This window comes from Phalacrocorax aristotelis, chromosome 3, assembly GCF_949628215.1.
Source record: "Phalacrocorax aristotelis chromosome 3, bGulAri2.1, whole genome shotgun sequence".
NCBI classification, from domain to species: Eukaryota; Metazoa; Chordata; class Aves; order Suliformes; family Phalacrocoracidae; genus Phalacrocorax; species Phalacrocorax aristotelis.
This window is the reverse complement of record NC_134278.1, coordinates 78074520-78135826: the sequence shown is the minus strand read 5'-3', so window position 1 is coordinate 78135826 and position 61307 is coordinate 78074520. Positions and strand designations below refer to the sequence as shown.

The following is a 61307-nucleotide window of genomic DNA, read 5'->3' as shown; positions in this document are numbered from 1 at the left end:
ATGATAGGACCCGAGGGAATGGCAGGCAGATGTGCCAGGGGAGGTTTAGGTTGGATATTAGGAAAAGGTTCTTCACCCAGAGGGTGAAACAGGCTCCCCTGGGAGGCAGTCACAGTGCCAAGCCTGACAATATTCAAGAAGCACTTGGACAATGCCCTCAGAGACATGGTGTGAATCTGGGGTTGCCCTGTGCAGGGACAGGAGTTGGACTTGATGATCCTTGCGGGCCCCTTCCAACTCAGGACATTCTATGATTCCATGATTCTGCCGAGCTCATGCAAATCAAGGTTTCCGCGCGTGTAGAAAAAAGCCAGTTCCACAGCGAGCGGCGAAGCCGGGGCCCACTGAAAAAGCCCTTCCCTCCTCCTCTCCGACGAGGCCAGCGCCGGCATCGCCCTGCCTGCCTGACACGGTGCGGCGGCAGCAGGTACAGCCCGCCGCAGGCCACTGTCTCCGCGCTCCGCGCCAGCTCCCCTCAGGGCCGCTCCCCCAACCGCCACCCCAGTGCGCAGGCGCTACACCTCACCGCCGCCTCGCGCCCAACCGCTGCCCACTCCGCCCCTCCCCTCCCCTCCCCTCCCCTCCCCTCCCCACTCCGCCCCTCCCCTCCCCTCCCCTCCCCTCCCCACTCCGCCCCTCCCCTCCCCTCCCCTCCCCTCCCCTCCCCACTCCGCCCCTCCCCTCCCCTCCCCTCCCCACTCCGCCCCTCCCCTCCCCTCCCCTCCCCACTCCGCCCCTCCCCTCCCCTCCCCTCCCCACTCCGCCCCTCCCCTCCCCACTCCGCCCCTCCCCTCCCCACTCCGCCCCGCGGCACACCGAGTGTGGTGCGTCACTTCCGGTTGGGCCAGCGGCCCGGCTGGGGAGTGAGGTGCCGGAGTGGCGCGAGCGGCGGCATGGAGAAGCTGCGGCGGGTGCTGACCGGGCAGGACGACGAGGAGCAGGGGCTGACGGCGCAGGTACCGCCCGGCGGGGACCCGTTCTTCTTTCCCCTCCCTGCACCGGCGACCTGGTGGCCGCCGCCGCCGCCAACGGCGGCCGCGCGGGGGCTTGCGGGCCGGCGCCCCGTCCCCGCCCCACCGCCGGTGCCGGCGTGCGGGCCCCTCCGTGCCGGTAAGCGGGGGAGGCGGCGGCCTGCCGCCTGCGCCGAAGGGTTGGGTGTGCGGGCACCAGGCCCTGCCCGGGGGTAGGGGTTCTGGCGGCTTCTCGGTGCGCGGAGCAGCTCTGCGTTGGGTCGGTGGTTTGGGGCCCTTTGGCTTTATTTTCCATGTCCTGATTCGGTATAACTGGGCCTCCGTGTTTCCGTATACGCTTCCTCCTGCATGGCCTTGGTGCTTGATGATCCGTTAAACAATAGGTTTTCTTTCTAAATTGCTTCTCTATTTCCTCATGCCCCTGAATTTGCAAGAGCTGGGAGAGACTTTCCCTAGACGGAGGTAGTTTTGTGTATATTGTGCTGACGTTCCTTTTTCTTCCCACACTCCTCAAGTAGAATTTAGTTTTCTGTGTCTTCCCCACTGTGTTCCTCATCGTCAGTTTTGGGTTTTTTTTTGTTTTGTCCTGTGCTTGAACACCATACATTTCTGAGGCTTCACTTCTAGGTTGAAGCAAAGCTGAACACACTGAAAGAACTGTTTATACCATCAACTCCCTTTTAATTGGTGTGACTTTCATTGGTCAAAGTGCCCCAGATCGTGGAGTATCTTGGTCCTATGTGCTGCAGGATGCTGGAGCTTGGTGGAGGGAGCTGGAGCATAGAGAGCAGCCTGGATCTGAGCTACAGCTACTAAACCTTGGCGAACCAGCACAGCCTCAGTATAGCAGTGTCTGTGGCATAACATTAGTTCCAGCAGCTTGCTGCTGACGTGCTTCACTTGTCTTTGCACTAAATTGCTGCCAGTCTTCAAGGTGTATGAACTTAGCCTTTTTTGCTACAGTGTAGCAGCTAAATTGTACACACACCTGGTTGATTCTGGAAGCAGCGGAGCATCTGTGTGCTTTCATACCAGAGCTGCCTGCCAGCGTTTGGGAGGGATGGTTCACCTTCTGATCTTATCACAATCTTATCACAAGATCCTCAAAGAAATACTTACATTTCTGTTAATCTTAGTTCAGTTCCGAGAGAATTAATTAATCTGCCATCCCCATGCACATTTTATATGAGACACGTGATAGTGACATAGAGTTCTCCTTTACTTGATGCTGTGATGTTTGTTCTAAGGCAGCAATCAACAGATAAATGCCAAAGTATTTAATAATTTTACACTTGAGGTGTATATCCTGAGGAGAGAGCTGAGCCAAAAATGTCATTTGTTAAATGTCAGTAACTAAGCTGTCTGTGATTTGATGTTGCCTGTAATGATATTGTTATACTTGGAGAAGACTTTAAATAGGAAAAATCTCTCCATATTTAAAGCCGATCCAGTACATGATAGAAGAAAACATAAATATGCCTTTGGTGCAGTGCAAAGGAGCTTCATGCTGAGAGGATGAACCGGAAAGATCATCTTTTAAGTAAATAAATACCCACTGCAGAAAAACTCTAGGTTAGTCAATGTCTCTATTGCAGGTTTCTCTCAAAGTAGCAATGTATTTCTAGAACCTTGAGTTTTTCTGGTGTTGACTATATTTAAAGTGCATGTGGTGGAATAAAAAAGTGTGTGCACCCATGCAGAGGATACTGTAAGAGTAAGATTATGGAAGAAAACAAGGTTATCCATTTTGTGTGTAAAGTCTTTGACTATTTTAGAAAACACTTCTGCAACCTAGACATGTGTTTGGTTAAAAACAATGGCCCTCTCTTTGGAATAGCTGAGAGTTGTGCAATGGCCATCATATGGTTTATGTCCACAGATGTCTCTGTATTCTGCTCCTTGATTTTGGCAGAACCTTTACCATGAAGGCAGCAGTAATTCTAGCTAGTAAAGTAGAAGTATATAGCGAGACAATTGTGTGATGATTCAATGAAGTCTTTCTGTACTTTCTAACCTCTTCAGATGACCAACTGTTGCTTCTTGCTGCAATTAGATCAATTAATCTAAATATAAACGAAAAAGGGATTAAAGAAATTCATTAAAAATCAATGATAAATTGTAAATATACCACTGTAATGATGTTGTCATGGCAGCATTATGCTGTTTAGTTTTATCAATACCAAAACTAATACAAAAATCAGTCTGTTTGACATGTTGGCTTGTTTTCTGGCAGTAGTTTCATGAGTGACAACTGCTTAAAGCATTCAACAAGATTTTAGCAAGGAGGAGTAGAATAGATATTTAAATCTCTTAGATTTTGCTCTAAAGTGTTGATAGAAATACATATAAGGAAGCCTGTTAGGGAAAGATGAAACTATACCTCTGTAAATATTTTTTGAAATATTTCTTAGGAATTCAATTCTGTGAATGTACTCAACATTTCTTTGAAATTGAGTTTTCTCAATTACTTGCATATTCTTAAATTTACTATCTAGAAAAGATGTAATTGTTAACTTCTAGAATCTTTTTTAAAACCTGTAGAAGAAAGTGCTTCTATTTTTTTGCTTGTCCACATGGAAAACTTTTATAAGATAGTTAATGTATGGGGGGAGCCTAAGAAGATGTTCAAAACCACAAGAAGTGTTCTTGAACAAAGGCAGCCTTGCAGATTGTCATTCATATGATTTACTGGGTGTCCATAGCAAGCTATTCAGTAAAGACACCACTATCTGTCACTTGCAACTTGTGTGTTAGGCTATTGCAAGACTGTTCCTTATGTTTCAGGAAGTCTGCCTTCCGGATTCCAGTTTCCACTTAGGGTTTCCTCGTGATTTCTGGATATCTTGGTCATTTCTTTGATATAATATTTTCTTGGAATATCCTGTGAATAAAAATCTTTGCTTCTTGCCCAGGAGTTTGGCGTTAAAGCTTAGCTATAGAAAACTAAGGGTTTCTATTTGTTGGTTTCTATTTCTTTTTTCTTTTTATTGCTTAGAAACAAGCTGATACGCAGCATAGCAAGAAGGGAGTGTGTTAGAGGGACTCCCTGGCCGCCAACACTTTACAGTTCTCCATATGAATCTTTCCCCCAATGTGGAATTTGCATGGCAATTTTTTCAGTCGTATAAGTAAAAGCTTCTGCTAATGCAAATATCATAGAGTGTAATGCCAGTTCTTTTTATCTGAAATCTAGGAATAGCTGTATGGCTTGTGTCAGACAATAAAAAAAGTCCTAATCACCCTTAGGTTGTTTCCTGCTTTTGTTACACAGGCAGCTTAGACTTTTAGGGTTCTGGTTCATAGTCTCTGAGTGTAGGTGTAAGAAACTAAGTTGTTACTTCAGGGTGTCTCTCGGCCCCTCTTACAGAAATTACTGCTCCTGCAACACATAAGGCAGAATAGGCAGGCGCTGTGTCAGGTCCTCAACTTTTACAGACTGTAGCCTGGCATTTTAGCACAAGGTGAAGTCTGTGGTTTAAGTAGTTGAACTATGTACCTGTTACTCAACTTCTTCAGCAAGGTGCTTCACTACAGGGGTGAAAAAGACATCTCGGTAACGTAACCAGTTCAATTGCTTCCATGAAACCTAAAACGTATTAGGTATCAGGGACTAAGAAAATGCATTACCAGATCTCCAGTTTCAGGATTTCAAGTGTTGCATTAACTAGGTTCAGCTTGATAACATGAATGGTTGGAGGATCAGCCTTCACTTTAATGCCAAATAATTTATTTAGTTTTATTATTCCAGAGAATGCTATGTTGTGGTGCTCTGGCAGCCCTCGTGCCACAGCGTGTTTTCCTGCAATTCATGTGCATGTATTGTCAATTTAAGTTTTTAAGAGTTAAATCCATAAAATGTGTTAAACTAGTTTTAAAATCATATTTTAAATCTTGTGGCCTTTTTTGTTCTGAGCCTTTGTGTGGTTCACCTATTTACGGTGTTGATATTTTTTCCACCTAATAACTGTTAGGGATTTATATTAAGATAAAGCTATTTTCAAATTTATTTGAAAAATGACATTTCCTGGTGGTTGTTTCAGGAGCACCATCAGCTACTCCTGTTCTGCTTCTAGTCTTAGTATGTGTCAGCAATGTGCCTGATACACCCAAAGAAACGATTTACCTTCATCCTTTCCCTGTTTTCTAGGCAATCTGAAGTGCGTGCATTGCAGGTACTGATAGATAGTATTGGCCCATCCACACTTCATTTCTGAGCAGGGATGGAAAGGATTTTTACTCTTGGGTGTGTATGTGTGATCCAATGCGTGAATAGGTGTAACTAAAAGCATGACTCAAATGGGTATCTTCAGTTATGCCCTACCAGCTCTTCCTGCACTTCTTACATGTATAGGCATTCAGGAATATGACTATCAAATACGATTTCAAATAGTAAACCATCTTTCAGTTACTGTTTTTGTCTTTTTCCTTAATGCATGCATAAGGATAAAGAGTTGGACCTAACAAGGTAAGCTGCATCTTCTCATCTTTGGGAAGTTCTGTCTTAACTGCTGAACGCAGAGAAGGGGAAAGAAAATTCACAACGATATTGTATCCCAGCTCTGTGTCTGCTCAGCCAGTATGCAAGTGGAAAAGATTATTTTTTGTATTCTGATCCCCCTTCTTAAGTACATATTAAAAGTATTTAATTTGATTAAATGACGTTAGTAATTTTTTTATAAGTAGAAAATGGTCTGAGCTGTTTCTTGTTGACATACATTCAGATGCTGATGGATCACAGCACATAAATGTGTGCTTGTATGTGGCCCTTTTTTGTTAAACTAGGTATGGATTCTTCATTTGTACGGATGTGAAATCATTCTAAGCAGTAACCAAATTTCGTTCATTCACTTAGTACTACCTGAAAGAGAAATTTCTCAAAAGAGCAGGAGAAACATCAAACTCATTGGCTGGGGACGCCTTAACTTGTACATCTGGTTAACAATACTTGATTGAAAATAGCTGTAGACTAGGTAACAAGAAGGCAAGTTTGCTTGTGTCATCTGCATGAATAGGAAAGTTACCTTTTCACAGTCATCTCATGGAAGCTGAAGCAACACTTCACTTGATAGACCACTTTAGAATAGAAAGTATATTTAATTTTAGCATCCTGGAGTAAGCTGAAATACATTGTTCTTACAGCATGGGTGGAGAAAATTAGCTGAGTGTATCTAACCAGCCGCTCTGCTGAAAGGGGCCGTTCTTCTGCGAGCTATGTGGCCGGGCCTCTTTCCTCACATCACCCCTGCTGCTTTTCTGACATCTTGCTGAGCTGGTTTCGCTCAATAGTCTAGCACAGGACTAAGTCATCAGGATAGGAGGAACACTAGTTCTTTTCGCGCTTCATGAGTTGTGTCAGCTAGCTCAGCTCATTACAGGGTCTTACAGGTTCTGGAGTCACACTGGAGAAGCAGGGAGTAAAATTACCCCTTTCAGCAAGTTAGCTGTCTGATGAGACAAGCTGTGTTAATCTGCCTATACCTTCACCCTGTAAGGAGCAGTAATGAAGTGGAACCGCAATGCTTGCAGTGGATGCTTTTACTAATACGTACAATGGATCCTGTCTAGTAACAGGAAAATGTAGTAATGTCTATAGGAACATAGAGTGCTGCATGGATAGATAGGTTCATCTGCAAATTGCTGGAAGGCACATTCATTCTTCTGCTTTGGTACAATTGTGATAATTTTCAATTGTAATTGCATGATGAAAAGAAAGTCTGTTTGAAAGTGCATCAGTATTGCTTGAGTGCCAGGATATACCTTCACAGGTTTTGTCTCGTTTGTTTGTTTTGGAAATACGTTTCCAGATTGCTAATATACTTTCTTAAGCCGAAATAATTAACATGCAAGCAAATCTTAAGGTAAAAAAATTTTCTGGCTAAAAAATTTTGTTTGAAATGATGGACTTCAGTAGTAAAGAAAATAAATGTTCAGATTGTTCAAAACTGGGTTTGTAATATCCTTTTTTTTTCTCCTATTAAGGTCCTCGATGCCTCAACACTCAGCTTTGGTACTCGAGTCAGATGGTTTGCCATATGTTTTGTTGCTGGCATTGTGTGTTCTATTCTTGTAAGTAAAGGTTGGGGTGTCCACCCTGTACTTTATTAATGTTTTACAGTAGAGCCTAATTCATATTGATACTTTACATATGATTCTGTGTTTGCTTTATCCTGCATCCTAAATTTTGTATCCATAAATTTAACTGGACATTAAATGTATAATTAGCATGTGGGGCTCTTCTCTAAATTATGATTTTGACCATCTTTCTTCCATTCACAGCAGAGAGCATTTTTATTGTAGCGTAATAAAATTTCTTACTAAAAGGTTTGAACACTGACAGAATATGCTCTATTTTTAATTAAAATTTGTGGGTGGTGTACTAGAAAAGAGCTTTTGCTGTTGTTCAGTGTGTACCCATCTTATTTTTATTCTCTGTAATAAAGGGGGAAAAGGAGGGGGAAGCTTGAAAGGTTTTTAAAGGCTGAAGAAACCACAAGTATAACTTGTCACATTCATAAATCAATAGGCGATTGCTGTGGTAGCATGTTGACACTTCAGAAACCTGTCCTACTTCTATTGATCCTACGGTCAGCAAATCATATGTTCTTGAACTTGAGGTGTTGGAAGGGGACTCAAGCCTGTAGTTAAAAGTTGTGATCTGTTAATTGATTGGTTCTATCAAAATCTGACACAGGTAACTTGCAGTACAAAGCAGTTATTCATCTGCATGAAACGTCCCAGAGGCAGATGAAATAACATTGGGGAAGTATCCAGACCACTGGTTTTGGTTTTTCTTTCTATTTTCTTTTTTTTTCCCCATTATAAAGTAGAATGTTACTTTTGATGTAGGCTAGTCAGCAGCCTTTGGCTAATATGTGTGGATGACATCTGCAGTTTTTGTGGAGCCTGTCAGCCAGATTGCCTTGACTTGTAATGCATTCTGGTAGTAGGATGGAGAAACTTGTCCTGTGTGCATAAGTTTCTGGTTTTGCCATTATTTAAATGACTGCTGCTGGTCTTTCATTTACCATGAAAAGTTTTTAAACCAAGGAGGCTTATGTAATGATGGCAAGAAGCAGCTGTGGAGGAGCAACCTGTTGACTGTTTGAGGCACTTGCCTAGAGACAGCTACTCGCTGGATTCTTCTGCAGATGCAAGCTTCTGATTCTTTATCAAAACTTGTGGTTTGTTAGAATCCCTGAGACCCAGAGGTGAACCAGAACAATTGCTGGTCTTACCTATGAGAGGTCTTATTTAAGTGGTAATCAGTTCAATAAAGGGTGGAATTCTTTATACTGATATCTATGCCAAGTACAGTGATGCAAACTCTGGCCAGATGCTTGTGTTCAGGAAGGGGCAAGTTCTAGGGAGGAAGCTCAATTTTGGGTTGGAATATCCCTTCTTTAGGGTTGCTTAAGCATTATTTGGTTGGCTATCTCCGCCTCCATTTTTTTTCTTATATAAGTAGTATTTAACCAATATAAGCACAAATTTTAGTACGCACCATGTTTGTGCTTTAACACCTATTTCTGGACAGGTCAACATCACTCTTTTTGCTGCTGTTTTTTTAGTGTTTAATCTTTGTGCCTATTCTATATCACATGGTGTGAAACTATGAAACAACAAATAAAAGGCTTTAGGATCTTGGTTTCCTAAAGTTTCCTTGAGTTTCCTTGAGTTTTCTTGAGCTTGATAGATGAAAGTCAAAACTCTGCTAGTGTGTTTGTGGGCCTCATATCCTGGAGAGTTTGGAGGCAGGTCCCTAGCTAAGCTTTGCCATATGAAGCTGAGAACTGGCAGCTCCACCTTCTGCTTCAGATTATGGACTTCTGCTGCAGCAATGGGGAGAGCCTCAAAGAAATGCTTGAGTCATCCCTTCCAGGCATGTACCTGATCTTTAGATGTCTACAGCCTGGTATATTTATTGTGTTCTTGGCTGGCCAAAATTGCAGGTGGTGTTTTTTTCTTTAATCTAGTCTCTTTGCAATGCGTCCATAGCCTTTCTTTGTAAAATACAATTACACTCTTCTCTTGCAGCTTTCCATGATTGCTTGTACTGTGGTCTGTGCAAACTGACACCACAGATTCCCACTGAAATTGCAGTTGGGTAGAATATGGTTGCCTTCTTTCCCCTCCCAGAACACACTGTCCACATCACAGCTTTAAAAAAAAAAAAAAAAAGTTAAAACCTCAAAAAACTCAAGCATGTTTTGCTTCTAGTTTAGGTTATATTTCTCCCTGATCATCATATGGACTGTGATCAGCAGAAGGCTTTGGATTTTTTTGTTGTGTTTAGTGAAAGTAAGAGATGTCTAGAAGTTAGAGTTCTAAAATACTTCTGTTCAGCCTAAGTATGTATCTAGACTGCGAGTTCAGGTTGTTGGATGGAGGAGAAAGGAGATGGTGGATATTAATGTGGCTTTATGACATTTTTTTTCTGTGTGCAGAGGTGTATGATGTATATTGGGGCATTTTAACAAAACTGAAAGTGTCATAAATAGAATATAAACAGTACAAATAAATGTTATAAATAATACAAACATTGCCTGCCTGTAAAAATATTGTGAAATATAGTAAACCAATACATTGTTTTACCAGTAGGTGGCAATAGAAGTATGCTAAATATTGACTAATACAAATCTGAGAACAGTATACTGTGCTGATTTTATTTTAGAATGGCACTCTTTATAGTCTGAAAATATAGTTAATTCAGTTTATTTTGATTTTATAGTCTAATTACAAACATACAAATAACCTATTTTTTTTAGGGAACAGCATTGCTGTGGCTCCCAAAGGGGATCAAACTTTTTGCAGTGTTTTACACCCTGGGAAATATTGCTGCGTTAGCCAGGTACGGTTTCTTAATTATTGTTATTAGAAAAGTACCCTCCTTTTCATCTACAGTTTTATTTGCTTTTACTCTAAAATGGTGTCTGGTTATCTTGCATATAAACAACGTTGTTTTCATACTGAAATCCTAATAACAAAATCTTGTTTGTCTTACGGTTTTAAGATTATCATAATTAGTGAATATCAGTTTTTCACTTGTTGTTGCCTCAACATGGTGTCTACGATTGTTTTGTGGATATGTCACAAGTGCTATCTGAAGTGTGAATAACAAATTGCTGGCTGAGTGTTTTGTACTTAAGCCCTTCTGTCAGGTACAGGTACCTCAGTTTCAGGGGCAAACTGGTAGTCTGCCCACCGTGGGGATGCTTTGTTACTGGAAGGAACTTTCTGCTTTTAACAGAGGGATCGTCCTGTTTCTAGGAAAACTCTTTGAAAAGGAGAGGTTCACGAAATCCTCATTTTGACTCTAAGGCCAGCCAGAATCAAAGAACATTCACAGTGGATTTTTAAACTCTCTGCAATGTTCCCCGTAGCAGTTAGTCGTAACAGATTTGCAGAAGGGACCTCCTAGGATCTAGAACTCTTCTTTCGTTGTTTGAAAGACATGGAAGAAACAGCTTAATGACAAAGTATTTTCAGTTTCTGTTTGTCCTCCTTCTCTTACTGTCTTGGCATAGCTGAAGTGTGGTCATGGGACTCGGGACCTATGGAGTCTGGTCTTGCCTTTCATGGACTCTGTGACTTTAGTTAAGGGTCTTAACTCGTGCGTCAAAGCAATGTTATTCTGTTAAAACTCCAGCAATGTGACACTAACATTTGAGAAATGTGATAATGTACTGCTTTTTCTCAACAAATTTGTTAGGGGACAGAAGTGTTTATACTGGAATTGAGTCTCATTTGTATAACTATTCCATCTCAGACTAAAACAAGACAAGAAGTTAATACTGGAGGTAGGCAAAATGGAGTATTTCCCTTTTTCTCACTTACCTTATTCTTTGGGTTTTGTTGTGGGTTTTTTGGTTGGGTTTTTGGGTTTTTTTCTTAATAGTTTGGCTGTGTTTTCACTGCTTCAAACTAAATTAGCATTTTAGAAATTTGGTACTAATCAACTCTAATTGTCAGTGAACTAAGAGGAAACCTTTTACAGACTGGTATTTATTCTAGGAGGATACTGAAAAACTTTAGTCTGGACTCCAACTAAAATTAGAAGTAAAAAGAGGCCCCCTTCCCCTTTAGTGGTTGTTTTAGATATAAACAACAGGCAACTGTGTTCTAAGAACAGTAGGAAACAACAGTGAAGTCCCAAATTGACAAGATTTAAACTGTTTCAGGCTTGTTTTCAAGTCTGTATTTAAAACAAATGCAGTTACCACTCTTACTAAATAGTCCTGTCTAGCTGTTTTTACTACAGTTTTCTAGCCACAAACATGAAAACAGTGATACTTATTTGATTCTTCTCTAGGATTATGGGTATATCTTCTACAGAATGTGTTGTATGTGAGAAATATCCTGTGTAAGTAGAAGAGTTTTTCAGCCTTTTTGCTCCCTATGGATTATCTCATGTCTGTGGAGAAGCTCTTGTGATGCCTGTCCTTCAGTGCTAATCAGGCTAGCGTCAATGCATTTTCTTTCTGCATTTTTTCTGCCTATTTTTTGTAGCCTAAGCCTCCCTCATTTTTATCACCATATTTTCATATTCCCTCTCCTTCCACTAGCTAACTTTTTCTTCTGGTTATTCAGATTTCTTTTTTTGGTCTTAATTTAATTTTATGGCCTAGCAGACCAGATGAAAAAATACTGAGAGAAAGTTAGTTTGGAATGCAGTGAATTTAAATTTTTTTTTCTTTTGAATTGAGAAGTATTTTTTCCCATTTAATATGGACTTCTGAGGTCTGTCTATGCAACTTAAAGAAGAAAAACAAAGTGAAGAGAAGGGGATATATACACAAAGTTGCTGGTAAGGGAACATCTGGGTATGGGAGGTCATGGGTTCAATTTACTGCCTGCGACATGGATTCCCGTATTTCTTCTATCTTGGAAGATGCGTGTTTCACCAGGCTTATGACTGATTTCAGGAGGGAGCTTTACCAAACTCTTCCCTGTTACTGATTGTTTCACTTCATATAAATAAATATTAACTAGGAAAGGAGTTAAACTAGGTTTCCTACTCTGTAGTGAAGCAGTCAAACCACCACAAGGTTGCAGGCATTCTTGCTCTCACTAAATATTTTCTACAAAGACGAATGGCTTCAATGACAGGGAAGGAAGAAGCTCATCTCAGAATATTTGAAGCCAGATACCTGTTCTTACAGTTGTGAATTCTTGGTTCACATCACATTTCTTTGTAAGAACAGGTACAGCATAGCGTTGCTGATGATTTTCATTCTCCCTTCAAGTTAACTACAGAGTAGAAAAAACAGGAGGATTTAATAAAACTACTGAAGTTTTTCCTTCTGTTTTTGCTTGCTGAGTTTGGGCAAAGAGTTGGAGCTTCCCTGTAATGTTGATTGTAGTTACTTGCATGCTGCCTGGGTAAGTTTATTGTTAAACAGGACTCATCTACAGAAGTTTGGTCTTTGCATTTTTTGCATTCTGTTGGCAGTTCAGTTCTGAGAACAGCCTCAATGTGAAATTCACTAGACTTCAACTTGACAACCGTGTGCTATAAGTGGTAATATTTTGGAAAGAATTTCATGACTAAGGGTGAATCAATACATGAGCTGTTTCCAGGACTAAATTCATGGAGTATTTCACCTTTCATTCTAGTGGGTCGCTGTTGCTAAACAGTGAAATTCCTGTTATAAAGCCTTTGTACTCACCTAACTGTTGGAAGACTGACTAATTTCCTGTTGTCTGTTGCAAATAATTATTTGAAAGTGATTTACCATTTGTTTTGGTTTTTTTCTCTCCTATTAGTACATGTTTCCTGATGGGCCCACTGAAGCAACTGAAAGCAATGTTTGAGCCAAAAAGGTTAATAGCTACAGTTGTGATGTTGGTAAGCCTTTACTTCCTTTTGATAAAAAGTTTTTCTTCATCCTCAGAGCTAAATCTGAAGCTTTAATAAAGAGTTGGACTGAGAAAAAACCTTCTTTGTACTGAGTAATAATAGCCAAGCTGATTAGCTCTGTATATCATAAAGATTTTTTTACCCCTTTCTATGAGTCTGTGGTTTTGTTGCTTGTGATTTTTATTAAATTAATTATTTGGAGTAAAATGTTCTTTACTAAGTATTTCTTGCTAAATGCTAATATTAGGTTAATTTTATAAAATTTGTTTTCTAAAACAATTTCTTAAAGAACCAGGCTAGAGAGAGAGACTTCTCAGCTACTGTGAAAAGTCAGTGGCCAGCAAATCTAGCCTAACAGCTGTTTGTTGGCTACAGTTCTGTTTGTATAACTTAGTTGTTCAGCACTTTCAAAGCAATGGAGAAAATTAATTTCTATCCCTAAAGTCTGGGAAGCTACACATTCAGCTTCACACTTCTCCATTGTGAGGTCCTTGGCTCCTTTTTCTCCGTGACCATCATTTCTTCTTCCAGGAGCCCTGTCCCCAATCTCAGAATTCCTATTCCAAAACTGTATATTAGGTAGTAAAAAACAAGTTTCTGCTCTTTCTGCTTCTCTGTTTTGTACTTATTTTTTCTCGTTCCTCCTGATTTGTTTCAACTTTTATTTTTGAAATATCCTATTCTCCCTATCATATAGCTTTCTTTTCTAGTTGATTACAGCTGATGTGGATAAGAAACCCTTAATTCTTTCTGGATGGCTGTCATATGGGTTGTATATTCTTTCTCTCGCACACCCACATGAAAAAAAAAAGATATAATCTCATTTGAGAAGCTCACTTTTGCCCACATCTTTTGGAGGAGTGACTTGATCCTCAGACTCCAAGCACTGTTAAAGAGGTGACGACTTCCCATCATTTCCAAATCATACCAAGTTACAAGTCGTAGGGAAATTATGTTTTTTAGGTCTGCAGTACAAACGTCCAAGAATATCTCCACTTCTCTGGAGTCTGTTTGCTGAGCATGAATTCTCCAACACTTTACCACTGTGGGCTTTTTTTTCCTGGTCAAGCTGAAGGCCTGAGCCAGACACTAGAACAGCCAGCACAAAAATTATTTGCTCTGCTATTCTGTCATTCATTGTGCTCAGACGTGGTGACAAAGAAAATAACTTGCTTTGAAGGCTGTATAAACAAGACATGTCAGGGAAATGGAAAGAGAAGAGTGTAGAAAAAACCTCACAGACCTACCACCTACCTACCTACCTGTGCAGAGAAGCTACCAACAAGGTTAGGAAAAGACAGAATGAAATTACCTAATAGGGAACAGCAACATTGGATAAGAGCTAAGACTGTTAGGATGGAGAATGTCATTAATACAGAGAAAAACTGGTAAGCCTCTGAAGTTTAGAAAACTTTTTATGTATTTGACTGTTTTCTTCCCTAGCCTAACACAAAGCTAGAACTGTAGGCAACTCAGGAGTCACAAATACGTTTGGAAAATTTCAAGTGTCTGTAAATGGAGGGAGCCAGGTGAGATTTAGTGGAAAAGTTCAAAGTGATGCTTGCACAAATGGTGTGATTAGTCTGGCATAATAAATGTTTCAGCAAAGGTGTATAAGTAGTTTGGACGCTTGATGTGAGCTTTTTCACTGCGTATGAAGCAGCTGCTCCCTAGTGGGCTCTTGATTACTGTCAGAAGATGAAAAAAACGCTGGCAGAAGCAGCAGAGCCTATGTTTGCCAAACACCGTAACTGTGAATGGGTGTTTGTAATAATGGGTTGTTCACAGTGATGCACATACCTTTCTTGTCAGATGTTGATGTTATGAATACTAGGTCCAAAGTGATACTATGTACTGAAGAAATAGAATAGCAGTTCCCAGACTACTTGGTTGCTTTCAAGCAAGCTTTATCATCTAAGCCCACCTCTTAATAGACCTAACACACAAGGCTACACAGAGCTGGTGGTGGTACTCCTGATTCCTGAAGTCAGTTCCTGCCTCCTCTTTCTTCTAAGACTTGTCCCAGCCCTCTGGCCACAGAGCACATCACACTGTGCCTTGGAAAACACTACTTTACTGGAGTTCAGCATGTAGCCACTGTGTGACAGCTTTTGGCTCTGCTTGTTTCGTGAGTCAATTCTGAAAATCACTTTGTTTTCATTGAAAACATGAAAACAGTTACTGTATTTGTTGTGTATTTGAGTGTTCATTCTTTCTTTTATTTTGTCTCCTTTCATCTCTCCCTAGCTTTTCCTAGTATTGACTCTATGTGCTGTATTCTGGGTAAGTGAAAATACTTTGTTCGTCCAAAGAGCTTAGTTAGTTTATTAATTGTGTTACAGCTTTAACATACAGTTCAGCTGTAGAGGAGAGATGAGCTTGTGTGTGTGGTAGTTGTGTTTTCAACTGGAGTTGAGTATAGGTGATGAGCCTGCTGGCTACAAAGTAAATGCACCCTTCCACCTGCCTGTGATTTAGATGAGAATACAAAATTTAGGAGCATCAGGTTCAGTCTGTAGACCTCTGGAATAAGGGCTAAGAAAAGCAAGTTAAAATATACTTTCACCTTAGTGATGTGTACTTACGTCAGAGGATATCAGAGAATATGTAGTGGTGTTTGGAAACCATGGATATAGAATATTAAACTTATTAAGACAAAGGAAGAGACACAGAACAAGTACCTTTAGGCATCTTGATTGAAACATGACTGTAGTTTTATGTTCCATAGAGGTAAATATGTAGCTGAAGTGAACTCCCGTATATGCAGAAGTACAGTATTGTGAATTAAAGCATTAGCATTGATGCCATTAAGTGTTTTCAAAGCTAGAGAAGGTTTTCATAGCATGATGCTAACGGAGTGATGGATGAAATGAGTGGAAAGTTGTTAGAGTGGAAAGGACTAGCAAATTAAGTTAAGACAAGGAAATTTAGGCATTGTCAGTTAACTAAATTTTTGGCTGAACAGGCTGTTGCAATTATTTACAGTACATACCGGTGCAAAATGAACTAACTTGCAATATTTGCTTTATTTTTACTTAGTGGAACAAAAAAGGTTTGGCGGTGTTATTCTGCATATTGCAGTTCTTGGCAATGACCTGGTAAGATTCTTAAAATTCATTTTAATTTCTCCCTGCCCCTTCGCCCACATGATTGTAAACCTACATATATTTACATATATGCTTTGTGTAACGTAAGTGTGCCCAAATGATAGCCTTAGTCTGCTTTTTCTAAGCTAGGCTGTGTAACTTCAGCAAAATCTATATGCAATCATCTTGCAAAAATAGCAATTTTAAGTATATTCTGCAATGTGTGAACTTACCTGAGGCATTATGAAAGGAATATATATGCAAAAAAATCTCATGCCTTTTCTCTGTTGTGAAAGTAACTGTATATCCATACGCCCTGCTTCTTTATTATCTCCTCTTTTTTTGAGTTCTAACCAAATTTTCATTTTTGAAGTGGAGGAAACTAAATGACACTTTCATAGGGTGTGTCCTGCCCCAAGAATATTCAGCAGCACTGGGTCAAGAGTGGGTGGATGTGAGAGGGTAAATCTAGTGCAGCAGGTACTGTGATGACCATCCAGATTCATTGAAGGGCTAGGCTTGGGAATGTGTGAGCACGGTTAGGTGAATGCTTGCAAGCCTGGCAGAAGTTCTGGAAGTTATTGCTTTCTCCCTGGAGATACAACTGAACATACATGGCCTCCTTGTCCCAGGTGAATTACTTGGTACTAACTCTTAGGCGATCCAAGGTGACCGCAGTTCTTGTTTGAACTTGCCCTGAATGCACAGTGTCTATACTGAACTGGGATCTGAGGACAAATAACCATTTGTTCAGGATAGGAGCTGCTGGGCATCATGCTGAGCCCAGGTAAATGCTTGATACTAGACAGAGGGAACATTGCTAGCTCCATGCTCTATATTTTTACAGCAGACAGCTTCCTGTTTGTTAAGTGTCCCAGAGCTTGACCAGGCCAGGCATGAGAACAAAACATAGCCTGGAGGCTTGCGAGAAGCACGTTTCAGAGAATAATAGAATTATCAGCTGTTTGAGTGTCACAATTGTGGTGTATCATTTGAACTACAGTGTGTATCCGTATTTAGAGTTACATAAATAATATGATTAGGTGTATATTTGCATAGTAATGTATATTGTTTTTTAAACTGGAAAAAGTTGTCTCTGCCATTTTGAAGAATACAAGTTTCCCAGAAATCTCCATTCCTTCTGACACCGGTGATAGTAAATCTGCTTTTTAAAGTTTATGTGCAATAGAAGTTATGAACTATATTTTAATAAACCTAAACAAACAAAAAAACCCAAGTAAAAATTAAACCAGGAAACCCTTAGTGGTATGTTTATTTCTTGCCCAAGCATGTCGTCTTTTCTCAAGTAAGCATTACATCGAGTAGGTAATCTTGTCCAAATTTTTATTATAACAGGTTGTTTTTATTAATGCTGGGCTAAAGTGAAATAATTGGGCCTAGGAGAGACATGAACACTGACAAATGTACTTTTTTCCCCTCTTCTTTTTCAGGTATAGCCTGTCATATATTCCTTTTGCAAGGTGAGTCTGCAGAATTAATTCCTTCCTAACAAAAGTCAGTTATCTTTATGCTAGGGAGGGGGAAAAAGTCCTTAAATTCAGTATGTGAAAAAAACATAACCTACTCCCTTTCCCTTAAATTTTTAGAAAATTACATAGCTGAACTCAAAGTAATGCTTAATATAAGCTTTAAATATAAGTTCATAGTAATTCTCTTCGTTAAATTTCATTCTGGTTTTCATCACTGAAAATAGAGTTTTTGTTTAAATTCTCCAGTGATTTAAAAATGCATTGATGCAATAGATTCTGCATATTTCCAGTGCAATTCTGCACTCAATTCTGTCCAGTCAACTCTGTCAGTTCTCTGAAACTGGAAATTCCTTCTGCAACTGCAGATTTCCAGTACTTGCATTAAAGATAACTTATGGATGTGAGGTCTTGGTTGAAAGCAAACAAGCATAGTTTCAGCTGCTAAGTCTACTTCTGAATTCCTCCATCATTCTTAGGAGAGGCAACAGCAATGCTTCGAGTTAATTTTCATTTTGGCAAGCTTCTCTATTTCATTTCACTCGTGTGTGTACAAAAAGGGAACGGAAGCTAGCTAAACACATAGTGAAACCACATGCAAGTAAACAAACTGAATAATTTTTTTTCTTATGTTTCACATAAAATGCAGTTTGGTCTTTCAGCAGTGTGTCTTTTAAAAAAAATGAAGTGCTTCCATGGCTTTATATTACCTAGTAGGGTTTTCTGTAGTGGAAGTGAGGGGGAAAAAGCATTCCAAGTATTGCCTATCACTTTCTTCTGGTATCTTCCAGTAGTGTTTCTGTAACTCTGCCGAAAACTCTGTACTCTGGATTTTTTCTTAAATCTTCAGCTTTGATCTAGGAAAGACTAAGTCGGGGGGTGGGTGTGGGTGTGGGTGTGGGTGTTTTGTTGTTGTTTTTAAAGATAGTAGTTGACAACTAAAATGGATTAAATACTTTAACTGAACTCAGGCTTCGAATTGTCATCGCACTATTTCTGACATCTCAAGCTAACCTAATCAAAAGTAGTATTAGGAACTGTAAGAGTTCACGTGGCCATATGACAGTCTCAGTAGGGTCATTCTTTCTTTCTTTAAAATTTGTTTTTACATGTTCGCTCTGCACAGAAAACAAGTTGAGCTACTGGTCACTGGCTTTTCTTCCCTACCAACAGAACTTTAAGTTCTGGTCAGAAAAACATTAGGTTATATGCATCACTTAATTTCTTTCTTTTTATTTGTCCATTAGATCTTGTGAGTCAAAGGACTGAGTTTTACACAGGCTGCTTTTAGTAGTAGTAATTTCTTTCGTGATTATTGAGTTATTTGCTTTTGTAGAATGCTATCATAAATTTCTTGTGTAGGCTGCCTTTCTTATGGAAATAGTGATTGAAACCATGTTAAGTGCCAGTGAACAGTATCATGTAATTTGTTTAAAGTATGCATTTATCTTGATTTCAACAAAATTGTCATTACTTGATTTAACTCTGTTAATGGTTCACTCTTAACAACTTACTTGTTCATAGTTTGGTGGTTTTTTTTTTCTTTTCAATTAATGGTGGCTCTGCTGCTGGCATGGCAAAAAAACCCCAACCCCTAAACAAAAAAGCATGCCAGAACACGACTGACACGCATGCAGTGATTCTAAGGAGTCATGATGATATTTTATTTCGTTTTTCAAACTGACTAACTACAGAGTACAAGTTCCACTCCTTAATAAGTTTTTTGAGAAAATTATAAATAAAGGAGACTAAAGTGAGTGATCTAAGTAGAGTAGGCAGAAAACAGTTTGTTTATTGTTGGTGAAAGAAATAGACCGCTTCAGATCTCTCAAACCTTAAGGCTGAGCCAGCTCTTCATCCTGCACTGTTAGGACATGCACTTTAAACCCTTCAGCCTGTGGGGTTTTATTTTCCTGCAACATGATGGTCTAACTCCAGCGTGGCTTGGATTTGAAGCACCTGTGCTTTGCTGATTGTCTGGATTTGGCACGCTCCTCAGCCCTGCCCTTGCTGGCCAGCCTGTGTGAAATAAGGCGTTGACCTTTGCTAAGCCACCAAGCATGCAGCAGAACAATTTTTAACACCTGTCTGCATTTTAGCACGTGGTTGAGCGTAAAGGTGTGGAAGACTTAAACAATACGGGCAGACCTGAGCTTCAGAATGGGCTTGAGCCTTTGCTTTAGCTGGTGCTGTAGATGTACTCACCATAACGATGGCTGTTAAGATCCTGCATTTGATAAACTATGGATTTTTGTCTTTATGTAATATTTTAAATTCTAAATACATAATGGTTGATAGGTATGTATAAGAAATAACAAATCACTGACTTTTTTTTTTTTTTCTCTTTAAAGGGATGCTGTGATTAAATGCTTCTCGTCCTGTCTAGGGTAAATTAGAACCAGGAACCACTGTATGCTTTAGAGGCCAACTTATTCCTCTGTGAGTTTTGCTTGGAAAACTATACTTTTCCACTCATGGAATACCCAGTAACTATTAAGGATTTTCCTTGCCTTTTGCATTTGGGGGATTAAATAATTTTTACTAGAAACAGTTTTAAAAAGAAATTGCTTGACTTGTTTGTGTTTAGCCTGGAACTTTTAGGCTTTTTTTTTTTTTAAACAAAGTAGTACATTTAAATACCTTGTGCAGAGTGGTCTTAAAACTACCTTGCACCCAGTAACAGAGTTGATTCCCCGGTGGAGGCAGGCCACCGAGATCTGGGTAGTATGCATAAAAATTTAATTTACAGTTGTGTCTGAAACCTGCAATGTGCCATTTATGTTTGGATATTATTCATTGTGTGCTTTTTCCAAAGACAGTTTTATAAACATTGTAAAGATTTGGTAAGTTATATGCTGCTTTGAAATGTCTATACGTGTGCCTTATGGAGAAAGCTTAATGAGAATATGTGAAAGGTCTGTTTAAAGCTTGTTGGATTTTATTAAAAAGCTATATTTTAAATGATTTTTTTAACTTTCATACTTAAACACTTTTTACTAAAAGAACTTATGGCTAATGTGTAAATGAGACTCGTGAAATAAATCAGTTTTAAAGGTGTCTAAACTTTTTTATTTGGGAAGCTGCCTTAGAGGGCTGAATGTTTCAGCATTGCACTTGAATAAATATGAAAATACATTAAAAAGTGGGATATGTATATGACTATATCCAAATGCGGTTAGTAGATTTGCAGAAGTGACTTTAAAGCTTTGTGTCAGTATTTAGACAAACTGTTCATTCTGACTTAAACTGATAATGGATTGGAGCAAAATGCTCTAATACTTTGCCTAGCTTCAATAAGATGTTCTCATTTCCAGTCTTTTGCAACTAAGCGCTATTCAGTTATTCAGGGGCAAAGTTAAATCCTTAATACAATATCAGCCATCAAACATTATAGGAGGTTCTTTTTAGCACAGGGTGAATGTGCTTGGTTACCTGCAGTATAAACCCCTGTTGTTTTGGATTTTTTTCCCCACTAATCCACAAATAGAAGGAGAAGAATGGATTTGCTTTGCTTTGGATGCAAACGGATCAGCTGCAGTGTCAGGAAGGGAAAAAATCCCTGTCTTTTAATATTCAGGGTTCAGGCTAAGGAGATGAAGTGCAGTACGTTCCTGCTAATTCTCCATGTGTGGTGCACAAAACAGCCACACCTCTGGAGAAGCTGTATAAAGGATGAACTGCACGATTTTGCAGCTAAACTGCCAACCAAGACACACCTTTTAACGGATTAGTAACAATAAAGTGCCAGTGAGGCGTTCTTTCTGCTGGTGATCAGGGACCAGGCAGTCCTGACCCTGCACCAGGCTCTTGGGCTCGTTGGTGCTGCGTGGCATAGCAACAGCCTCTCCAGCTCTGCCCATCATAGCCTTTGGGTGCTGGTGCACTCTTGAGTAAATAGTTCCTTTTAGTTTCCAGTTTGCACTGAGGACAAACTGGTATGTGTGTAGGTAGTGATGGATGCCATCCTGGAAATGACTGTCACTGCCCCTTCCCCAGCTGTGGCTGGTGACCATAACTGGCCCTGGGGAGATCCCATCCCACGAGTCGGTGCTTTCAGGACTGGGCAGTTGTTTGCTCCAGGGCTGGTTTTGTCCATCAGCCACCGCTTCTGGTGCATGATCACCTTCACTGTAATCTTTAATTAGAATGGTAGTAGTCATTCCGATTTATGTGCTGTGGTAGATAAAGAAGTTAACACTCACCAATTAGCACAAACAGAAACACCAACCTCAGAAATCCAACCCCGAGCCATTGAGCACTGTGCTTTGCCTCAGTCACAGAAGGAACTGAGGCAAGGAAGAAGGCTCGTCTGGGCTAGGCTCATCATTACCAAGCCAGGGTGTTCTCGTCCTTTGCGGGGCTTGTGCGTTTCGGTATTTCATGCAGGTGCGCGTCCGCTCCAGGTCTCACCGTGGCTGGCAGCGGACGCGCCCCGCCTGCCTGCCCTCGTCCGCCGTCGCTGCAGCAGCCGAGGGGCTCAGGGTACCGTCGCTGTTCCGAAGATGGCGTGAGGGCGCCGGCTCCACCTGACACAAAAGCCTGGCCTTTCACACGTGGGCGGCGCTAGGGGTCGGGGCCCCGCCGCACCTTCCCTCCAGCTCTGCCGGGGGCCGGGCGCGACCCCACCGGGGCGGCTTCTCCGGGCGGGACGAGCAGCGCCGGGGCTCCCCCGCCCGCCCCGCGCCGGGAAAGGGTGTTGCCGGGGCGGGCCAGGGGCGGGAAGGAGGGCGGGTTGTCGGGGGGGAGAAGAAGCGGCTGCTGGCGCGGAGGGAGCCCACGCCCCGCGCTGCTGCCGCCGCCGCCGGCCGCGGCTCGTCGCCGGCTCTGGGCATGGGGCTGCAGCCCCGGCGTGCAGCGGGGCCCTGCCCGCCGGCGGGGCGGTGCGCCGCCCTGCCCGGGCCGCGCACGGCGGCGGCCTGGGCCCGCGGCGAGGAGCCGGAGGGGGCTCCCGGCCGCACCGCCGCCCTGCCGCCCATCCTGCCGGCCACCGCCGCCGCCCGGGCGCAGCCCAAGAAGCCGGCGGCGGCCCCTAGGAAGGCGGCGCCCCGGCCCGCGGAGGAGAAGGCGGCGAGGAAGGCGGGGGGGGCGCCCCCGGAGCGAGCCGGCCCCCTCTCCAGCTCCTGGCCCTGCTCCTCCCTGCAGCGGCGGCCGCCGGCCGAGCGTGGGGCGCGGCCCCAGCCCGCCCCGCCGCCGCCGCCGCCGCCGCGGGGCCGCCCGGGGGCGCCGGGGGCGGGCAGCCGCTCCTGCGAGAGCCTCGGCGGGGAGGCGGCGCTGCGCCTCTCGCTGCGGCTGCCGCCGGAGGCCGTGCGGCTGCTGCAGCGCCGCAGCCTGGAGCGGCAGCGGGGGCAGCCCGCCCCCTCCCCCGGCGGCGCGGCGGCCGCGGCGCGGCGCGGAGCCCGGGCGGGCGGCGGCGACTTGCGCGCCCTGCTGAAGATTTCGCTGCTCAACGACAGGCACCGCTACGACGACGAGGAGTACGAGGAGGAGGAGGAGGCAGGGGCGGCGGTGGACGAGGGGCTGGTGCGGAAATGCACCGAGTGGCTGCGCGGCGTGGAGAGCGCGGCCGGCCGCGACCGCCCCGACAGGCTGGAGACGCTGCCGCACCTGGGCACCCTCTGAGCCCCGCCGCCGGCTCCGGGGAGCGGGGCTGGGGGAGCGGCTCGGCGGGGGCACCCGCTGTCCTGTCCGTCGCTCTTGTCTCCTTTGTGGTGCCGCCCGCGGCCCGACGCCGGTCCCGGGGGCGAGGGACAAAGGAGCGGCGCCGGCCCCCGCCCGGCAGTGCCCCGGTAGGGGGGAGCCGCCCTGGGCCTCCTACTCTCACCTCCCCCCCCCCCCCCAAATTTTTTTTTAAGACTTCTGACTATCAGATACGCGAAATGATTTTGTATATTTGTACATAAAAGTGCATTTTTATTTATTTGAATAAACGACTCGACCTCCGTGTGGCGGTAGCCTCAGCACCCCCGCGTTGGGCCGTTCCTGCCGCGGCTGCCCGGGCAGCCCGGCTGTCCCCGCGGTAAGGGCGGGGGGCGCCGCGGAACGCCCGCTTGCCCAGGGCGGCTGTCGCCGGCGGAGCCGAGTGACGCCTCCGGGGGAGCGGGGGTCGGCTGGCGGGAGGTGGCGGCGGGCGGGAGCAGCCCTCCGGGGGGGGCATCGGGCAACAGGAGGACGGGGACGAGCAGGGGCTGCTCCGCTCCCCGGGGCCGCCTGCGCGCCGGTAACGGGGAGCGCGGGGGAGGGGGCTGGGTGGGGCCGCCTGAGTCCACCCCATCGCGCAGGCGGTAATTGGGACAGGTCCGACCTTTCGAGTTGCTGTGGGTGTGCGGGGAGGAGGAGGTGGAGAGAGATGGAGGGAGGCAGCGCAGCGGCAGCATCCTTTGTGAGCGTCCCCCGGCCCCCCCTCCGCCGGGGGGCTGCGGCAGCCCCTGGTGCTCCCGAGAGCTCTGCGGGGAGGGGGCGGCACCCGGGGGCGAGCGCTCAGGCTTCAGCCGCGGGAAGGAAGGGGTGAATCTCACCAGGCGTACGGTTGTTGTCTCGGCCGCTTTCTGCCGCGCTCCTATTGTTGTTACCCAACTTCTCAGAACAAAAGTAAGGCCTAAATATTTACTATAGTACAGTAAACATTTTGCAAATGAATGTTTGAACGTGTAGGAACACGTTAAGTTGAATTTACTTAGCAGAGTAAAACACAGGTTAGCGCCACGAATTGGGAATTGCATATTTCATGCGGATGTCAGTTGTTTACACCTGATAATGCCTGTGTTGACTGTTCCACTAAATCATGGGAGATAAACCTTTCGATAGATTAGTTGCAGAAAGTAGTGATGAGCTACACTTTGTACAGTATTTTCCTTTGTTCCGGGCCTATTCAAACCGGTTTTTTCCTATTTTTCTCCTGAAACTTGAAGAATGGCAGGGGGGATGCTTTGAGAAAATATTTATTTATTAAATGCATCAATACTGCTGTTGACAAAAATGATGAGCCAATATAATTCAGGTGTGAAATAGATATGCTCACAAGTCCAGACAGAAAAGAGTATGGGGCATGAGAATGTATGCACAATAATTCTATTTCATTTAAGCAAATGTGCTAGCTGTGAAACACGTGCGTCTTCATATCATTTTAACTGAGTTTGCATGCACTGCTGCTGTATTCATCAATTTTCAGTAGCATCTTCAAGCAGATCTGACTAACAATGTAAAATTTCCTGCTAAACTTCATTTATGCTGGATTGATTTCAATTGATTGATTTTGATTTCAAGATCAGTTGATTGATATTAGACCCACTTTGGGCTTTCCCCCTTACCCTTCTCTAACAATAAGGAAAATGGTAGTAGTTGAGCTGTAGCTGAGTTTTCCTCTTGTGTCTCTTCTGGGAATGTGAGTTTATAAAGGAGCATCCTGGACTGTCACAAATCTTGTTCCTTAAAACTGCTCCATGGTTTCATATCGATGATAAGCAGTATCTCCAATTGCAATGAAAAGTGATTCACTCATGAAAGGCTGAAGTATCATAAAGCTTACTTGTGAGACTGAAAGCTGCTTTGTTCAGAGTCTGACGTGCGGCACAAAATTCAATAGATTTGAATGTGCAGCAGCAGCGTGATTTGGGGGGGGGGGGGAGGATTGAAGGGGACTGCCAAGTTTGACCAAGGAGGAACCTGCCCAAAGTACACTGGAAAGAAGAATTTGAGAACTCGGGAACTGCCTGGATAGGGTTTTTTCTAAAGAATTAATTGGAACAAAGACGACGTAACTGACGTCTGCTTGGAACAGTACCTCTTTCACTAGACATTGACATCAAGAATTTTTTTTTCAGGATTTGCTGTCCTTTCTCCTCTCTTTTAACAATAAATGATGCCCCTAGTGTTCTGTATACTTTCAGGTGAATTGCCCATAAATGTTACAAGCGATATTAGAAAAGGCAGAGAAGGTTACTTCCTACATACTAACAGTAACTTATGTCGATTTTGTGTGTAGCTTACCTCTTGGTATTTTTCTGGTTAAGAAGAAGACTGATAGATTCTAGTACCCCAAAACTGTAGGCAAATTAAACATAATGAAACTACTTATTTCCTTCATTAACATAGACTTTTGAGCCCAGTGGCAGGCTTCAAAAGACAAAAATGCTTGTGGAGATTCAGACAGTGGTGAAAGCCCTCAAATGAGTCATTGCATTTGTCTTTGTGCAGCATCGCTACTGTTATCTAAGATTCATTATTTAATTATATGCCAATAGGCATCATATAACGAACTAGTCACTGTTCCTTTTCTTGATGACAGAACAAAAGCCCTCTGAAGTGCCAAGAACTGAAACCTCCTACTACAACACCCCCATCCCCTCTGTCTTTGGTCAGCCTGAGCCTTCCTCCGCCTGAGCCATGGGTTCAGCACAGGGTGCCGTTAGCATGACTGGATGCTGGTGCGGCGCTGTGAAACAGCATCTCTTGTGTCCCTCTGCTGTGCCTGTGCTCAGCCAAGGTGAGGGGAGCTTACCCGGGGTGGTAGAGCCGCTGCCGGCTCCCCTCCATTCTCAGCCTGTGAAGCTGCCAGCATGCCCCAGTGTATTGGAGTAAGAACTGTTCTTCTCTACTGGTGAACAAATTAGATGTGTTCAGGAATGCTTTTCAGGTGGCATAGATCTGCTTTTGCCATAAGAACCAACAAGCAGCCTGGGAGTCACTATGTTTGCTTTTTACAGTGTATTAGCCATCCTCAAGCAGCCCCAGCCTAAGTCTCCCGCTCATAATCCTTTTAGCTGCTGAAAGAGAATTATGAGCAGCTGGTGCCATGGATGCTTAAAATAATCAATACTTGCTTCAGGGTGGAGAGCTTCCCTTCTTCCTCTGAACACATCAGTATGATTTATGGTGGAAAAAAAAAGCGCCCAATATATTCTGTGTGTCATTTTTTTTAAGATGGGTAATAAATGGCATTGTCCTCCTGCTGTTCCTGAGTGAGCCTGGAGAAGCCAAACACAGGTGAAGCCTGTATTTCTCTAAGGGAACAGCCCCAGCCCTCTGCACCCACTGCTGAGTTTGCTCCCCAGTTCCAGCCCAAATCACAACCTCCCCACCCCACTGACACACTGAGCACCTTTTTTTTATTTCCCAAAGGCAAGGGGAGAGGATGTTGTTGCCCGGCTTTTACGTTCCTGGGTGCAGTTCCTCACCAGACCACTTGCAAAGCCTAGACAAGTGCAGTTCCCCACCAGCTGTGAAGCAGCCCCTGCCCTCAGCAGCTGTGCCTAATGGAGCCCCCTGGGGGTGGGTGGGGAGCAGCTGCCCATGGCTGCTCCCCTGGGAGGAGGAGAAAGAAGAGCAGGAACTGGGGTCTTTCTCCAGCAGCATCTCAAACCGCCCCCCCCCCAGTTGGGGGGTTGTTTTTGAGGTACTTAAAGGCACTGTCTGTTTTCTCTTCTTAAGAAAAGCCTCTCCTAAGTGGTGGTTTTGTAAAGAGAGGAAGGGCTTCTGAGAAGGTTTGGCTTTGATACTCCCTGAAGGAGAAATGGCTGTTTTGCAGTGAGCGAGTACTTCAGTGTGTATCCCCGTGTAAGGAGGTGAGCCTGAGGGATGTTGGCTGCCTCCCCCTCCTGCTCCCCTCGGGCAGTACCTAGCCTCTGAGAGAGATGGGAAGCCCTCTTTTCCCTTCCCAGTGAGGAAAACTAGAAGCAATAGTCTCTAGTTTGTTAGTTGTAGATGCTCTTGCTGCTTCTGAGAACATGGGAGGAAGCACCGTGAGGCCACTGGGATGAGCAGGGCTGCCTGGCTGATGGGCTCCAGGCTGGATCCCCCATCTCCAGCAGCAACCCAGCCAATGGGGGTGGTGTGGGTGAGGAGCTGCTTCCAGGGGCTGGTTCCCAGTGATGACAGTAAGATGAGTGCGTAGACAGTGAAATAAGGGCTCTTAGCACATTTTAATTTTACTGAAAGGGTTGTTCTTTAACAACTTTTTTTGGAAGGAAGTTATTTTAAGTCACTCTTTTCCCCTTCTTTCCAATGTATGATGAAGGCGTGAGACCTCTGGAATGGCTTACATTTTTCCTTGTTGTTTTGTTTTTATAACATTGAAGATATAAAAAACATCTAGTCTGTGTTTTACAGTAAAGTGTCTTAATGACCTTAGGTCATTCTTCCTGTGAAGGGTTTACATCTTGGGTGGAAGTGCTAGGTGTATAAAATCTTTAAGAATTATTTCCACTCCTCAAATTAGTTTTACACTGTGGTTAAATGAACTGTCGAGGGAGGGTCAACTGATGCTCAGCTTTCAGCACTTTGACCAAAGGAATAAAACAGTTTCATCATCTTTCCCATTGTCATCACACTCCTGAGTGCTGGTAAAAGCTGAGCTTTGAATGAAAAGGAAAAAAAAGGTTTCTTAATTAAGCATAAAAATAAACTAGCTGGGAAGCTATTAGCTTCTTACCAATTAGCACAGGACAGAGCAAATTGTAGTACTTTCTGGTATTCCTTTTTTTTTAACGTTTACTGTGCTGAACTCAATGTAGCACCAGCAGCCGACCAGGTAAGTCACACAGTGAGGGGTTGGGAAGTGATCTGCAACATTTTCTTTAGCCAGCACATTTTCTGAATAGCAAAACCCAAGTGGGAACAACCCTAAGTGGCAAAACTCTCCGCGCTTTAAATGAAAATCTAACAGAGGCAATTTACAACCGGAACAGAAGTAGGACTAGTAGCCAAATTCTCAGAAAGAGGTGCACCTGGTTGCAATTAACAGGGGAAAAGTTGTTAGGCATTGGCGAGGGGCTGGATAGCAGCCCGGGGTGGGCTGGGTGCCCAGCACCATCTCCATTCCGCTCTCCTGGGAGGGAGAAACATGTTTGTCCATGGGGGTGGCCACTGCTTGCCTTTTTTTTTTTTAAACACAATCACATATATATCACACATATAGTAATTATGGTTATGTTCTTTGAGAACTTTTTTATTTACTTACTGCCTGGTATCTGAGATCCAGCCATTGCAATAGATGCTCATATGATACATGCCCCTTCACCCCTTTTTTTTCTCCTGTGCAACCACTATTATAACTCCTCACATAGTTCCTAACAATGAGCTAAACCCATCTCCCCTTCCTCCCCCTTACCCCTGCAGCATAAAGTTTCAAAGCAAAGAGAAAAAGAGTAAACGGTTGAGTAAATGTTTCTGGGAGGCTGTTGTGTGGGGCTGCACGTCATTAGGATGGTGAAGTGCTGAACAGATCTTGAGAGTGAATTTCATGACTCTGAGTGGACCATTTACATGTTAATGTGCCTTCTCCACATCAGTTTGCAGTGACTGAAATATCTTCTCAGGGCAGGCACCGACGCTCTGTACAAACATCATTAAAAAGCAGCACTATGATGCCCTGGTGTTACGTACGTGTTATGAAGATGTTTTGTACCCGTCACTGTATTTGACCATTTGTTCTATGGAGAATGAATTTTTTCTATTCATAGGTAGTCCCTGAGCTGCTTTTAATTTTGAGGAAAATGTTGTGTGTAGACTTTATGCGGGTCATCTTAGGGTAGAAATAATTTGGCTTGGCAGATATATCTGGAGGATAATGCTCAAGATTATCAATTAGCAAGTGATTCCTCTAAATTATGAATAGAAGGAAAACATATTCCACTGCTTTCAATTTCATGGCTTCTTAATTTTTCCAACTGAGCTTACAATAAGCTTCTGTCAAAAGGGGAAATAGTCTGACCCAGATACTGTTAGTGATCACCATGATAGCTTTAATTTTAAACTGGCAATATTGCAGGGGGGAGTTACTGTGAAATAGCAAATACTGAATTCATGTTGATGCTTACAATGCCTTTTGGACTGTTTTTTGGTTCCTGGCATGTTTCAGAAAGCTTATTGTGCAAGGTATGGCATTCACAACCCTGTTGCTAATCTTGTTACGGGTCACACTGACAGTTTACTGTTGAGGGTTGTATTTTTTGTTTTCTTTTTCTGGAGTTCTTATGAAATATATGTCTATAGTGCTTCTCTTTGCTGCCCATTGGAAATGCCTTGCTGCAAAGTTAAGATTAATCAGTTTCTGGGTTGTTTTTTGTTGGTGTTTTTTTTTTGGGGGGGGGTGTTTCCCCCCCCCCCCCCCCCACAGCCCCTGCATTTATTTGCAGCAATATGGCAAAGTAACCTCTGGTTTGTATACCAGCAGGAGTTGAAAATCCTGAAATTTGTGGATTACGTGGAATCTTCAGGTTACTTCAAGGGTTGAATGACATTTTGGAAAGAGTAAGCCAGTGGCCCATAGGCTTAAATCTGGTAATCAGGAATCTCTACCTCCACTGGCAAGTTATTTAAAAAAATGCTGAAAGCCACAGGAGCACACATTAAGAACGTGTACCTGTCAAAACAACAGACTACTTGGGGCAAAGGAGAAAGAAAAATGGGCTGTCTAGGGCAGTACTGAAGTGTAAGTACAGCCATGGACTACAAAAAGTCATCTGCCAAATGGTGCTCTTGTCTGAATGAGCAACTGAAGAAATGTAGTATATCAAGCTAGATATCCTAAACCATACCTTTCTTGAGTTTGAAGAGTTGATTTTGGGGGGAGAGGTGGGAAATGCTATGTTTTTCTTTTCTTTCTCCTTACTTCAGAATGATGAATCTGAAGAGAAATTTGCAGGCAATAACTGTGTTGCTAACACCTAGTGGATGAATAGAGATTGTAAGCAGAACAGGAGGAGCACAGCAGACCTGGCTGCAGACAGCTGTGCCACGGCTGGCTAATCCCCAGCTGTGGCAAAGCTCCCCGCTCAGCTCAGCTGGCTGAGCTGCTTAACATGCCTGCTCCCTAAGCCATCGCATCCGATGAGCTTGGCTGGCCTGGGCCAGAGACCTTTGCTCATCTGGTTTGCTTTGACTGATGCAACCAGGGAGAGCTTCTGCAAGTGGCTGAGTCAATAGATGCTAATGAGATGTTTTGCTATAAATCTTGATTACACCCAGCAGGACTGAACACTTTGTTCGTAATGCACTGACCACCTGAAGAGTTTTCTCTGCATCCTACTTTTTTTTTTTTCTTTTTTGGTGGGTGGCCTGCTTAAACCATTGCCAGTTAGAAGCAAATGAATACAGAGGAGGTGGTGTTAGTAGTCACGCAGTGGCCTATTTCCATTGCCTCTAGGATGGGGTCACATAAAAAGTGGTATTTCACACACACGCACACACACACACCCCCCCGACACTCACAAATGGGCCTACGTTGACTGTTTTAGTTGTTTGCGGGGAAAACAGCAAGTTGTGTGAGAGATCCTTGCTCTCACCATTGCCTGGGTATTGCTAACGAGCAAAGGGGTTCAGTTTTGACTGAGAAGCAAGCAGAGTGGGTCACTAGCGCTTCAGGTTTTTTTTAATTTATTTTTCATGAAAAAGAAAGAAAATACTTTGTTTGCAAGATCATATCTTCAGGTCTTTGGTGCTTATATCTCGTTCATAGCCCTGCAATTTATCCTCAGTTAATATAACAACAACGTTAATATATTAACCTTTGTTTTGATTCTCTGAATGATTCACATCCCCCTTTGTGGCTGTTTTGTTCAAAAATGAAGGGGGGGAAGAGAGTATCTTCTAAGTACAAAGGGAGAAGATAAAAGCATCAGTCTGTTTCTGTACCTCCTACGTAATATTGCCATAGTAACGAGGAGCTGAATGCGGCTGTTCATCACTGGATGCCAAGGTCAAGCAGACACTCTTCTTATTCAAAGGAATATTAGTAAAATACAGATTTTTAAGGTGTAAATATGGAATTAGGAATAAATTATCTGCCTTACATAGCCCACTCTGTAAGCTAATAATACAGTGCTGCTTTGAAAGAAGAGAGGGCAATTAAGGCATTTAGCAAACATTTATAATGCTGTAAATCAGAGTGTTTTATCTTCCACACAAAGCCATGCCGAGTTGTGAAGTGCAGACACAGATAATATATTCTGACGTTAAATTTACATGAGATGAAGAGCGCGCGCTTTTTTTTTTTTTTTTTCCCCTGCCTGATATATTTCTGGCATGACAGTTGGCTGTGGCTATTGGCAAAAATTTGTACCGCAGTGTTGCCTGGCTAGGCTCTAATCCAGATTACAGTACAAGTGGGTGAAGTATTTTGTGTATTTAGGACTGCATGTTGTCTCCTAGATCCTGGTACTGTTTTTTTAACCACTAAACCACCTCCAGAGGGGATGAAATTCTATTCCAGGTGTGCGCATCAGGTAAAAATATATCTTTTTGAAATTTCAATGAAAAAAAGAAATAGTTCAATTACTTTCAAGAGTAAAATTTGAGAAGGATAAAAAGTGCATGCATTTCAGTGCACTCTTAGTAGTGTAACTTGCTACTACTACTGTAACTTCACTGTGCTCTGCAGCAGGAATTTGACATTTAACTTGTTGCATTTCTGTGTCCAATAACAGCTTTTTTTTTTTTGGAAAAGTTTGCTGTATTTGATCAAATGATGGATTAAAAAGAAATCTGTTGCTTTGCACATACTCTCAAAGGCTTTATTAATTTGAAAGTTAGTTTTTTCTGAAGGCTTCTTCTGCCTGAAGGGTGTTTAAAATGAAGGCTTGAAGCGTGGAGCAGAACTTTGCTAGCAGACGTGGCTGCCTCCTAGGATGAGGAGGTAGGACGTGGCCACAGGAACAGCTTGTCCTATACTACCAGTGCTCTCTGCCAGCCTCTCATGCCTCTGGTCAGGGTTAAAACACAAGAAGGACAAGAGCTGGAGGCAACAGATCTGGGAAAGTGATCTGTCCTCAGATACCTGGGAAAATGATACAGATTCAGGTCAGAGCCAGGGTGGAAGGGATGGAGAGACTCAGCCGGGAGGAACGATAGCCAGAGATGCTGCTGGCAGAAGTGGGGACTGAGCTGAGAGTTCTGGTGAACCCCTGTGAAACACCAAAGTCAGTGCTTTGTCGCAGCTTCTCCCATGGTTGACTCGGGTAGCAGGCTCGACAAACGGAGCCGCTTCCTTCGCTCAGCTCTGCGCTGGCACCCCTGCAGTCCCAGCTGTGCTGGCAGCTGGTGGGGCAGGCCAGGAGACACACATGGAGCCATTTCTTTGAGAAGGTAGGAGGAAGGTTGGCGCTTACTTTTTCCTCTTTGAAAAGAGTGCCTTAGGAAGTCACACACACATGCACACAATGGTTGTGGGGTCAAGCACACAGAAGTTAAGCATGAAGTAATTGATACATCCTTCCTTATTTATGTTCTCATATAGGCTTTTTCTAAGTGACCTCAGCATCACTTACTGCTTAGGATTTGCTTTTTCTCATGCAGCCCAGTTGCGTTTCTAGGAGTTTGTTATGCCTTGTCATGATGGTTTTTATAACAGCTCCCTGCACCGGCGACTGGAAGATGCCAGAACCTGCCTAATTATGCAGCCTGTTGGGCTGCATGGTGACATGTCCTGGTTGATGTTGGCCATGTTGCCTGGTAAAGGGCTGGCAAAGCCAAGCTTTCACCTTCTGAGCATACTAATGGGGGCCTTCTTGCATTTCATCTGCTGGGGAGTCTGTGTGTGGGAAGGGAACAAATAAAGATCGTGTGACTCGGTCTCTTTTCACAGTTTGAACAGTTGCCTGAAGGGTGCTTTTATTGCTTGTCTGTGAGTAGTAAATACTTTTTTTTTTTCCCTGTGAAACTCTGGCTGTTCTGACTTGTGGAGCTCCAGTTTCAAAAACAGCTCTTAGGTTTTCAGGGGCAGCTTCGTGTGGTGTGGGAAACTGCATGTTCATGTGGAGGTAGGAAGCTGGGCTTCAGAAGAAGGACAATTTGTGGATTACTTTTTCTTGTCAGATTGCTGTAATTAAAACAGAAAGCATGTAAATTTAGAAGCAAATCAAGAGCAGGATTCCTCTCTACCTGGTTCATGCCCTTTGGGGGGATGTATAGCCTCAAGTCCATCCTCTTTTCCTCATCTAGTAGGCTCAGAAGAGAAGTAAAATATCCCCAGTGTAGTTAACAGCCTGGTTGTTCCATTGCTCTCCTGGAAGGTGGGGGGATGTGGGTTTGAGCTACGTTACGCAGAGGAAGTGAGTGCAGTGACTACTACTAGCCTGTTACTCAAAGTTTGCCATTTCGTAGGACAGTTTTTTTCACCATCGGAGAGAAGGCAGTGAAATGCTTCTGCTTATGGGGGAACCCAGGCTCCTATAGATGGCTAAGTCAATAGTTTTTCACTACAATAATTATAAGTGGAACATCTGAGTGTAGATTTGAGAAACATTCTTCTTGGGTACTTTGTTGTTACTTTCGGAATCTTTATTTTTTTCCCCCTCTGCAGCCAGGGTATGAAAAATGTCAATGCACCTGTGAGTGGGCAATTCTTCAGCACTTAAGCTCCAGGCTCTGTCAAGCACTACTGATGTGGGTTTTGGTGTCTGACTTGGACTTGAATACCAGTCCGTGAGCTGAATGCCTGCAAACTAGATGGGCCAAGGCCAAGAATTGCCTCACTGTCAGTGTATGCCTCTTTTGACTGCTGTGGATTCAGGGCCTTGTGATTCAGGTGGTTTTGCAGAACAAAAATCTTTTTGTGTGTTGGAAAATGATGAAGTGCTGAGGTTAGGACTATAATGTGTACTTTCTACGGGGCTTTGTTTAAATTCCTTAGAAAAGGTAGACCATGCATCACCTATCAGAGAAGAATGGAGCAATGTTGACACAAGGCAGTGTTGTATTGTGTGGGTTCAATGCAGCGTCTTCTGTACAGACGTCAAATAATCCGACACAGGACTAACCAGTTAAGGAAGTTAGCACACATGTGGGCAGGTCATACTTGGATTTAACAGTACATTTATAGCGCCTTCTCAGCTCTTGTGTTTATTTGGGGCCAAATTTGGACCACGTAAAAGAAGGACAGGTACGCTAACGTATCTATTTGATTATTCATCTGCCAAATACTTTTTCTGTTTTTCCTGGTGTGTGTGCCAGGATGCTGCACAGTGTAACTCACCTTTGTGTGATGCCAGCCTCATATTGCTTATGTTACTTTCTCTTCTTCCAACAACCACCCATTGATTTGTTCCTCACCTGTCTCCAGGCTGAATTACCCTCTGCTGGTGCTGCAGGAGGTGTGGAAACTTACTGTAAAAGGTACACTGCATACAAAATCTTAAGCATTGCAGGTGGAGAGTTGCATGAGCTTAAAAGGAGTCTTAGACTGTCTTGTTCCAGAAAGTTTTCTCCTGGTGGTTTAATTGCTTCTTTGTTTAGCTTTCTGCACTTTTGCCGCACTATCTTCAAGCCCCTTTGATGTTTGAATCAGAAATAAGCTTCAGAACTGTGTTGGTAGCGAATAGGAGAATAGCCACAGACTCACAGCAGTCCCTCTTCATCTAAGCTGATCTGTATGTCTGTTCTATATGTCAGTGTCCACTGTAGACTAAAGATGTGAGCTCAGCTCCAGGAAGCTGACTGAATTGTCTCAGAATGATGCTGCTGGGAACCTCGGTGTGGGAAGAGGCAGGTGGGATGTCACCAGGGAGCTGCTGCAAAATGGAGGTGGGGGAAACAGAAGAACAGGGTTGTTGTGAGGGAGGGTAGGCAGGAGCTTAGGGACATGGCACAACAAAATACCTCAGTCCGTGGCACTGTTCCATTTCTCTCTCACAAATCTTGTACTGTCCACATGGTTCTCAGTAGCATCATCTTGTCCCTGGAGAACACGAGCACCTGCACCAGCTGACAGCCTCATCCTCTCTGAGGCAGGAGATCCTTGTGTTGTTCAGTGCTAACTCAGTGTGGGAGTATATTCATCTGAATCCATAGTGGAGTTGGTGCTTATTCCCCTCACTGCTTTTGACAGGACTGTAAAGGTTTGCTTCACTTCACTGCTCAGGATCCTTCAAATGCTGGGTTTAAAAACGAGATGAGAACAGGCATGGAATTCTTGCTACTGATTTTAAGTTTCTCTTTAGCCCTCTCACTTGCAAAACACTGTCAGTGCCATAAGGTATCATTGGTGTGTTTCTTTGCTCCAGGCACCGTTGCTGCCTCATAATTGAACGGTGAGGGCTGCAAGGTGGGTGCCAAGGCTGCCTTCCACTCTTTTCAACACAGTGGGTGCCTGCAGGCCTTTCTGCAGAGTGGGAACCACCAGGATTATGCATGTTTGCTCGTGTCCTTGGTAGCAAAGGATTACTTGCAATGCAAGTGGGATTCTTCCCACTGTGAGCAGTGTGCCTATTGAGCAGTGCTTTGGTGTTTAGCCAGTGAGACGGATTTTGCAAATAAGCGGGAGGAGGAAGTAGTGGTGCATTTTGCTTGTGTGTGTGTTTGTTTTTTTAAACAAAACAAAGTCTCTTTTGATATGTCAGTCATTTTTACTTTACAGTCTTTTTGCTTGGCACATCTGCCTCATTTTGCTGCTTATTAGATACACATTAGATGTTCACTGACTTTCAAAATCAGTCACTGGCGTTCTTGAGATTTCATAGCAACAAATTGTACTAGTGAGAGAAGCAAAGCTGGGCAGGAATATTTTCAGTAATGCCAGGTGTTTCTGTGACATAGTAAGTATTACCTTTGCATATGTCAGTCTCCTGCAAACAAGATAGATGTGTTCAGACTTCATCTCAAATAGCCCTTGCTAGGGGCAAGTGAATGTACATGTTCTTAATTGGTTTGTGTTGCCTCTTGACTACTGGTGTGGGAGCTTGTATCACCTCAGAAGCATTGCCACAAAAGTTATGGCTTGTGTGATTTGGGATGAGAGGATGCTTTCTGAAGGGTCTGTTTCTTGGAATGGCACTTAGAAATTTGGTGAGCCCTAGAAAGTATCAAGGTTAGCCAGAGTTGGATGCTGAACAGTTGATAGTTTAGAAGAAACCAAGGAAAAATAACGTGTTGCAGATAGAATTCACTAAACAACATCAGATTTTCCTGTATCTTGTACATGAGTACTTTAGTTCCTGAAGCCAGAGCTGAGCTCACAAGTCAGTGCAGGACAAAGAGTTGACCTGTGTTGTGCTCCTGCCACAAAACACCCATTCCAACCCAGACCTGAAAAATGAGAGCATGTCAGGGGCTTACCTTGAACCCGCAGTTCAAGGCAATTACCTTGCCTGGAATGCTTGCTATTTTTTAAAGCTTAGAAAAGGCCTGCCAGATACCTTGTTCAGTCAGGTAGTGTAGCTCTTCCAGAGTAAGTCTAGTTTTAGTGAGACATTAATGAAACATTTTTTAAAGCTCTCTTGTTTGTTTGTACTCTAAGAAACACTTTGATTTCTTGATATCCCAAGAAAATTCTGTTTTTCAAAATGTGCAACAGACGCTCAAGCAGCTAGCATGGTTTACCTCTTGTTTGTATCAAAACTTTGGGCAAGCCTTGCTTACCTACCTGTGAGTCCCCGGATGTGTTGTACTGCCACAGGCTATCCCTCTAGACCTCCAGCTGTTGTCGCCTGTGTCTTACGGGTCCTGAGCCATACCTGCCTACCTGGTATGGATGTCCCAGATATACTAATTGCACAACACGTGGCACAAGAAGCCTTGCATTTCAGCAGGATGTATAGGCTGTGTAGGAGGACATCTTTGTGGCTTGCTGGCAAAGGCTGCAGGATTTTGACTGTCCGGTTCTGTTCTGGACAGCAGAAGAGTGTGTGCGCTGAGTAAGTTAGCTTGTCAATAAGTATGAACAACTTCAGCTCCAGTTTGCTGGAGGGGTCTGAGAACCAGAAGCAGGCTTTCAGTTTTTGAAGTATGTGTAGCATGGAAAAGTGTGTTAAGGCCAGCTATATATTCCAGCTTCATTCTGGTTATCTACTGAAGTAGCTTCAGCCCTGAGCTTTATATCTAGGGGCAGCAACCCCGGCAGGCATGTTGAGTCACTGACTAAAAGCCTTAGAAACACAGTGCTCACATGGTACTTCATACTTCTAAGTAGCTTGTTAGCCTGTGTTATTGCTTGATAGTAGCAAAATGAAAAGTATTTATGAATTAAAACTTACATGCTCAAATAGATGCACGAATGACATGTTTTATCAGGGTCTGGATTATATATTGGCAAAGGCAAGCATCCCAGCAAGTATCCATTGCCACAATTGCACAGCCCCTCTTTTTTTGTCATCAGTTTACCTTTCTATGGAATAACCTCAAGCAGAAGGGGACTATCAAAGATGGCAAAGAGGAGAGGAGGAACAGAAAATCGGCATTTAGTGACAAAGATGAGGGAGGTAGGATGAAACAAGCCCTAATGGACCAGGTGATGCCATTATAGGTGGTTATCTGATAACTGACGCTACTGGGTTTAAGGATTTCTTATTGAGAAGCAGTGAAATGGTTGTTACCCAGGGACTGGAACTCCGTTTAGTACCCAGGTGCCAAGAGAGTTTATGTATTGGTGAAGCACCAAGGTAATTCCCTCATTTAGCTGGTAAGAGAACAGATTCTGAGATAAGTTGTGGTTATTCTACCTGTATCTTTAATTTTTTCATTTTAATTCTTTATCTCTTTGAGGGCAAGAGAAAAATTGGACCATATATCCTAATGCTGAAGACAGTCTTCTGAAAAACTGTTGTACCTATGCAGTAAGACTAAGGGAAGGAAGATGAGATTTTTAGGTGTGGTATCTTGCTGTTACTGTAGCACTCATTGTCTTCAACAGCTAGCAGGTGAGAGATGAGAGGAAGGCTGGTAGGGAGTTATTTGGCCATTTTCAGTATAGAGTATTCACCTATGCATAGAATGATAGCTGACCTTGATTAACCTAGACATTAGAGGGATGGTATTCATCAGTATTCGCATAATGGCACACACAAATATGTGGTATATCAGAAGACTTTTTTTAAACCCTTTCGTAGTCAGTGCTGTGGGATACTCTCAATATCTTCCTATGGTTAAGGCTCACCCCTAGCACTTCCTCCAACAGTGCAGGGGGAAGTCAGGAGCTGACTTCCCTGTGTCTCAACTCGAGCACTGCTGATAACTGAAAGAGATTTGCCTTTATTGCAAGTACCACCGTGTCATTTGCACGACAGTGGCATGCAGTAGTAGGACAGCTATAATTTTGTAGTGCCAGCAATTGTAATTGTACACAGTTTTAAAAGACACCTTTTATTCTGTTGAAAGTTTGCATGTACTTTTCTTTTAGAAAGCTAAGTCCTGTGGCTTTTCTTTTCCTTCTTTTACTGTATCTCTGAGTATACATTGTTATTTAGCGTATCAGGTAGCTGAAATCACTTCTCTGTATGTCGTCTTTAGGCATATGTGACGTACAGGAACACATATATTAAGGCAGTTAATAATGCAAACTCACAGAGACTTGGGCAGCATATCGAAACAAGTTGTAAGCGTTACTCAAAAGACATGTATGGAGTGGAAGTGGGCTCCAAGGCTGAAGCTCAAAGGAGGGAAGTTCTGTTGTGGGTAAATTCCTCGTGGGTAGGTGGGTGGGCACCGAGTGGTACTGACAGTCAGATCAACGTTGCCATCTACTGGGGAATTACAAGAGTTGCCAGTTGTGTGTAGCTGGAAAATCCTGCCTGCCCGAATTCATTCTAGCTGAGTTTAGAGAAAAGAGGCTTCCAGAAATTGGAGGTGGAGAAGAGCTCATGGACTAAACCTGCTGGTGCTTTTCCCTTTCCCCAGGAAAAATCCCCACCACTATGGACATTACCTTCAATCAGTTACTACTGGTCTACAACTTTTCTGTACGTTTCTTTGTAAAGGATTCTGACCTGTTTTTGCTTGGATTCACTCACTCTGTTCCCAGAACATCTCAATTTCCAATTCAGCCAACCAGTAGTTATATCAAATGGAATTGTTAGTATCTGCTCCTAAGAGCCCCATAACTCTAAAGGAAACGTATGTTATGCTTCATCTTCTTTGTTGTATTAACTACTTTCTTTTAACAACATAATGCAGATAAATTTCTTAGGTATATGTCAAAGATCAGTCTGTCTCTTCCCTTTCAAAGACACAGTAAAACAAGTATGTGAAATGACTTTTCAAAGGGTTTTAATGATTGAAACAGTTTCAACTTGCTAACAACTCAAGCTCCTTCAGCTTTTCCTTTTATCTTACATGTATCCAGGAGATATATATATTCTGCTGATAAAAGATGAAAAATAAATGCATTTAACAAAAAAAAAATCTGTCAAGCATAAATTAGTTAGAGAGACCTTTTTCCTCCCCCCTCAGGGCTGCCTTAAATGTATAAGGATCTCTACAGGTAGAGAAATGCTGTGTATGTGTGCTACTGAGACTTGCTGAATAGGGAAGTTCAAAAGCAGAGAATTCAGATCTCAATGTCTGATTTTAGGGTTAAACAAAATCTTGAAGAGCAAGAAAGGGAAAAAGGTGTGAGGTTGAGGGGCATAAGGATGCTGGGCAGACGAGGTAACGTAGCAGGAAGAGTGTAGCCAATATTTATTACTTTTAATAAGACTGGTGTGTTTATGGGAGGATCCACATGTTTTCTATTACTGGAAACTAAAATTTTGTTTTCCAGTTAGGGAACTTTGTTGAAAAGCCGGTTTGTTACAAGAAACAAAATAGCCAAGATGACTGAGAAATGCCATTAAGAGAGACGGTTTGAAAGCAGATGTCAAAAACCTGCCTTTGTGGAGTCATTAGTAGTTAAGCAGGGCTGGCGTGGTCAAGCAGGGTCCTTCCTTCAACAGAAGGGAGCAGTGACGCTTTTACTTATGACAGTCTTCGCCCAGCCTTTCGGAAGGATTGCCGAGCAGGGTGGAGGTGGAGCTGCAGCTGTGTCACTTAACAGCTCCAGAACAACAAAGCAAGCAGGATTTTTTTCTTTTTTTTTTTTCTTTACCCTGTCTTCTAATGCCTAAATATTAAGTCTTAAAAATTCATTTGTGTATCTCAAGATTTCCATCTATTCTTATATTATGACTTTGTGCTGAATGAAGAGAAAGGGCAAACTTCTTCCCTACCTCCACTGCAATGGATGTATGAAATTCTTTGAATTAGGAGAAGAACTTTGTGTTCAGAAAGACTTTACTTATGTTTTCATCTGAAAGGCTTTTTCATGCAGGAAAGGATTTCCTATCTCCAGTTCAGCTAAAATGGACACATCAGCACTGAGGGCCTGGATTATTAAGGTGAAACTTTGGTATAGATGCATACATGTTTCAGCAATTTGTGCATAATAATAAAGACTAATCAGACTGAAAAGCAGAAAAAATTACTGTACACTAAACACAATAAAGAAAAATAAATCAGGCAAAATAAAAGGAAGGCTGTTAGTAGCAGTAACTACAATAGTCAGTAACTGTTTTTCCAATGATAGATGCAAAGGTACATGAAATATTAAAACCACTTTTCTAGTTATGCAGTCACTGAAAATGTAACCTACTAAGAGTAAGAAGTGTGATCTGTTCCCTTTTCTTGCTTTAATATGGTATATGAAGAAATTCTGAAATAAATCTTTTAAACTAAAATCTTTTAGTAACAGGCAAAATTAAACTGCTCTGCTAGACAACCCAGCAACCTCCAAACAGCTTTTATAGCTTGCAATTCACCAAATGCCAATTGTAGAAATCTCCTTCCTGTCTGTCACTGAGGTTGCTAATGCTGGCATCCTTTTATAGAGTCTTACCCCTTCGCAGTTGCTACTTTTTTCCCTCAGAAGAGGAGAAAGCCCTCCAAAATTTTCATGGTCAAGCATGCCATGTTTTCAGGAAGCACTGGGGAACAATCCTGCCTTGAACAAAACAACACATTTATTTTTGGGGTTTGCCAGTCCCCAAATTAGCAGCGGACATAAATACCTAAATATTAGGGGGTTTGTATAGGTTTTGTAGGTGGCTGTACAGCAGCTTTGTTATGTGGTGAGAAATCTCCCCCCTGTATGCATCAAAGTTTTTGCCCCAATGGTATTATTTTGTTCAGCTATGAATTTCCACGTGCTCCTTGGACTGCTATTGCCCAGCTTGTGATCGTGTTTTTACAAAATCTTAGGCTGGCTCACTGACAGGAATATAGTCAGAGCAGTGAGCTGAATAATATTTTGTTTGTTTAGTACTAGCCTGCAGGCAGGAACAGCTCTCGTCCTCTCTTCTCTCTCATGTGCTGCTGCTGCTTCTGTCAGCTCATGGATTTTGCAGTGAGGTGCCCCATTGCCCCTTAGCAAAGCTTTCTCTGGGGTATCCTCATAACTATAGTTATTCCTCCAGCAGGGTCTGTGAAGCTGTGAACACGTTGGCCTCTGGAATAGATGCCACAAATCAGTCTAGCACTTCTTTCTAATTTTAATGGAGATGAGCTACTCGTAATTTCTTGAATCTCTCAGTTAGGATCTAGGGAGACCATAAATCTTAATGCAACAAACATCCCCAAACCCTATGCTTTGAAGTGAATAGGAGCTCCTGGGTCATCAGCACTTTTGGGAAGCAGGCTGCTTAACTAGGTGTCCGAAGCCATTACACCTTTTTTTTTTTTTTTAAACTTTGGTCACAGTGTTTAAGGAAACCTGCAACAAAAAAGTTTGACCATTGTGAGCAGTGGCTTTGCTGAACAGCCTCAGACAAAGCCTGTGGATACTGTAGCATCCAAACGCAGCACTCCTGTGCCAAGCCAAGTGTTTGGTTTTGAGGTTTACTGCATTTATTATTGTTGTTAGATTTGGTTTGGCGGGAGGCATGTTGGAGGTTTGTTTTCACTTTATTATGAAAAAAAACCCAACAAGGAAACCTAACCCAAATATCATGTTTATTTTTTAAGCTTCTTCCATCAGGACTTTTCATTCCATACCTTACATCTTCCCGTTTCAAAACTTACTCTTACTTGGTTATGGGACGTGATATTCTGAGCAATTGCTGTAAGTGACTGCTAAAACACATTTCTTCACAGAGTATAACTTAACTAAAAGTATGCTGTATATTATCATGCTCTTATTCTTACTACCTCATTTTTGGCTTAAACTGAGAATTCAATTAATCTCCATGTGTCTCCATAGGTGAACAGTGAGTTAATCATGCTGCGTGTTGTTACTTGAAGTGGAGACACTGTTCTGGAGGACTAGTAGAGTTTTCACAGGACATAAACTACATAAGCAATGTATTGAAACATAGATGAAAAATAGACTGATTCCTGAAAAGACACTGAGGGAGGGAGGGGAAGAATTATGAAGGTAGTACTGTGGCGTATCATCTATTAATGGGTAATATCGCAGCACAAGTGTTTACGTTTTACTTCAGGGTAGACTCTTCAGCCTTTGTGGGTTGGTTCTTGTCTGAATAATCTTGCAGTGAATCTTTGTGGGGATTCACAGGCTCCTGAGTACTGCAAAGAAGTAGGTAAGAGCTGAACTACGCTAGCAGAGGAGGCAAGGGACATTCCCTAGGCTGGGAAGTATGGTGCTTCACTATTGCTTATAATTCTGTAGTATTATTTGCGTGTCAGGTACTTGGCAGGTTATAATGGAAAGATCAGCAATCTGAGTTCCCCTTTGTAACCACACAATCTGGACCCTCACTGGGTGGTGATGGTTTTTGCCTGTGGTGGTGGTGGGTTCCTCAGGGTGGTGGCTCTCCTGACCAGAGGCCCCAGGGTGATGATACTTGTGTCCTAGAAAATGACCCTGGGCTGGCTTCACTGGCAAAGCCTCTGCCAACCTGAGCCTCAGTAAAGCACGGCTTTTGTGCACTTGTGACCTGGCAGACGAAGCAGGTGTACCTGCGAAAGGGTATTGGCACATCTCTCTCTCTTTCTCTCCCTGCCCCCTTTGTTTCTTTAAGTGTAATTACAAATGCTAGAATGTGGAATAAGATGTCTTCTGGAAGGAAGTAAATGTGAATATTTTAAATTCCAAAATGTTTAGATATAAATTCCTAATTCATTAATATTCTTACAGTAGTTTATTAGGAAAATAAAACTTAAATTCAAAATATCTACCTTGATTATTATGGAAAATAAAAAAAGAAAACAACTCAGTAAGTTACATTAATTGGAAGTATAAGTTCTTCCAAACATGTATAATCTTCTCATAGATGTCAGCTGACCTTTATTTTTAAGCCTACATAACTTTTTTAAGCATACATAACTTTTTCAAGAAAAACATTTCTTTGTATTGAAATTTTAGGTCAACTGTTGTAACATCAAATATAATTACTCAATGTGAGGACTTTGAAGAAAAAAAAGTTAAGTAAACAAAACAGATATATGATGCTTACTCTTTAAAATAATGGAGAGGTCAACAGAGCGTTTGCTGCCAGAAGTGGAAGTATTTGTCTGTGCATCCATTCTAGAACTGAGCACTCATTCTGGCCTCAGCTCAGGGAGGGACAGAATCCCAGCTCTGGGCAGTCTTTGGTACCTACAGACCTCGAGTTAAGCATGTATTTCAAATGCTGCAAAATAGATCTCTTTACGTGGCATGTTCCTAATTCAGACTCTGCTAATTATTTTTCCTCGTTTTCGGTCTTGCCACATTCTTAATGATGCGATATATTTTATATGTTCCTCACTGACTTCAGCAGGTTCAACTCGGGGTAAACCAGTGTCTCATCTTCCCAAAGGTAATGCTCTGTATGTTGTAAGCCCACCTTGGGGTGGGTTCTGTGTGTTGCGAGAGATCGCCCACACTGCAAACAAGCCCTGAGTGGGCTGATGGAGGAGGTGATCATCTGCTGGCTAGGGTGTCAGGCCTGGTCAGAGGCAGCAGGCAGGACCCAGGCTGGGACTAGTGATGGTAGGATAGCCACTGTCGCCCAGGGGAGCTTTCACAGATTTCCCTAATGATGGAGTTGCTGCACCTGCTCTGATGTTGGGGTCCCAATGTGTTTACGTTAATGTAATGTAAATGTGTGTTTACCCAGAAATGCTATAATTTCAGCTTTGATTACAGGGTTGACATCGTCTACAGATAATGTGTATTTCCTAATAGTTCAACTCTCTAGGACCCTTCCCCACAAAGCATTCAGCCGTTGCTTAAGTGGATTCAGTTCCTCCCACATGCTCTTTAACAGTGGCCACGTGTCAGAATTTGAACTGAGTCCATCAAGGTTAAGATGAATGGTTGGCAAGCTATTGGGAGAAACCTGGCTTGACTTGACACATGTAGGCTGGCTTCATAAGGTTAAGAATGCTCTTAGGCAGAAGGTAATAAAGACTGTACTGGTTTCAAAAGGTAGTGCTTGAACCAGGAAGGCAAGATGGTTTTGAAGCACTGTCTGAATGACACCCAAAGTGATGGATGACACCTGCCCAAGTGCTGCAGGAACACATGCTCTTTGCATCTCACTGCCTGCAGTACTGGATGTAACCAGTAGTGCGTTAATGTATGGAATTTGTATGTTATACCAGCATGTGTATGTATCTATGTGCAACCTGTATTTTTGGTTGAGCTCTGGTTTATGGCTTGCCCATTTTCTGAAGGTTTAAATGTTCCTCCCTTGAACATGCAACCTGACTTTTTAGGTCATACAACTAGGAAATCAAGATAGATTTACAGGAGGTACCAGTGGTTACTTGACTTGTTGCTATTCTTTGAATGCAACTGTAACCACTCACACAAGCATCGCAGCACAGCCCTCAAGATCCTGTGACTATCCCCTAGAGTTGTCCTCCTCCATCTAGAAGAGAATCTGGTGCCTGAAGCTCTAGACCTTCATAGGTGTCTTCTCAAAGCCAGACTTCCAGCGAGAGGAGGGTGAGAGACTTCTCTCCAGCACAGTGGTTGTGTGAGCAGGTGAGATTTTAGAAAGAACAACTTTGTGTAAACAGTTGTGCCATGATGGCTGCAGTCCTGTACGTGAGGAGCAGCGCCTTTGGAGTAGTGTTGGGTGCCTCAATTCAGAATATGCTTGATCATTTTTATGAGAGTCATTTGAAGTCAATTGCGTGGACACAGGGGCATTTTGAACCATTTGCAATGCAGTCATGAGAGATCTCTGGGTAGCACTTTGCTTCTGCTCTTTTCATTCTCTTCAGAAGGTCAGGTGAACAGATGAAACTCGCTGGTAGAAATGGCGGGAAAGGAGAGGGGAATCCCATATTAGCCAACATTCAAATTAATAAAATGCTTTGTAATTTCAGAACTATATTCATTTATTGGCTTTTGCATTAAAAATAGAAAGGCTGCCAGACTTTCTTCAAGCTGACAAATAAGAGTAATTGATGACTGGCAATTGTCCAGTTTTTTCTGAAATCTGAAATCAAATGGACCAAATATTGTCAGTACAGCCTTGAGCTGACAGAAATAAGTTTCAAGCTGAGAACCTTCCCAGGACAGAAGAAGGTATTTGACACAGTTTTACTGGTGGCCAGGCACGTACATGCTGGCCAATTGACCAGGCTGGAAATATGAATATATATTGAAAAAAAAAAAAAGTTGTAAAATGCCCAAGCCCTATAGAATTTTTTTAAACAACAACAACAATCCTTGTTGTTATTTTTTTTTTCCTTAAGTTGCGTTAAAACAACAGTTAATATGATGGAGAAGTTTGTGTCAACAGGCTAAGAACTATCAGCATTTTCCAGGACTTTTATTTCAAATTAAAACAGAAATCACTTGTGATTGTGTGTTTTTTCTCTTTTTTTTTTTTAATTCCAACTTGGTGTGATTTTTAATCAAAAGACCCCTTTTTAGAGGCTGATGATGAAAGCAAAGTTGTTCTAATCTATTTTTATTGTTCAAGAAATATGAAAATGAAAGTTGAAATGGTGAAAAACAAATTTGTTTTGTGGGAGATGATGTATGGAAGACTTGCATGGTTTAATTCTTGAGATGCTACTAGATGTAATTTCTGGATTATTTTTTTAAGGGTAACTATGAACTAGGATATATGCATGGTTGAGCTTAGTCTTACCTACTACTTTTTTATTTCTCTTTGTATCGGTTTTATAAATTTTGCAGGTGATGTTTAAAAAACCAAAAGGCTAAAATATTTAACTTTGAAATATCTCTGAAGTTTACAACTGGATAGGATCTCTCCGTTTTTTATGAGAGGCAGCAAGCTATTTAAATACATGCTGCCAATTTCTGTGCTCTGTGATTTTGATACCAGGTTTGTTTTCATGACCTAGTAATTTAAGCAGGTTTGCAACTCTGAGTGGCCTTATTTTGCATATAAGATTACCAGTGAAGAGCAAAAGCTGCTCCAAGTTATTCTAAAAGGTTTGGCTTCTATGTTGATCCTTTGAAGGTTACTTTAACTGAGAAGCACTCCAACAAAAATAGGAGACTAACTTTGCAAGACATTTTAGTCTGAACTTACAATTAAAAATACGTAAGCTGATTTTCTCCCTGCGTGAGAGGGAAATAAATCTTCTGCTTAAGAGGGCCAGTATATCTGGTGCCACATATCGGGTTGTCTCTACAGGTCCCTGTTAAAGTAGAGTTGTAGGCTTATTAGCATCCTATTAATATGTGCATAAAATGTAGTCTGTGTCTGAGCCCAAATACACAAGCCGGGAAATCAAAGCGAAATCCTTCACACCTTTTGCTGGCTTCATCCTGAACTTTTATTTATCTTAAAACAACTTCCTTAAGAGAATTTCCTCTTCTAAAGGAAACACTTTTCTCCATACTTAACAGAGTAATACTGCATTGAATTATTTTTGGAGCGACACAGTCACCTTTGAGAAAGAATAGCCTTAATCATGGCATATGAATCTTAAATTTGACTTGTGCAAAATATGAATAATTTTTAAAAGTATTGAACTACCTGGGGCTTTTTTTCTTTATAGCTAAATGTTAGGGAAATGTTGAGCAGAGAGCATGTTCACTTGTATTTTACAAAAAGTTTAGAAAGAAAGGACTCCAAAGGCAATACTGTGTTACAAGTTTGGTTTTGTTTATATGAACAATAGTAGCATACTCATTTCTGAGTATTTTAGTGTATATAATAATATATATACTGCTGTATATGTACTGCAAAATTACCTCTAAAACTCAGGTTGGTTTAATACTAACTTAGATAATGAGTGGAAAAACCTTGCATTTAACAGTCATAGCAATTTAAAATGACTTCTGTTCAGCTTATGTTAGTAAGCAGTTGATTTAGGCTGAGTTAATGTAAATCACTATTAAACTGAAGAAAAGGGTTTGTACAAGTTTAAAATTCAGTGTTTAAGTGTTTCCTAGCACAACTAGGTGCTCAGACAGAGACTGTTCTGGTTGTAAAGTCATGTAGGCTGAAGTCTGATGCTAGTTCAGCACCGTCTTTTTCCAAGGTAGATAAATACCCGGTTAATTTTGTCAGGCAGAAAAGAAAAAATGCTTCTGAAGTACAGTGCTTATTCTTTTGTGGTCACACTGCATTTTGGAAATGTGGTAAGTAGGTTTTTGTCAGCTTATACACATGTCATTATATTTTTCCCTATACCAGTAGTCAGACTACCACTTGATTATTACGATTTTTTAACCAGTGATGCTATGGGAGTCCAGTGGCAGCTGGCTGAGGAAAAGCGCACTTCTTAACTGTTTTTGGTCCAAGCTGGTTTGAAAAGTTATGCCTGAGAGTCTAGCCTGGGCTCCAGAATCAGTTAAATGAGTTGTCAGGGTTTGTGGTACTTTGTGCACAGGGGACGGATGCAGAGCATGAGGTGTAACTGTTGCCAGGATGGGAATTGTATTCAGGGTGGCATTTGTGCAAAGCAAACTAAGAGTTGCAGGTGGGGGCGGGATAAGATAGATCCTTGCATATGCTGTTCTATCTAGTGCCTAGCAAAATCTCAAGTCTGCCTCATGTACTGTCAGAAATTGTTTAGAAAAATTAGGGAATTCTATTAAAGCTTGAGGGTTGGACAAGATGATGTCCAGAGGTCCCTTCCAACCCCTACCATTCTGTGATTCTGTGGCTGAGAAAAACTTCATTTGGCAATGGAAGCTGAAGTGTGTTTTTAAAATCAGAACAGATATTTATGTCCTTTAAATAAACCTCATTTAACATTTCAAAAATAGTTTCTAATAGTTTATGTTGGTCAAACCTCCAAGAATCTACTTCTGTATGTATGTTCGGTACTTTTTATTTTAAGAAACAATTTTCCCCTTCATTTTCCTGACTTGTAGCTGCCAGTGAAAGTGTCCCCTGACTTGCCTGCAGCCTGATGCCTGCTGGTAACTGCTCCGGGGCAGAACCAGCATGAGCAGCCTCCAGGCAAGCTCTTCCCACACCGGTGTGCCAATGGGTCTGGACGTCTCTGTGGAAAAGTCACTGTATCCAATTACTAAGTTGTCATTCAGATTTGTAAAAGTATGCTAATGCTTCTTTTTACAGGGGTTCCTCACACATTATTGCTCAGGGCTTCCACATCGCTGTTTCCCACTGTATGCTAATGTCAAATAAATACACAGGTGACTGGAAAACATAGGCTTCCTCTGCCTGGGCCCGCACACACAAAATGGTTGAAATTTTGTAGCCTTATCAACTGTGTCAGGGGGGCCCTGAAGTCTAAAAAGAAACACCAGCTCAAGTTTTCTCCTCTTCCAGTATCTTAAGCTTGATTAAAGGGAATAGTTTCCCCAAGGATTTATATACATGGATGTAAAGCTTGTAAGATTAACACGGAAATGAAATTTTAAAAACCCACAATTTTTTTTCTGCCCAAGGTCTCTCTATGGGGCAGACCATGTTCGTTGAAATGAATGGGTCAGCTCAGCTGTTTTATTGTAAAGGCCCATACATGTCTAACTGTACTTACTATGCACTCTGCATGGACATGGGGGGCCCCTGGAGTGTTTTGGATATAGAGCAGGAAAACAGCAGTGGTGCTGAAAATAAGTGTATTCAAATAAGTGACCATGGTTGCTGATAAACTTTAAATCATCTTTATCCCTACCAATTTTAACTGGAAACATTTGAGATATTAAAACAGTTATGTAGCAAAAGTCTTTAGAGCTCATTAGTTCAGACCTGTAACATACTTTGAAGTGAGCCTCCGGTTGTCCCCCCTTGGCACGTTGTAGCTCACATGATAGAGCGTGGTTGAAGACAGATGGATGGAGGATGTTCTTCGCCTCATGCATGCCAACTGCTAGTGGGTGTTTCGGTCCACAGATCCAGATTAGAGGTAGCTCAAAGTGAAAATCCCAAAGTGGATGTTGGGTCATCAGCACTGACTTTTGTTCTGCAGGTTCAGCTTCTGCTGTGCTGTGCTGGTTGCTAATGTAGACACGGCCAGAAATGTGCACCCAGAATCTGCTCATTTCATTGCTTTTAAAGTGTCTGCCGTGCAACTTAGGAGGTGTGAAATTCTTGATCCGGTTGAGTCATTTCTACTGATGGAATCTGTAAAACCATATTAGGACTTAAAATCTTTGGTTTGGGTACGTAATGCGTTGATATGTCAGCAAATAACTCAGTTTTAATCTTGACAAATGAAATAAGTTACAGACTGCAGGCCTGGTTGTGCATGTCTGTGTTAAAAAATAAAAGTCTGTAGGAGCAAAGGATGGCAATTTTAGAATATTTTCTCAGGTGCTTTCTTCAGAAGAGTAGATTTTGGAGAATATTGAGGAGGAAGGGGGGGAAAAACTGACTGCAGGGGATCTGTGAGCAGGGCTCTGCTCTAGCAGAGGACCCACTAATATATGTTTCTCCGTTGGATGCAATGGGTATGACAAGGAAGCCCCCACAAAGCATGTTTGCTGTGAAGCAAGGCATTTAGACATATACTTTAATGCTTCAAGTTCACTGCTCTTCTGAACCCAAATACTGCAGTTGCTCTGTGTAGGAATGTATATATCCAATAGATTATGGAGAGTGGAAGCAAGTGGGTATACACAGCATAGATGCTGCTTGGCTCTGCTCATTGCCTGCAGATGCCCAGGCTTTGACTGTCTGTGAGCTAGCATCGTTGGAAACTGGGGCTGTAAAAAAGTAGTGTGTGACCTGTTGATCTCTGTGGTGTCTCCCGGTGTTTCTGTTTTACGGTCCTTTTACATCTCTCTAAACTTCTCAGTGCTTGAATTACTGGAATTCAGCACTGAGCTCCAGAATAAGGCAGGTGAAATGGTTGTAAACCAACAAGGAAATTAAAGCTTTTTGCTCCTCTCAGCCGTTTTGGATTTCAGTAGGATTGTCAGCATGACAGGGTTATAGCTGTATTTAAAGGAACATGAAATGTAAACCACTGTGTAGGCTGATGTTTCAGTTGTGACCGTGACAGTTACTTATTAACACCTAAATATCAATATGGTGCTGGCAGGTATGGGTGCATCTTTTCAACCAGCCACAGCAATGCAGTGAAAGGCATGTCTACATTTACTTGCTTTGTGAGACCGGGCTCTGACTTCTAGAATTTATAGCCACTTCCAATCAGGTGCTCACTTAATCACATTTCATGCTTTCTCCCCATTTTGCAAATAATTGAAAACGAGAAGGGAAAATCCTAAAGCGGACGATGGTAGGAAATGAACAGAGAAAAACAGTAAATGCACTGTCTGCCTCTTTCTCAACCTGTTTTTGAGTTTAGTTTATCTGGGGCTTGTGAAGTAGCACATTGTCTTTCCCATGTAAGGAGAAACTGGGCACCTGGTGACCGAAGATTATGTATATGTTACCTGAATTTCTGAATTCCTTTGACAGCTACTCTTGCAAGAATGTCAGGTGCAAATCTCATTGAAGTATTAAATATCACTCCCTATTTAAAGTAAATATTAGTGGTTTAAAACAACTTTCAAACTAAAAGAAGTGGAAGAAAATCAGTGTCCAACTGATCTGAGTAGTTTTTTTGTTGAGGTTTTTGTTTGTGTGGATTTACCTACATTTAGATGGAGTAAATTCTAGTGCATACTTAGCTAGAATTGAGTAAAAAGAAACAATGCTATCTGTTTTAGTAGTGCAAGAGATACTGTTGAGAGTTACCACTAACACAATCTGTTTTTACTGTTTGCATGAATATTATGCTAAATCTAAAAAGAAAACTTGCACTGCTGAAGAACAACTGATGTGAAAAACTGTTGCCTCTAATTGACACTGTGGTGTCGGATGAATGGGGGCAGTGAGCTAAACAAGTTCCTCATCTAGGTTTGTGCCTCAAGACGACTCTTATGGCTTCATCTCTGGAGTGATGCCATGGTCCCACCTTTCCCCTTTGGCCAGAACAGACAGATCTGTCCTTCACTTAGTAATGTGCTCCAACAAAATGTGTAAGATTTTTCTATATATCTCTTTTATTTAAATGAAATCAGCTATCAGATCTGCAACAAATAATTTCTTAACACCCAGAATGTGAACCTTACTTGCTTGGGGAAACAGAACAGCGTGAACCTTATTTCTTTAGGAAAATACACAAAAACCCCCAACCCTCTGACTATAATACATTCAAGTGACCTTCAGCTTGAATGATGGAGACTGTATGATGATTTTTTTTTTCTTCATGGGGAATATAAAGTTCGACTTTCTTCATGAGGCCAAATATAATGTGATTTTTTTCACAAGTGTGTGGGTCTATATCATTCTCCCTAATCTCGTACCATGGGATTCCTCTTAAGATTACCTGCTAAAAGTTAAGTATCTCTCCTCAGCTAGTCATCTAAGACACCCCCTCCCCCATATGGCCGATAGCAATACCAGGGTGATTCATCTCACCTGTTTTACTCACCTATCCTAGAATGGGATAAATGGCAATCTGGAGGCACTTATCTCTCTTGCTTGACTACAGAAGGAGCCTAGATGACTGGCTTCAACAAGCTACCTGATCTGTAGGTGGCTATAGACAAGGGAGACTACATCTTTTGATCTCAGTATAAGTATATACGCTGTGGCTTTCAAAGATGTTTTCTTAGTGCTGAAAGGATTGCTTGCTTATATTTTTTTATATATATATATATACACACACACATATACATATATATGCACATAATTGTACAAATAATACAGCCTTTCTTATTGGTTGGTGTTTTGTGTATGGATTTGTGTACGCGTAAGTGATCAGTACTTAAGTGTGTGATTTTTGTGTCTCATTTCTTTCTGAGAAGTAGTAAGACAAAACTGAAATGTCCGTATGCAGATAGAGTTACACAGGCACAGTAGTTCCCTTCCTGCAGAGGGACAGGGCAGCTCTCACTGCAATGAGTGAACCTCCCACTAGTCTGGTACATGGGAAAGGCCAATCTATGCTACTCTCAAATGGAATAAATAATCCTCATTATGAAGATTCAGTAAGCGTTCACCATAACTGTATCCTTTTTGCTATGAAGGAGGATGCCTGAGCTCGCACGCATTCATGGCGCTGTGTGCCAGCAGAGCCCGGCTCTATTCAATTCTGTGGTAGGTCTAGATCTGTGGCAGTGGGCAAGCTGGCTGTGCCTAGGTTTCCCCATGTGTAGTGTTTTTGTGTATTGCTGAGGAGGAACCTCAGTTAGCAGCACTCCTGTCCTCTACCATCCCAGGCAACAGTGATGCTGACCCTTCTGCACTTGGTTCCCCGCTGACCCGAGAGACACAGGCCAGGTACTGAATTTCCGTACCTTGGTGGCTACGGGATCTCCTTGAAGTGCTGAGCTGCAAAACAGCAGCAGTGAGAACTCAGTGCCGTTGCTGTTGGTGGTTGTTGCTAGCCACTTCCTATGACATGAACACTGGCCAGGTGAGCTGTGGGTACACACAAGGACTGTGGGGTTTTTCTGAATTATGTTTCTGAATTCTAGGCTGCCAATGTCTAGGAACCATAAGGACACCTCTATACCACACACCTCTATGGCAGTACCAAGATGCATGTCACGAGGCTTAAGGCATAAAGCTGCTTATTCTTTGAAACTCATCAGACAGATGTACTGGGAACTTTGTTGCAGCATTCATCCTGCTGTCGCTGATGTTTTTCAGTGCAGGTTGTGGGGGTTGCTGCATGCAGAGACTGCACGTGAATGGCTCTGGCAGGCCGTTGGAGGAGCAGGAGTTGGGAGCTTTGGTAAGAGCTGTTGGCAGAGGCAGTGTAGGGAGCTAGAGGATAGCTAGATGGGCACAACTTGGCCGACGGCCAGTGGGGATTTAACATAAAGTGCTACTGGAAACTAACTCACTAATCTGCTGATGTTCGCTTTCATTTTTTGAAATGGCAGAGATGGGGGAAAAAAAAATAAGAAATTATTAAAAAGTAAGGAAAAGTAAAGAGAAAGAAGCATGTATTGAAGGCAGGGAGTCTGACCTGACATGGAGAGCTCTGAATTAGCACAGCCATGGTTTACTTTCCTTCTTTTCTTGTAATGCCAAAAGCATCAAGAAATGATCAAACATCAATTGATGAGGTTTTGCTTGACTTTAATCTAGCAGCGTTGATGGAAGCAGAAGTGGCACGTGAGAGCACCTCAGCTGTTGGTGGTCGAAAAGGCAAGGTTAATTTAGTGGTGCCGAGTGGATTGTTCCACCCGTATCATGTTATATCATGACACGCACTGGAAAGAGCTCTCAGTTCTTTGGGTGGGATTCTGGCTTGCCCCTGATTTTTGCAGTGGTATAATGCTGTGAAAGTACTTCTTTGTTTTGGCAAAGCAGTGGCAAAGTAGCAAAATCTTGGTGTGGGAGATTCCAACCTGCTTTTTTAAAATTATTATTTTATAATCTTAACATGCAAAAATAAGAATCTAGTTTTTGTCACATTTTAATAAAACTCTGTACTTTTACCCTAATAATGTGAGACACAACCGTGATTGACTTTAAAAGGCTTGGATAATTTATTGAAGTTCTTTGGATAGCAGATACAAAATACCTTATAGCTGATGTAAGGATCTCAAAATTGCATATATTTTGTGGAATGTTTTTGGCTGAAGTAGAATATATTTTTATGTTGTTCTTTGTTAATTATTTAAGGCCTTGGCTTAATTTTAAGAACAATATAATTTTAACTCTTTTCTATTAAAAAGGCTATGCTTTTAAAGAAAATAATACCAGTGTTGCAAAATCTGAGAATTCACAAATATTTTCTCTGTGAGCTGGTTTTCCTGACATCAGCCATTGTGTTGTGCATTCTCCTCCGAAAGAGAAGTTGAAAAGGAGAGAGACACAAAGAGGAAAGGGATCACAGTATTTCAATTTTATTTTCTTTCCTGAAAAGTATTCTCTTTGGACAGACAGTAATTGTAGTTTCTAATGACACAAACTTGAAGGGAAACAGAAGACGACTACAAACAGGTTTATGGGCCTATCAGCAGGAATATGTGGCTACAAATTGCTGAGTAAATGAAACAGCCTGTTGTTTCCTAAGCCTGAGTTTGAGAGTGTTATGCCAAAGTATTTGAGGAGGAGCTAGAGCACCAGGCGGTGTAAAGGATACCTGCTGGGTCCTAATTGGTGCCCACTGTTGTTAATGGCTTCCTGTGGCTGAATGTTTACTTGTCATTTGTTTTGTGCTTTGTTTCCCAGCTACTGGAAGGAAAGAAAAATACTGACCAAAACTTTATTTTGCTTTTAAGTGGACATCCCTGGACATCAAGTGCCATGCTGCAAATTGTCTCACAACGCGAAGTACCTTGAGTCTATTCCTCAGCCCTGTAATTATCTGGTATGCTTCAAACGTTACATTTGTTTTGAACATTGTTTTTGATTTTGGAAAATTATCTGATTTATTACAATATTTGAATAATATAACTGAGAAAAATGTGCAATATAAATGTCTGGGGCTTTGTCTACTGCAAGGCTTTGCATGGTTAGATAGTTAAAAAATACCTCAGATAATACCAGCCTATTTTTAGGCATCTGTTTTCCTAAAATGTCCACTTCTCCCATAAATCTCAATTTTTGTGGGATACCTGTGAGTGGTCTGTGGAAGATGAAGAATGAAACTTTGCATGCTCAGAACTTAACCTACAAATGAGCTCCTGCATGTGATGCAGCCACCGTCTGGCTTAGTGGTATTTTTCTCTGTTCAAATCCAAAGGGACTTAAAAAAAACCTATCCAGGTCAATGTTTCAGACCCTTTGCTTGCTCTGTCCTTGGTCTCCCTAATAAGACAGCCTGTTAGTGCCAGCTACAGTGTGAACACCTCCCTGCTGGGAAAAAGGAGTGAGACTGCTATTTTTAACTAGGCCACTGAATAGTTTGTGGTGAATAACCATGTATACACATTACTGATCAAGAAAGAATTAGAACTAGTGAAAACATCCTAATCCCATAATCTTGAGTCATCTGCATCTCCTACACTGGGTTGTGGGATTGGGTTCTTTCTGAGTGGTGTCAAGAGAGATTTAGTTTCAGTAATCCTAGAGAGGAATGCAGACATCTGAGGAAAAAATACCTACATCTCAATTTAGCAACTAATTCTTACTCTGTGTATCTCTGTTTGAAGAACTTCTAGCTATGCCCCCCCCCCCCCCCCCAGTTCACAGGGTTATACAGTTTGATATATGGAAACATAATATAATTGCAAAGGACTGAATCAGTTTGTTAGTGATAAGGTTATGTTTGAGGGCCACTGCTGGAGCAGTAATGTGTTTGATTTCAGTAGATGTTTGAGATGCCCTCAGAAGCAAACCAGACAAAGTGGGAGGAGGTTTCAATGAATTACAGAGCATTTTGTCTGGGGACATAAATCTAATTCCTTGATTACCATTGACTGTCATTTCAGCTGTTTCACATACGTATCACTTCCATGTGCATTTGGCTTGTACACCTTGCAGATGCACTGTCTGCAGAGTATTATCCCATGTTATTTTATGTTACCACTCCAGATAACACCATCTGCAGATCTCCTTTATCAGGCACCAAGTCTAGAGGCTACTAAGAGCTGAAGGGAATTTCACCCAGTGTGGGAGACTGGGATTTAGACACTGAGTTCCAGATATCTAATCTGTACCTAACTTGGTACTGGAGAGAGGGAAGGAAGATGGGTCTAAAATTGTTCTTCACAGGCAACCAGGTAGATTTCCACTTTGCAGGCTGATCTCAGGGAAAGCACATCTAACTAACATGGGAGCCCTCTTCTGTAATTCCTGAAGGGTCATGATCTGTAAGGACAAAAAGAGGCCCCTAAGCTGCTTCCCCCTGGGTAGGAGGAAGGTGATCAAAAAAACCACCTTTCTTCAAAGAGAAGCTTAGCATATTTTAGGGTATTCTCATTCCTAAGAATGTTTCTAACACATCTCCTGGCATTTAGCCAATTATTTGCTATTTTTAAAATTTGTTGTTATTGAGTATTAAATAATCTCATATTTTTATGATCTGTCTCTCTCAGGTTAGAGGACTACAGAATAAACTAATTAAGTGTGGAGTCTTAAAGAACCAAAAGGACTGTGAAGACTTTTGAATGCTGATTCCACAGGGATGTCACAGTTCACAGCTCTAAGGAAAACCTGAGGGTATAAAATAAAAATTTGGGTTTCCTACACACTTGGTCATATTGGAATATTTAAGCCATTTAGGCTTAAAAAAAAAAAAAGAAAAAAAAAGCCCCAAACCTAAACTGATTGCAAAAAATGGTAGCAGCAAGAAGCCAGACCTTTAAGTGCTGTAGGTGTGTATAACTCATTAAAATCAATGCAATTGGTCTCGTTTGTGTCACCTGAGCATTAAGCCCAGTGATATGGTGTTATACCTTTAGATTAATTCTTGTTTATCACTTTTTTTAAGCTTGTTAAACAAAAAATGTCCCAGGCTCTAGAAAAAGGAACACTGAACTACATTTCAAACCGAGATATGAAACATCAAAATCCAAAGTAATCTTCTTCCAATGATTTTAATAAAAAAGAAGCCTGTGTGCCAGAGCATGTAGAATTAGTTTGATTAGATGATTAGTTTACCCAACATGTTTTCTGAAGAAGTGGTTTTCGTGATTGACTGTAATACAGTATTAAACTGATTATTCACATACGGTTAATCTTTGGGTTAGGATGAGAAATACCTTGACTTTTGCTTGTGATAATTTATATATCACTTGCTCATTTTGATCCTCTTAAAAGTAATTGTAATATACAGATTGTGTTCTCAGTCTTTGTTACTTTCTCTTCTCTTAACCTTTCCCTATTTATTTTATGCCCTTATGTGGTTTTGTACCCTAATTTTTGCCACAGTCCTGCAGATATGTATTTGGTTCACTGCAGCTATTCCATTAATCTAAACTTGCCTGTAGAATCAAGACTGCTGGATCTATTAATTAAGGGAAAAGGGTATTCCTTGATTAAAATTGATCCTTTGATTCATATAGAGATGTCTCAATCTCTATCAGTAGACCTGGAGCATAGATTACTCTGCATTTACAGTTTGTTTATCATATAAAGTATCTTGTCTTACACAAATCTATGATTACTATGATATTAAGAAATTTAAAAAGTAATATAGAGAAATGCTAGTCTAGAAGCTGAGTACCCGAGTATTGGAAAGCTATTAGAATTGAACCATTTTTATTCCATTCACAAGCCAGCAGTAAAATTCTGATTATGGTTCTGCTTTGACTTCACAAGTGATGGCTTCCAAAAGTTTGCCTTCCTGTGCCCTTGTAAGAACCACTGTGGAGCAGTCAGCTATTGTTTCTTCAAGTCAAAGATGTGGGCAGCTGAAAAAAGTAAGCAATTTACATTATAGTTAAACAAAACACTTGTGCTTTTAAACAGTGCTACTCAGACTCTACTTATGTCATCCAAAGTAATTTCTCCTTGTGTCTAAGTTGTGCTTGGTACCAGAGAATAGTGGAGGCAGCTACTATGAGCTGGTCTGCTCTGGCAGGAGACCCCCTGCTTCAGTCCTTGTCAAGGACTGCCTCCATACTTCAAATGCGTATACTGACAAAATATCACTTTTGCTGATAGATGTTCCTTGAAAATAGTAAGTTCTTCCAGTAGAACAGCATTTTTGCCTGTCAAGCTGTCTTTTCACTGTGGTTTTGCCAGAGTAGTTTTGTCCTATGACTGTGGGACACAATCTTCCCTGCCTTCCCCCCCAGTATTCTTAAGTCATATGGCTGCCTGGCAAAGTTGAAAATGTGGACCTAGCTTTAGGAACATGCTCCTTGGGCTTCTCAGTTCTTTGTAACTTCCCAGTTGTGAAGAATGAGAATTAACACCCTTGTCTTTTTGATGGAGGACTTGGAATAATACTTTTCACTCTCAAATTTACAGTAAAATAACTCATCCACCTGCATACCACAGGAATAACACTGTGCTGTATGGTGGGAAGGGACTGTAGGAAGTTAGAGGAGAGAAATATTAATTATTCAGGCATTGTTTTCAGACCGGGGAAATTCTGTGTCAGGATCTGGAACTTGCTACTGCTGTTAGGGGGAAACGACAGAAAGAAAAGAGCCTTGATGAAGGTGTCCAAGTTTCCAATGCTTCACACAAAAACTGAATGGCATGGAAGCAGGGAGAGTGAGGGTAGACAAGTGGAAGAGGGGTGATACTGAAATAGGAAGGGTGCAAATGCTTAGAGGAAGCTTTATTGGTGCTTGCCCCTATCTTCCTGGTAGGACATCTTCCCTTCCAGCTCACATTGCCAAGTGTCCTGGGCAAAGGTGCTGTAGACTGAAAATGCAAAAAGGGTGTGTTTAAAGGACAGTGATGAAGACCGCTTGAAGAGACTCAGTAGCACTCCCAGTTCAGATTCTGTTCATCGGTGAGATGGATTCTGCTGTCTGAAAACTGTTCGGGTAGAAAACACTTTTGAAATAAGCTGGCAATGAAAACTGCGTGGCTGAAACAGCAGCAGGATATGAAGGAAAGCAAAAAATATCTCCCATTTTTACTTCAGGCCCCTTCTCACCTCCTCGCCTCAACCCTGCTTGTTTCCCCACTTTGTGTACAGTTCACCAGCTGTGCCCTGTGAGATGAGCTGGGGTGGGCTGCGTTCCTCACACCTCCGTGCAATGCACACATCGCTCTCCCAGTCTGCCAGACTTAGCAGTATTTCTTGGGCCGGACTGTCAGGTCGCTAAGGATAACTGAGGGTTTAATTTGCAGTTTGCATTCTTTTCCTAAGTACTGCATGCTCTGGAGAGAAGTCAAAAGCAGTCGTATGATTATGAACTCGATGGTTCCATCCATCTATCTTTTAATTTAATAAAGTCAGCTCTGTCCAAAAGGTATTTCACATGTTGGGCACACTAAGCTCATTTATATTTCAAGGGACAAAAATAACATCCTGTTTCGAGAGGAATGAAAAATGTGGTGACCCTCAGTCTCCTGCCAAATTAAACATTATAGTCTTAAATCCAGATTTTTTTTTTAATTGCATATAGATATACCTGTGGTCATTTTGTGCCCGAATATAATTTGCTGTATAAATTGCTATGTTTTCAATATAAATTAGGTATACAGTTCCATACTAGAATTTTCTATTTAATGTGTTTTACAAATTTAGAACCTATTTACCAAATGATAACGTAGACAATGAAACAGTTTGAAAGACAAGACAAGATGTATGCTTTTGGTTTCAGAATTCTAGAACCGAAGATTAGGGGTTTTATCCTGTGTGTTTGACTATATGGCTTAAAGTTTTATTTGTAAATTGAAAAAGTATATTACACAACTTCTAACCTTTAAACAACCTGGAAAGCATTGCCATTGGTGAGTTCTGGCAATGTTGCTACAAGGTAAAGAAGTAGTTCTGTAAATGGGGAAACAGAGGGATGGTATATCTGGTCTACTAAGGCCATTTTGCAGTAAAAGAAGATGAGATTTTGTTCTTATTTGTCTCCTTTTATTTACACACATGCACACACCCACACCCATTTTTTTTTCCTGATTCCATTGGTGGAACAGGAAGCAGAAATAAATTTTATTTCAAATAAGTCTATTTGGCTTGAAAGAAAAAAAAATGTTAGGGAATCTTTTGAGATGGAACTTTAACCATCTTTTGGTTTAATTTTAAAACACTTTTCTGGGTCTCCTTAACGTGAGGCAGATGTTTTTAAGTGATACCCCATTTGATGTTGTCATGCAATACAGTTTTGGGTTTTTTTTCCTCAAAACAGCTGAAACCAAACACTGTAGTAACTGATCATCAGAATAACTCTTTCCCTATCTCCAGACTTCTAGTGTATTCATCACTGTTATCTAGGTGATGGTGACGACATCAGCAATTGTAATAGTGTTTGTGTAGAGGACTTTTCTCCTCCCTACCACTCACCCATACAGTGTTGGTGGCCTTTTGTTTTGACTGAGAAGAGAACCCACAAAGTCATGCTCCCATCCCAGAGCAGTGGCAGACCCACAGAGCCCTGACACTGGTCCAGTGTCCTGATCTGCAGTGGTGAAGAATGGATGCCTGCCAATGTCCAGCTATTTGCTTGTACAGCTTCAGCTGGGTCTCTTGCAGCTCCTGTCATTGCCAAGGCAGCACATTCTTCCTGTGGCAAGGATGCAGGTGGCAAGCTCGATTTTAGTGAAGGGATTTAAACTGTAAGCCTTGAAGGTGGCCTTTAACGTGGGAGGAAGAGCTGATCCATTTGATGTGATGAATGGTTTTCATTTGATCAAAAGGGGCCTTCAGCCTCTTGTCCAGCTTAAGACCCAGCCTCTCTCCTCCCAGTTTGACTAGAGAAAAATGTGCTGTGTGGACTCTACAAGTGAAGCCTCAATAGACCTGAAGAACAGGTCTCCTCTGTTAAACTGAGGATGCTACTTACATCCCCTCCCAGCTGTAGTCCCCTGTGGCAGGATCTCCTCTATAGCATCACTTGGCATGGAGGATCCCCCAGCCATCCCACTGCCCCCTGGCTGCCTGCACAGCCACCGTCACAGTGGTAATGGGGCACTTCAGAGCGAAACACTGCCTCAGTTGTTGGAAAGTGGGTGTCTGCAGGTGAAGGAAAGTGCAATGACCCAGCTACCTGTTCTGACCATCTGTCCTCTCTCCTAGTATCATCTCTGCCTTTCCTGGGTAGCATTGTAACTCACTACAAAATGGCAAAATAGCTGGTTATGGCAGGCTTTGCCCTGTGAGGGCAACAACACAGCCTGGATAATAATAAATGAACTTTATATATACTAACTTTAATAAAAAAATGAAGAGTTACTTGAGCTCTGGGTAGGATTTAGCATGGGAGCACAGGGCTTGT

The 61307-nt window shown here is 42.1% G+C and overlaps 2 protein-coding genes and 1 long non-coding RNA gene across 8 annotated transcripts; all 3 read left to right on the top strand.

Annotated features, from left to right (window-relative positions):
• Positions 1-802: 802 nt before the first annotated feature.
• Positions 803-20458, top strand: SFT2D1 (SFT2 domain containing 1). 6 transcript variants are annotated; one of them, XR_012659707.1, is made up of 9 exons: positions 803-956; positions 6951-7037; positions 9737-9819; positions 12735-12816; positions 15076-15111; positions 15868-15926; positions 17366-17395; positions 19753-20051; positions 20085-20458. XR_012659707.1 is itself a non-coding variant. In XM_075088074.1 (8 exons), exons 1-8 carry the CDS (start codon positions 894-896, stop codon positions 19790-19792), a joined length of 480 nt encoding a protein of 159 aa, XP_074944175.1. In that variant the 5' UTR covers positions 803-893; the 3' UTR covers positions 19793-20458. The 6 variants fall into 6 exon arrangements, 2 of the variants coding, with proteins under 2 accessions (XP_074944175.1, XP_074944176.1); XR_012659709.1 differs by having other exon boundaries at positions 817-1110; XM_075088074.1 differs by having other exon boundaries at positions 19753-20458.
• LOC142054897 (uncharacterized) lies at positions 10679-11775 on the top strand. The gene is made up of 3 exons (XR_012659711.1): positions 10679-10768; positions 11281-11331; positions 11678-11775. It is a non-coding gene; the product is annotated as an uncharacterized LOC142054897 (long non-coding RNA).
• Positions 20459-22124: 1666 nt separating the features above from the next.
• On the top strand, positions 22125-23361 carry PRR18 (proline rich 18). Its single transcript, XM_075088073.1, has one exon. It carries the CDS (start codon positions 22232-22234, stop codon positions 23018-23020), a length of 789 nt encoding a protein of 262 aa, XP_074944174.1. The 5' UTR covers positions 22125-22231; the 3' UTR covers positions 23021-23361.
• Positions 23362-61307: the final 37946 nt, after the last annotated feature.

What these genes read in the sequence shown, in the direction of transcription:
- PRR18 (XM_075088073.1), top strand. Translation starts at nt 22,232, where the DNA reads ATGGGGCTGCAGCCCCGGCGTGCAGCGGGGCCCTGCCCGCCGGCGGGG.
- SFT2D1 (XM_075088074.1), top strand. Translation starts at nt 894, where the DNA reads ATGGAGAAGCTGCGGCGGGTGCTGACCGGGCAGGACGACGAGGAGCAG. An exon ending in AGCAGGGGCTGACGGCGCAG is followed by an intron (nt 957 to 6,950) that starts GTACCGCCCGGC and finishes TCTCCTATTAAG; the next exon opens with GTCCTCGATGCCTCAACACT. An exon ending in CAGTTCTTGGCAATGACCTG is followed by an intron (nt 15,927 to 17,365) that starts GTAAGATTCTTA and finishes CTTCTTTTTCAG; the next exon opens with GTATAGCCTGTCATATATTC.